This window comes from Musca vetustissima, unplaced genomic scaffold, assembly GCF_032173495.1.
Source record: "Musca vetustissima isolate MV318-11 ecotype Yass unplaced genomic scaffold, APGP_CSIRO_Mvet_v1 utg43677, whole genome shotgun sequence".
Lineage (NCBI taxonomy): Eukaryota > Metazoa > Arthropoda > Insecta > Diptera > Muscidae > Musca > Musca vetustissima.
The window spans coordinates 12,422-84,510 of record NW_026875145.1 but is presented as its reverse complement, the minus strand read 5'-3'; the positions used below and the strand labels follow the sequence as shown (position 1 = coordinate 84,510).

Sequence of the window (72,089 nt, the reverse complement as noted above, 5' to 3'; positions counted from 1 at the left end):
TTTTCAGGAAACTTAACACATATTATTCTGGACCTAATTCATTACGCTGTGCCAAATTTCGTGCAAATCGAAATATATATATAGGGATTTTGGTGCACCATTTACAGTAAATCGGACGAAAATATATATGGGAGCAATATCTAAATCTGAACCGATTTTTTCCAATTTCAATAGGGTTCGTCCTTAGGTCAAATAAGTGACCTATGCCAAGTTTCATCCAAATCGGATCATAAATGCGACCTGTACTTTGTTCACAAAAATACGTGGACGGACGGACGGACATGCGTAAAACGACTCAGAAAGTGATTCTATGCATATTTTCAAAAGAACCATATGTCTATCTCGTTTCGTTTTGCCTGTTACAAACATACGCACAAAGACAATACCGAGTACCACAGTGTGGTGAAGGGTATAAAGAAGGATATATGGGGCGAATATTAATAATTTGTTGATACCATATACCACTATAAAAAACCAAATTGCAGCGAATTGAAAAACGCGCTCAAGAACCCAAAATACCGAAAATTAGGAATACCCTTATATAGGGACTACCCGAAAAAATAGAACTATATTTATAATTTTTAAGAAGAGATGTGTTATCCAATAAGAACCCAAAATATTACATTAGAGCCAATTCGGTCGCGCTCAAAAACCTTATATGGGGACAGGTCAAGTACGAAGACAAAGGACGACTCTATACAAAATTTGGCGATCTATCTCGGAAGGTGTCACAGATAACTAAGCTACACAATACAGCTGCAAGGCGACCGGCTCTAAGCCCAATACGAACCCTAGTACTAAATTATAGCCAGTTCGGTTGAAAAAAGGGATCAAACTCCCCAAAATACTGAAAAATTGGAGTACCGTTATATGGGAGCTACCAGAAAAAGTGGACCTATATTTATAACTTTTATTGGAGAAAATTGGTACCCAATAAGAACCCGTACCAAATTACAGTGAATTCGGTTGAAAAAGCGCTTAAAAACCCCAAAAGACCGAAAATTGGGGGGTAGCCTTATATGCAGGCAGGTCAAATACGAAGGCAAAGGAAGAATCTTTGCAACATTTGGTGATCTATCTCGGAAGGTGTCACAAATAACTAAGCTACACAATACAGCTGCAAGGGGACCGGCTCTAAGCCCATCGCTGAAAAATGCTTCATAGTATAGGCAATCAAAAGTAAGCTGACATTTATAAGACAATTATCGTTTTTTATTAAGAAAAAAATATGTTTTCTTTTAGATATTTGTCTTCTGAAATATGCAAGCAACGACAAGGAAATGAATAGTATTCTGGAAAAATGTTTCAACACGAAAAAGATAGAGTAGCAAAGAGAAAAAAATCACCTAAAACATTAGAAAAAGATCGGCAATGACTCGAATCTAATGCCGAGGAAGAGTCATATGTTGTTGGTATAGAAAACTGGCGCCAGGTCTCACTTTTCTCTGGATGATTGAGTAAATTACGATCAGAAATCACGCGCGTATTCAAGCATTTTAATCTTCTAACAGTACAATTACAATTTGCGAAAAATGTTGGCTGGGATGTAGTAGACTATTAAAATGTTTTTTCGTTTATAAAATGTTTGTTTTTTTTTTGTTTTATATTTTAAAATAAATTTTTATTTGCATATCGCCATAACAAAAGCTTTTTACATTATTTTTTGTACAATTAAAAAGACTCAACGGGTTGAGAGGGATTCATTTCCAAAATCAAAACTTTTTTGATCTTCGCACCCATACATTCTCAAACTGTTGTATGGGGCACTTAATCCCTAATCTTGTTGTCAAGTGTTGGTATATCCAGGGGTATTTAAATGCCACATCCGTAATTTATTTTACGATGAACTAATTGTTGTTAATACATAACAAATTTACCAAAAAACCACTATTATATCAGATACATACATATGTATGCAAACTACTTAATACCCTAATTGAATATAAATTTGCACTTAACAAAAACACTTACTACCAATGCAGATGATGATGTTATGACATGCATGCATATATATTTTATTTATTTTTTTTTCGTTTTGTTGTAGGTATCCACCTTCAATACGTTATGCATTTAATGGCACGTTTTTCCTATAATCATTCTGAAAATATTTTTGCGTGGCACGTAAGACGGCAGACAGCACCCAGCAACTCTGGCAAACCCATATGCAATGACTATTTTTGGCAATGATGATGGTGTAGAGGATGATATCAATGCAATGGCAAATGAAACAAAAAAACTAACGTTCAAAGAATAACTTGTATTATAATATTTTTTCTTTTATTTTTAAACTTCATAGAATACAAATAAATGTACAAATTACCCAAAGAATTATATTTCATTTTTAAGTTGACACCTAAACGTCCTCCCATCACATTCGCAAGATGAATGAGTATTTGAATAAAACTTTTTTATATAAAAGACGAGAATGACATGTGTCAGTAAACTGCATTTGTCACACATTGTCAGCAGCTTCATTGAAATCAAAAGACATATAATTTCCATAAAATTTCAATTTACTTCCCACTACCAAATGCACTCAACAGAAGATGCTGACGACAAAGATGATGATGATGCCGCTGTTGCTGTTCATACTGCTGATAATAATCTCAACTGCATCATTGTCGCGAAGCTATGGCTTGTTAGCTCTCCATATAACAATAATTATAAACAACAACAAAAAAAACTTAAAAACCAGTGAGCGGAGCAGTATAGTCGGACGGGGCCGACCATACGATACCCTACACAACTACCACGAACTCTAACTTTCTGAGGATGTTTATTCCGAGTCGGAGTAATATTTCGTGATATTTGCCCCCTCTTGTCCGATTAGAGGTTAACAACACCTCTTCCTTACTTTTTTCGAATATTCAGTACAGTCCTTCTATTTACTTGTCCAGATTACCTTCACGGTGGGTTGTGTTGTGATTTTCGGATTATACTCTACTTGAAAACACACAAAAAATTATGTTTTCGGTCCATTTCATCCCAAAATTTTAATCTGATCATCACCGAAAATTGTAGGCGTTGTTCTTGACCATAACTGGAACTTCATGAAAAATTTCAAAGCCATCAGCGCGATATTTCTCCCTCTAATGTGGTAATGGGTTACTAAATAATATCTGAATACGTAAGCACCTGTAAATATTTGACTGTAACTCCCACATCTGAGTAGATACATCACTATATTTGGTATCAATTTAAACGCCAACCACTCCTCCAGGAGTAAATATATATGCCATAGAATACAAATTTTGTCATTTTTCACACAAAAGTCAGGGTCCATTTGACCCGCTAAATATTGACCGATCTTTATCAAAACATGCATGCTTATTCTCTGGCCCGATCCCCTTCTCCATGCAAAAATTCGCGGTGTTTGGGCCATAATTGCGGCCTCTGGAGCGACCAGAAAAACCGACAAAAATTTAGTATTTGGTCCATTTCATCCCCTAAATATTAACTGATCTTTTCCAAAAACAATAGGGGTCTTCATTGGCCAGAACCCATCCTACATGCAAAATTTCGTGAAGATTGGTCCATAACTGTGGCCTGTATCGTGTTTACAAATTATAATGGACAGACGGACGGACGGACGGACGGACGGACGGACACACATGTCTAGATCGACTCAGCTAGTCGAGATATGACGATCGGTATACTTAAAGGTGGGTCTAGGACCAATATTTCGCGGCGTTACAAACATTTGGGGCTGCACAAAGCTATAATACCCTGACAACATAGTTGTGTAGGGTATAAAAATTATATAAAAAATCATAGATAAAAATGAATATTTTTCCGAAGGCGAATGAGATTTTCGTCTAGTGTTAAATCTGACTGAAAGTAATACAGAGGTTATTGACATGGCTTAGTGCATTTGCTAAAAAAAACCTAACATACTTAGCTTTATGTTTAATTTCACTATAAATATTTATTGTTTTTGTCTCTTCGGTTTATAATGATGTTTGCATCATTAAAGAAAAAAACAAAAATCCCAAAAGACCAACCAGCATATTATGCACGTGTACTTGGGAAACTGTGAAATATTTGAAAATTCATTAAAAACATGACCATGAAATGAGTCGTTGTATTAGCCGAACAATGAGCTCAAATTGAGTTCATCTATTGAAATTACTTTCTAATGTTAACAGCTGTTAATGGATGAATGGATATTAATGATTTTCGTAAAACATATGTAACACACACAATACAATTTCAATTTGTATTATACAAAATCATTTTTTAAAATATTAAATAATAATTCATGTTAAAAACGATGAAGCGTGAAATAATGAATAAATTAATTGTATCTTTTCAATTGAAAATTTTATAAATGATCAATCGGCTGTGTGAATCCCCGACACTTAATCAGTGATCGCTATGAAATATTTCATCCACACCACCCACAGATTTCTTATTAATAAATAATAATATATTTTGCTTGATAATAACCAAAACCAGTCAAAAGTGTTGTAATCCTTTTTTCATTTCGTTGGAGACACTTTGAATTGTTGCTAGAAGACCTTCAATTGTTGTTAGAAGAAGTAAATATACCATTGATCGGAATAACATTTAATATCGATTCAATGAAATCGCCGTATTTGACATTTTACAAAAGGGATATATCGATTCATGTTCCTTATATTGAGCACGTTAATATGAGCCTCATTGCGTGCAATTTTTTCTTCTAAAAATTAATTAATATTGGCTCTCTTTTAGGGTAGTTCTAATATAACGGTATATGTAAAATCTTCGAATTTTGATTACGTGTTTATATTGGATTCTCATTGGGTAGACAATCTACCAAGAGTAATTTTGGGTAATGTAGACTATGCGGAAATGTTTGAAATATGATAACACTGCCTTCATATATAACAAAGATAAAATATGATATAGATTACAAATTTGTGGAAATTTAGTTAAGCTCTGATTGTAAATGTGTGATTTCATTTTTGTAACCAAAGAGTCGAACACCTTGTTTTTCTCAAATTTAAAGAAGTTATCTGGTTTTTTGCTCTAAAAAGCTGTAATTAATATAGTCGAGTTTCCATTTTCATTCATTTATTAAGCCCTATTTTGATAGTTTGAGGGGGTTAGTTGCTTATTCCCACCTAAGTGATTGAAATCCAGTATTATGGACAATTTCGATATTGGTTCATGTTTCGACAAAGGTCTCATATAGAGTCAAAAATAAAAGAAACAAGGTTAACATTTTTGTCGAAATGGAAAGGCTTGGCTTATAGTCTCCATTTTTTTCGTTGGAATTTTGGAAATTCTGAAGTTTCAGAGATCGGCATCGAAAAGAATAACTTCTTTGAGTCTTCAAATACATGTATGCAAAATTCCAAGTTTGTGAGACAAGACTGATTTATTAGTTTGGGGGAAAAGAAATCCATTACTTTTTCGGTAGATAGAGATAGATTTCTCGTGAAGTATCGATCAAACAATTTCAGATGTATGCTCGTTGGAAGGGTGACATTTCGCAGTAAAAAATAATTTGCTGTTTTTTGGTTTGGTCCATTTAGTTGTGACATACAGGGTGTTAAAAATGTAAGTGAACAAAGTGAAAATTCGGTACATTTTACAGCTTTTTTTGTCAAAGACGAAAATGCAAGTCAAGCGGCTAAAATTGTGAATGGTGTTTATGGTTCCGATATTGTAACTGCCAATTATGTACAATTATGCTTTCATAGATTCCGTTCAGGAATTTTTGTTTTTAATGATGCACGTCGGCGAAAAAATAAATGATCGAATTTGACCGGCATGTTAGTTCTCGCAACATGGCCCAGGAGCTAAAAATCGACCATAAAACTGTTTTAAGCCATTGACAATTGACCAGAAACGGCCAGAATTGGCCAACAGGAGAGGTGTCGTGTTCCACCAGAACAACGATAGGCCACACACATCTACAGTGGCTCGCCAGAAACTTCGGAAGCTTGGTTGGGAAGCATCCGCCATACGGTCCGGACTTGGCACCAAGCGGTTATAATATTTTTCTTGCATTGCAAATTTTTGTTAATGATAAAAAATTAGTGTCTAGGGAATATTGTTAAAATCGACTACTAGAGTTTTTTTTTTTTTTTGAAAATAGAGAACAGGACTTCTATTCTATTTTGGGGGTGGTTCATTAAAGTGAATTCCCATTATTTTTAACAGGTTTGTTTTAAGATTTTTTTTTAAATCAGAAAAGCCACACAGTAAACTACATGTGAAATGTTTTTGTGGAAAACCCGAAAAAGGATGAACCGATCAACGTCTGCGATCATAAAAAAATAATAATACTGTTCTTAAGCGAAACCGAGCATTAATTTGTGAGTGGTTTTTTAGAGATTTTATGTGGTTATGTTATGCCAGCCAGTAGAAAACGAACTACCAACATACAAAAGTTGGAAAATTGAGGTATGACCCAAAATTTCAAAAATTTCATCCAATTCGGATTATAAATGCGACCTGTACTTTGTTTACAATTTAACATGGACAGACGGACGGATGGACGGACAGACATACGGACATGTATAAATCGACATAGAAAGTGATTCTATGCATATTCTCAAAAGGAACCATGTTTCCTTTTGCCTGTTACAAACATATGCACAAAGACATAATGCACTGTACCACAGTGTGGTGAAGGTTATAAAAATGGAATGTAAAAGCGTTACAGAAAGTTTAGTGAACGTGTTGCCTAGAAATATGTGGGGCAATGAAGACAACATCAACAAGGGCAGTGGAGACAATAATGTATATACATCCAAGAGACAAGAGACATGGATATACACCGGACATAACATACCACACAAGAACATATCACAGGCACTATTGGGCCCAGAATACCTTTGATTCAGACCGCATAGCAGGAACGAGAGTACTCCCACAGTGCGAAACGATAATACCGGATAGAGAACAATGGAATAGCGGAACACCAGTTCAGATGCCTGCTGGTAACTTTTGCTATACAGATGACTTTCGACTAGGAGGAAAAACTGGACTGGGACTTTTTATTGAAGAACCGGGTACCGAAATTTCTCTTTGCCTTACACAGCACAGTACGATCTTACAGGATTTTTCACAACAATTACCTGTACGAATTATATAAGTACCGAGTCACACAGGAGTAACAGGCAACGAGATAGCCAACCAACTAGCTAGAAGTGCCACTGCACTACCCACAATGAGCACTGCCATGAAATGAGGGCATGGACGAATAAGACCCACAAAACTCTTTGGGATAATGTGGGGTGGCCCAAATGAAGACAAAACCAAGCAAATACTAACGCCAAACAAAAAAGAAAAAAGCAAATTGACGGGTATTCTTACGGGACACCTTAGCCTGAAGGCACATCTACTCAAGATTGGATACGATGGTAGCAGCAGGTGCAGATGTTGTGGGGAAGACAACGAAACGCATTAACAATTCTTGGGATACGACACTATTCACGGACTAACCAATCTGAGGGAGTGTGAATAGAGAAGACTGAAGATATTTTCAAAAAATACAGAATATGTGGTGATATTATTCACATCTCTTTTCAATCTAACCTAAAGCAAATTCGGCTGAAAAACGTGCCGACAATTCAGAATACCATGACTTGGACCGAAATATCCCCTCCTAAGACTGGTAGCAATATGTGCGAAATTTCAAAGCTATATGTTAAATATTGCTGCATCATTTCAACTGGCAGACAAACGGACCTGGCTCGTGGACGTAGATTTTTATTCTGATGAAGAATATGTATTATATGAGGTCCCCAAAAGTTTAAGCTCCTCCATATATAAGGTAGTAAGTTTAATTCATTTTTAAAACTTTCTAAATACCATTTTTAACAAATGATTTTCGATAATTTTTTAATTTGCAAATTTTTAACAAATCATTTTGCAGCTATTGCATTTTCGACAATTTATTATGTCATACTTTTACCCCAGAAAATAAATTAAATAAAACAAAAAATGGTTTAATGATTTTTTAATGGTGCACATTTTGAAACAGGTACATTACACCTTAACTATGCCATCACATTCATACCACAACATTTCTTAACACAAAAAGAAAAAACGACTGCAAAAATTAAAATATGTTGCCCTCGCTATGAAGGGAAACAGAAATTGCATAAATCTTAATTACTTTTATTCGATATAATTGAATTTTAATTACATTCGTACAAATTTTTTGCACAATTCTAATAACGCACAGAACGTCAAATCACATCGTACAGTGCAAAAAATTCGCACAAATTGCCAATAGCCACAACAACCGGTGGTAATGTTACGTGTTTCAACGGGGGCGGCAGCGGTGGTGGCAAAGATGGTTTCTTGATGTCAGCCAATGATGGCTGCAAGTTGGAAGGAGTGATGACGGCAGTAGTTGGTACTCGAGCCATTTACATTTTAGCGGTTTTTGGAATTTGGCCATTAATATGCATCATATGCCCTTTACATTCGTTTGTTCGATCGCTCGTTCGACAAACCACCGCTGTAACAGTTGGCAATTTATAACGTTTTATAGTTAACATTTAATAATACTTTGTGTGTGTTTTTGTCGCTTTCATTTACTCGTAGTTACCGTCATTGATGGCGTTCGAGCGTCGAGCATTCAGTGGTTTTTGATGTCAAGCATTTTTAGAAATACAAAACAAACCCGTGAATGTCACTACTGCACATTTCTAGATTCCAACCAGAAATACATACAATCATATGACCATACACACACACGCACACATTCCGACAGTCATATATGCATTTCTACCATTTTACGGTTATAATGAGAATGCATTTCATTGATAAGTTTGAAATGCAACAAAGCAACGGGAATAGTGACAATAACAACAAACAGCCAGACACACATACACCCACATTTGGCTTAAAAGGGTTATTCACTTTAAGCCAAAAAAGGTGTGCTTTGCTGTGTGCTATAGCAGTAGAATGTCGGGAAATACCGCTGAACAAAAAAGGCACAGCTAACTTAGTCAGCAGCAGTACGGGCACAGACATAACACGTTCTAAAGAAAATGCAAACATTTAATAACGTTTTGAGTTTTTTTTTCATTTTTGCTTAACGGATGATATTGGGAAAAATATTTACAAACCAAGTGTTTAATATGACGATATGATCGGAATATTAACGGCTTAAAAATTCCCACTACTTATTGGGCCAATTGAATACAGTTATGGTGATATAGTAAAGGGAAGCTAAAGTTAATTGCCTTTTTGTGGCTTACAATAACTGGGGCAATGGCTTAGTTATGCCTGAAAATAAATGTTGGTCTTATGCAACTTGTTGTATGTTTTTATATTCATATATACGTACATCCGTCTTAATCGTATACATATCCATCAGCAACGTACACAGGATTTCATTTCGGGGGGGGCGTGCCCGGTAGTACAAAATGAAAAAAATCGCTGTTGCAGACATAAATTTACTGTGAAAAAATTTCATTCCATCCATCCCTGATATCCATCCATCCGCATTGCAATTTGAGGGTATTCTACCATTTGTAAATATAGCGATAAAAGGACACATCGGCCATTCGTCAAAATACATTGGCAGGAATAAGTATTCATGCAATTCAATATACAACTATCGATATTTCGAATAGTTTTCACACACTTTTTTGAGGGGAAAAAAGAAGAAGTCCTCAAGCTCTTCTATAAGAAGACCTCTAGCTCTTCTATAAGAAGACCTCAAGCTCTTCTATAAGAAGACCTCAAGCTCTTCTATAAGAAGACCTCAAGCTCTTCTATAAGAAGACCTCAAGCTCTTTTATAAGAAGACCTCAAGCTCTTCTATAAAAAGACCTCAAGCTCTTCTATAAGAAGACCTCAAGATCTTCTATAAGAAGACCTCAAGCTCTTCTATAAGAAGACCTCAAGCTCTTCTATAGGAAGACCTCAAGCTCTTCTATAGGAAGACCTCAAGCTCTTCTATAGGAAGACATCAAGCTCTTCTATAAGAAGACCTCAAGCTCTTCTATAAGAAGACCTCAAGCTCTTCTATAAGAAGACCTCAAGCTCTTCTATAAGAAGACCTCAAGCTCTTCTATAAGAAGACCTCAAGCTCTTCTATAAGAAGACCTCAAGCTCTTCTATAAGAAGACCTCAAGCTCTTCTATAAGAAGACCTCAAGCTCTTCTATAAGAAGACCTCAAGCTCTTCTATAAGAAGACCTCAAGCTCTTCTATAAGAAGACCTCAAGCTCTTCTATAAGAAGACTCTTCTTCTATAAGAAGACCTCAAGCTCTTCTATAAGAAGACCTCAAGCTCTTCTATAAGAAGACCTCAAGCTCTTCTATAAGAAGACCTCAAGCTCTTCTATAAGAAGACCTCAAGCTCTTCTATAAGAAGACCTCAAGCTCTTCTATGAAGAAGACCTCAAGCTCTTCTATGAAGAAGACCTCAAGCTCTTCTATCCAGACAGATTATCTACTCTAATGCTGAAACAGTTGAATAAATTGAAAGACGAGTAAATGACTGAAGTCCTCTATTTGTCGATAGCCACCTAGATTTCGCAGGCTTGTTTCTAAGAGCGTTAGCACCGAACGCTACTGAAGCCAGGCTAGTGTGCCAGCAAAGGGAAACCCTAATGTCCGTTTACACTTTCGAAACCTGAAGCGATGACACTTAAGGCATTACTCCTCCCCAGAATCAGCAGACAAATTTCGCAATTTAAAATATTTTTCACAGCCTTGACTATTTGTAAGAGAGGCACCAGAAGAAAAAATATACTATATATTCTCCAAATTTTGGGCCAAATCAGATTATCCACTCGCTTTGTGTTAATTTGTGTACCCTAGTGGAAAACGGTTCTATCTTTGGACCTAACATAGGTTTGGTAGAAATATTACTATGTGTCAAGTTTAGATTTGCGTTATTTAAACATTTTAGTTCAGAAGAAAATAATCGATGGGTCCTTTCCGACATGATTTAAGTTCAGTTATTTTTATATCAAATTACAGACACTCCGGTTGGAAAACTAGAATAGGAAAATTTATGAAAACTTTATATGCAGTCTATTCAAAAACATGGACTTATTAAAAAATTGCTATATGATATGAGGGCTATATGAAAACTTGGTCCTATGTAGAAAAATGCCTGAAGAAAGGTTTTCCAAAAACCAGCATCGGTAGAAAATGCGGCAAAACAAAAACGGAAAGGGATTGAGACCTTTATATGAGCGATATGTTATTTTCGCTCTCCACGATCTCCTAATGCCAATTTACAGCCACTTCGATAGGAATTCAGCTACAGCTTAAAATACCGAAAAAATGGAAGAAGAATACCTCCAGCTCTTCCATTGGAAGAAAACTCCTGCAGCTCTTCCACAGGAAGAGGAATTCATGCAGCTCTTTCAAAGGAAGAATAATACTTGCAGCTCTTCCACAGGAAGAAGGATAACTGCAGCTCTTCCACAGGAAACAGAATACCTGCAGCTTTTCATGTAGAATAATACCTCCAGCACTTCCACAAGAAGAATACCTGCAGCTCTGATAGTGGAGGAAGAATACCTCCAGCTCTCCTATAGGAAGAACAATACCTCTAGCTATTTCAAAGGAAGACAAATACCTGCAACTATTCCAACAGCTCTCCTATAGGAAGAAAAATGTCTCCAGCTTTCCTATAGGTAGAAAATTACATTCAGCGCTCTGTATATAAGTCCAATTATCTGCACAAATATTGTTCAAATATTGTACACTTTGGTGGGAATATGCGCATAAACTTTCAAAACCCGACAACGAGGCGGGATATATATTTATCAACCTCCTTGATATATTGCTAGGAAACTTGGACCGAAATGTCAACAGACAGACGGATCATGGTCCGGACGGGGCCGACCATACGATACCATACACAACTTCCATGAAAATCGAACTTTCTGCGGTTCTAATTCTGAGATTGGGCAATATTACGCGATATTTGCACACTTTTGACTGGATAGAGGTCTGCAAATGTTACTAATAATCATTACAGCCCTCTAATTACTTGTCCAGATTCACCGTGGGTTGTGTTGTGATGTTCGGGTTTCGACTCGAAAAGTACAAATAATTAAGTTTTTGGTCCACTTCATCCGAAAAAATTTTATCTGATTATCACCTAACATTTTAGGGGTTGTCCTTGACCATAACTGGAACCTCATGGAACATTTCAAAGCGATCAGCGCTATATTTCCGCCCTCCAGTGTGGTAATAGGTTACTAAGTAATATATGTTAAGTGTAACTCCCGCATTCGAGTACCTACGACTATATAATTGGTACCAATTTAAAAGTCAACCACTCCTCGTGGATATACTATCAACTTATCGGGTCTATGTCCTTCAGTGGTAAATATATACGCTATAGAATACAAATTTTGTAATTTTTCACACTAAAGTTAGGGTCCATTTGACCCGCTAAATATTGACCGATCTTTATCAAAACAGACATGCTTATTTTTTGGACCGATACCCTTCGCCTTGCAAAAATTCGCGGTGTTTGGGCATTGCGGCCTCTGGAGCGACCAGAAAACCCGACAAAAATTTAGTATTTGGTCCATTTCATCCCCTAAATATTAACCCATCTTTTCCAAAAACAATAGGGGTCTTCATTGGTTGGTACACATACTACATGCAAAATTTCGTGAAGATTGGTCCATAACTGTGGCCTGTATCGTGTTTACAAATTATAATGGACAGACGGGCGGACGGACGGACACACATGTCTAGATCGATTCAGCTAGTCGACATATGACGATCAGTATACTTAAAGGTGGGTCTAGGACCAATATTTCGCGGCGTTACAAACTTTTGGGGCTGCACAAAGCTATAATACCCTGAGAACATAGTTGTGTAGGGTATAATTATTTTAATTGTGTAACAAAATTAAACCACTGGACGGAGCCGACCATACGTTACCCTACACAACTACCAACCAACTATAACTTTCTGCCGATGTTTATTCCGAGCCTGGGCAATATTTCGCGACATTTTCAATACAGCCATTCTAATTACTTGTCCAGATTTCCTTTACCGTGGGTTGTGTTGTGATCTTCGGCTTGTAATTGTCTATAGATCGACTCGAAAAAACACACAACAAATAAGTTCTTGGTCCACTTTATGCCAAAATTATTATGTGATCATCACCGAAAATTATAGGCGTTGTGCGATCAACGCTATATTTCCACCCTCTAGTATGGTAATGGATTACTAAATAATATCTGAATACGTAAGCAAGTAAGTAAATATTTAGATGTAACTCCCACTATTATTGCAGATAAACAAATTTTATGCATGGAACATATTCTTTGCTTTAAAAGCAAAATCAGATACGAGAACAAACTTTGTAAATCCTTATATTTATGGCTTTTGGCAATCTAAATCATTGTCAATTTTAACAATTAGCTATTGCATAACACCATCATTTATATGCTTAGTCCAAAATCAAACCTCTTATGTGGATTTTAAAACTCATAAAGACATTTCGACAATTTTAACAGGGATTTAATTGATTTTGTTTTTGGATAAGAGCGATGTTGTTAAACAGAAAACAAAAACATTCAAAACATTTATCTCAGTGGCAGATAAGTAGTATGCTGAAAACATGCAAACATATATCTAAAACAAAAAACCATAAACAATTGAAACGAAATCCCCCAAAAATATATTTATGGGTAACACGTTTACAATACAATTTTTTAATGTTGTCTTCAGAGATTTGTTAAAATTACGTTTTGTTTCATTATTTTGTTGTTGTTGCTTTTTCCTGATATGTACACCTAGCAACCCGCCGACTTTCATGGATAGCAGCTATGTGCCACAACGTGTGACATTACTGGTCTACTGGTATGTTTTTATCATGCTGTAGAACGATCAGTTATGTTAGTTATGCTGGCGGCATAGTAACATCTTCATTAGTTATGTACGTCGCTGCTGTTGTTATTCCTGTTGTTGCTGAATGAAGTGTATTTTTGTGTCTATCCATTTATTAACTCAAATGAAATAACCTGAAAGTGGTTCTAATGATCGGCGCGTTATGATAATGTTGTACACTGAGTGAACAACAAAAAACAATCTCTGTGGTATTTTGAAAATGAATGTTTTACATTGGAACAGTGGGGGAAATTAAAATCAACCTTATCCTATTTAAATGGGGCCAAGTGTTTTTTTAAATTAGAATTACAGTTTTCAAACCCCCTAAATATTTTTCGGGAACTTCATAAAATACTATAAATTCTGGAATTGTAGGCTGACATTGATATTGCCCCTAGAATGTTTGGTATTGCAAATGGTGTACATCAGTCCACGTTTTATATATATAAAACCCCCACGATATAATCCTACCGTGTTTAGTCCCATTTTCCAACCGCAATGGCTGTAGTTTGTCACTCAAGGTTTTTTTGGAGGCTGTCATATATCTAAGCAGAAAATGATCAACATAGGTCCAAGTTTTTACATATACCACATGAAAAGGTCATCCACATATTTGATTTTTTTAAGGAACGGGAGGCATTCCGGGTTGTGTGAAGGTTTTAAACGAATTTTCAAACAGACAGATTTGTAATTTTGTATTTTGAGTTCTTGGAGGCTGACAGTTTTTTTTTTTTTTTTGCAATAACGTTGACTTTGGACGCGTTCTGTTTAATTTCCCATCCCAATCGTCACTCCTGAGTGCCTGTAACTTTCTCAGAGCATACATAACCAATATGCAAACACATACTCCCCATACAAATGTCACAACCTTTTTAAGAAAATTTTAATGTTGAAGGGTATAACAAGTTCGACTTGTCAAAATTGTTAAACCCCTCGTTTTACAAGTGCTACAACATATATTTCTGGGCGAATAATGCAAATATTAATTTTTATTATAAAAGCGGTCCACCATAAGCTTGAGAGTATACTAAATGTCACAACAATTTTGCAACACCGGCAATCCCATAAGTAGAGATGGTATTTACCGGGTAAATACCCGCGTCGGTAAATACCCATTTGCGGGTCATTTACTACTGAACCACTAATATATCTTCCATATCAAAACAACTACTGGTATGAAAAGTTAGGTCTCTCGGTCCATGTTTTGATACAGCCCCATATAACTGCACCTGCAGATTTCAGGTATTTTTGTATCTATTATCATCACTTTAAAATCAAAATGGCTATAAATTGGCTCACGGCGTTCTCAAATTATTCATGCAAAAATTTCTTGGCATAGGTCCACATTTTCTCGTAGCCCCATATAAAGGTATCCCATTTTGAGTATTTCCCCAAATATAGGGTATAAACTATTTCACTGGATGGTTTTTATAAAAAAGCAATTTGATATAAATTGGCATGTTGATTTCGCAGCGTGTACAAAATGTAGATTCACCTTTTTTATAGCACCGACTCCGATAATGGTACCGCCAATATTCGATACTTTTGGGAATTTGGGCACACCTTCAAAAAATTGGCTTTAATTATACCCTTCACCACACAGGGTATTATGTGTATGTGCATATGTTTGTAACAGGCAAAAGGAAACGAGATAGACTCATAGTTCCTCTTGAGTCCATTTATGCATGCCCGTCTGTCTGTCCATGTTAAATTGTAAACAAAGTACAGGTTGCATTGGATGAAATTTGGCACAACTCAACTTTTTGGCTCCAGGACAGACCCTATTGAAATTGGGTAAAATGGGTTCAGATTTAGATATAGATCCCATATATATTTTCGTCCAATTTAATGTAAATGGTGCACCAAAGTCACTATAATTTTTCGATTTGCACGCTATAGCTCCCATAGGTATTTTCGTCCGATTTAACGTAAATGGTGCACCAAAGTCCCGGTATAGGCTTCGAATTAAGTCTAGAATGATGTGTCAAGTTTCGTGAAAATCGGTTCTGATTTGGATATAGCTCCTGTATATATTTTTCTCCGATTTTAAGTATGTGATGCAACAAGACCCAAAATATGGGCGATAGGCCCAAAACGCTAAATGTGGACACAAAATTTTGCACTACGTGTTAAAGATCGTATAACCTAATGTGACGAAAGTTTAATTGAAATAGGTTCAGATTTAAATATAGCTCCCAAATATATATATATATATATATATATATAAGTTTAAGGATTCCAATTCTGTCCGTCCACCCACAATTTTGATTGCACCAAATTTAGTATACATTAGTACAAATTTCCAAAACTTTCTACGTACCCCAATCATACACCACCACAATGATCCTAAATCCAATTTTCAGGCTTCCAATTCTATCGGTTCACCCACAATTCAAATTGTGCCAAATTTAGTACACAGTAGTATGAATTTCTAAAACCTCCTTCTTACCACAAACCTACACCCCCATAGTGATCCTAAATCCAAGTTTCTGGATTCCAACTCTTTCTTAAACTGAATCCTGACCCCAAATCCCACACCCCTACACAGATCCTTAGTCCAAATTTAATTTTTCCCGCATATAGGATCACCAAAATCCACACTGTACCGATTATAGTACGATTTAGTAATTCTCGTACACATAAGTAACAAATTTCCAAAACTACGTTCTTATCCCAATCCTACACTCCGACGGTAATTTTAATTTCAAATTCCAGGATTCCAGCTCAATTTGTATGTCCAAATTATATTTGTACCAAATATAGTACCATATAGTACTTTTCGTACACATTAGTACACGCTTTCAAAACCATCTACTTAAAGGGACCTTACTTCTCAACATTAATTCACACTCCAATTTTCAAGTTTTTAACACTATCCGTTCACATGCTACAGAATTGTACAACATTTAGTACATGTTCGTACTTTTCGGATAGTTATAGTTCGAATTTCCAAAAACCCTTTGGTACAACTATCCTACACTCCATCAACGACCACCAAACCAAATTTCAGAGTTCTAGCTCCGCCGGTTCGCCAAATACAAATGGTATCACATTTGGTACTTTTTAGTACTTTTCGTTTGTCACCTTTTTTTATCAGTTCTAGTAAGGAATAGTCAGATACATGTAAAAATATTGATATAAATGACGTTTACTACATTTATTACATTTCATAAGTATATGACGCTTTCGACGTTTACACCTTTTTGACAGTCGAAAAACTAAAATTTCGTTACACGGACCATCCCCGCATATTTTAGTTCATGAAATTTTATGTAATGGTCTTCCGAAAAGGCATCGGTTGAAAGTACCCAAAGTGGTGAGGGGTATCACATAGTCGGCCCCGTCCGACTTTACTACTTACCTTACTGGTTCTTATAATGTTCTGTAGTAGAACCCAATATTTATTCGATTTTATTTAAAATCCTAGCCCACTGTGCACTTGGTGGTGCAAGGTGTATGTGAATTCCTATTTACAGGTAATTTTTGCGTTCAATTGGTTAACTGTGGTGACGTTTAGATTTGTGGCTTAGAGCGGGCATATCTATATGTGAGTGCGTATGTATGTTTGTCTATGGAAAAACTCGTAGTAACTATGAATGCTCATATAAGGTATTTGTTTATAGTCTGCCTTTAGAGAATTATGTGAATGGAAGACAACCGAAAGCACATGTGTATATAACACCATACCTGTATGTGAGTATGTGTATGTATGTATGTATGTAAATTGAAATGATTGTAAATTTGCTAGAAGTGACATTTATTTGAAAGCAACAAAAAGGAATTTCAATTACACAAAATGTCAAAGTAACAAAAATGATAAAAATCTTAAAATATTTCCTTATAAATGAAAAGAAAAAGAAGAATAAAGAAACACAAAAATTCGAGGGATGATGATGTTGAAAACAAGTATTTCTTTTAACTGGGATGAACTGTTGGTTCATTATGTATGGTCGGTCGTGTGTCACATACACACATACTCACATGTTATTATGTCGGGAATATTCTTTAGAGTTCATGTTTTTTATGGCTATTTATGTACATTATTTTTGTTGTTGCTGCTGCTGCTGTTGTTATTTATCATTAATGCCTAATGAGATTTTAAGCCGTAAGGGAATTGATCAATAATAATGATATTCTGCTATTTTGGATTTTTAGAAAGAGTCACTTTTGATACGGGAGTGGCAGCAGTATTTAAAGATTAATTACTTTGATTGTATATATTTTATAGGCTTTAATGGTTATGGGAATATATCAATAATGGCAATTTATTTCAATGACGATGTCAACACTTCCGGGAGTTTAGACATAAGAAAAAAACAACAAAAAAATAATAATAATACATTATTACAATAACAAGATAATAATGTCAAAATGACATTTATATTATAATGATATAAATGCACATTGTTTGAATGCATCAGATTTCAGAAAATATTTTCAATTTTATTTGTATGCATTAATATATATTAGAAATATTAGTTTTATGAGTAGGCATCCGCCATAAAATGGAGGGTATAAAATGAAAATGTCTATTCGTTTGCAACACGTCGGAATTAAATTTAATTATATGCCTATATGTTTTGGGAAATATAGATATGTTTTTTTTAATAAAATTGTCTGTCATTTCATATTCACAGTGGGTGGAAATATGGGCCCAAGTTTCGGTTTAGCCCCATTATTCGGTATTTTGCCTCTATTATTCGGTATTTTAGACAGGTTTTTCAAACGAATTGACTGTAATAGGATATTTTGAGTTTTCCTTGGGTGGGAAATAAATGTCGTATGATTTTTCGATTCCCTCCGAAGACCGCAGGCAAAGATGATTTACAACTCAGAATTAACTGCTCTACTTTGTTACGGCTTTTATTTGTCAATTTTTCCGATAGAACGGGCGACCATTTTCTTCGATGTGATTTTTCCACGAACAGTTGTAGTTTAATTTGGGTCGTCTTTGAGGACGGTCTTATAATTTTCCATAGCGTACTAAAGAAGTCAAGTTTTATAACAATTGTTATACCCTTCACCACACTGTGGTACAGGGTATTATGTCTTTGTGCATATGTTTGTAACAGGCAAAAGGAAACGAGATAGACACATGGTTCCTTTTGAGAATATGCATAGAATCACTTTCTGAGTCGATTTATGCATGTCCGTCCGTCTGTCCGTCTGTAGATGTTAAATTGTAAACAAAGTACAGGTCGCATTTATGATCCGATTTGGATGAAATTTGCCACAAGTCACTTATTTGGCCCAAGGACGAAACCTATTGAAATTGGGAAAAATCGGTTCAGATTTAGATCAGATAGATCTGATTAATAGGTCCTTATATATCTTTCGATTTACACGAAATTTGGCACAGACGAACGATTTAGGTCTACAATGATGTGTGTTAAGTTTCCTGAAAATCGGTTGAGATTTAGATATAGCTCCCATATATATTTTCGTCCAATTTTAGGTAAATTATGTACCAAAGTCCCTATATATCTTTCGATTTGCACGAAATTTGGCATAGCGTACTGAATAAAGTCTAGAATGATGTGTGTTAAGTTTCGTGAAAATCGGTTCAGATTTAGATAAAGCTCCCATATATATTTTCGTCCGATTTAATGTAAATGGTATACCAAAATTCCTATATATCTTTCGATTTGCACGAAGTTTTGCATGGGGTAATGAATTACGTCTAGAATAATGTGTGCTAAGTTTCGTGAAAATTGGCCCAGATTTAGATGTAGCTCCCATATATATTTTCGCCCGATTTGATGTAATAGGTCCATATATATCTTTCGATTTGCACGAAATTTGGCACATACGAACGATTTAGGTCTACAATGATGTGTGTTAAGTTTCCTGAAAATCGGTTCCGATTTAGGTATAGCTCCCATATATATTTTCGTACGATTTTAGGTAAATTATGTACCAAAGTCCCTATATATCTTTAGATTTGCACGAAATTTGGCATAGCGTACTGAATAAAGTCTAGAATGATATGTGTTAAGTTTCGTGAAAATCGGCCCAGATTTAGATATAGCTCCCATATATAATTTCGTCCGATTTAATGTAAATAGTGCACCAAAGTCCCTCAATATCCTTCGATTTGCACGAAATTTGGTATGCCGATTTGGTAGAGCGATGTCTGCCATGTTTCATGCAAATAGGTCCCGATGAAAATATAGCTCCCATATATAGTATCGTCCGATGTAATGTAAATAGTGAACCAAAGTCCCTCAATATCCTTCGATATGCACGAAATTTAGATTTACATGTAAATGGAGGACTCAAAATGTGGTCGAATGCACAAACATACTGAAATAAGTGTAACCTAGCATGTGACAAGTTTCGATGAAATCGGTTTAGATTTCGATATTTTGCTTTAAATTTATTTAAATAAATAATAAAATATTTGAATAATTTTGTCCCATTGTGAGAATCAACTCAATATCTGACCAAAATTTAGTAACGGTTGCAGAATGACATGTTTAATTTCATGTTAATAGGCCTTCAAAAATGCGACGTCTGTTAGGATTCCATCTGTTGAATATACCCAAAGTGGTGAAGGGTATCATATAGTCGGCCCCCTCCGACTTTACTACTTTCCTTACTGGTTTCATTTTGTACTACCTTAGTCCGCCCGTCTAATTGGCTGGATGGTGCGCACGAGAACTGTGAAAGGGTGTAGCCGCTTTCATCCAAACCTTCCAACCTCGTGAACCTCGTAATACTTCTTCTAAATATAAATCTAGTCCGAAGATTGGATCCATAGAGTCCAATATCAATCTATTATCTAAACTATTGGCATCGTAATATATTTGCCAAACCTATATCGAGCTCGGAGACTTGTCCGCTCATTCTGCAAATTTTGAATTAGAAATTTAATAAAAATAATCGGCATTAGTCCGCCCGTCTAATTGGCTGGATGGTGCGAACGAGAACTGTGAAAGGGAGTAGCCGCATTCATCCAAACCTTCCAACCTCGTGAACCTCTTAATACTTATTCTAAATATAAATCTGGTCCGAAGATTGGATTCATAGAGTCCAATATCAATCTATTACCTAAACTATTGGCATCGTAATATATTTGCCAAACCTATATCAAGCTCGAAGGCTTGTCCGCTCTTTCTGCAAAATATGAATTAGAAATTTAATAGAAATAATCGGCATTAGACTGTGGTTCCGTTGAATACAAGTCAGGATAAGTAGATTCTATAAACATTTTAATGAAAATGTTTCTGCCAAAATTCTATTATTAACATGTATTAATAACTCTATAAGATAGATAATAAACCTTGATTCATTATGTTCTTCACAATGCTATATTCGGTATAGCTCTATTATATGAAGATAACAAAACGTCATAGTTCACAACCGGTCAAAATTTTACAAGTAAATTGTTATTTCCCATTGTGAAAAATGGACTATACAAAATTACGATTCTTTTTTATTAATCACAATTCCCATTCAATAAATAAAAATAACAAATTAGCATATTTTATTCACTTTGACCAAATTATTGTGAAATATTGTGACGTCTTAAAATGGGAGCTAAAAGTGTACCAAATTTCATTGATAAAAAAATGTCTATAGTTTTATGACCTTGAAACTAAAATGAAATATTAACTCAACACGGTTTGGACTACTTAATATGACTTTGAAAATCTGAAAAAATGGGTTATATTAACAATGTAATTTGTTACTAATTTGAATACAATTCATAAATATTAGCATATATTTTGAATATCTCACAAAACCTGGCCATAAGAAAAATAAATATGAATATATTAATAAAAACGCAATAAAATATGCGTTTGTATAAGCTTTCATGGGTATTAGTTTGTACGCATATTTGGCACCCATCCGACTTATTAGAAGTTGTTGAAAAATAAAACCATAATTAACCAAAATAAAGGTAAGACTGTAAAAGTAAGATATGAATATATTTACTGATGGTATTTACCAAAATGTTCATATTACCCAACAAATTGTTCGAAATTATTTCAGTCATGTGGACAAGTAATTTTAATGACTTTTAAGTGAATTTAGCATTAACAATATTGTGTTGGAAAAAATTCTTATGGGGATGAAAACTCTTAGAAGATGAAAATAGAACCCATTTGTCCAAAGTCGCTATAGGTCAACTTTGCGAGTTTTGGCATAACTTTGTTTCGAATCGGACAATTCATTCGCCTGATATTGGATTTATAAATATTGAACATTTTGCCCATCTTCGGGCTTGGTAAAGACAATAGTTTGTACAAAGTTTGGTTTAAATCTAATAATCCGTTTGAATTGGAATTAGATTCACTGCTTGCACAACTTTGACCATTTTGTGGGGAGGTACTAGAAGGAGTGGACATATATTCCCCATCTTCGAACTTAAAATAAGTTTGGGAGAAATATTACGGTATCCAAATATTGTTTGAAATCGGTTACACCCTTCGAGAGTTATCGTGCGCAGCAACCGGCCAGACAGATAGACGGTCATTCGTAAATCGACTCCAAATTGTCTGAAATGTATTTGGTCCAAAGAAAGGTGGGGTCTTGTGATTAATGACAGATCTTGTGGTGATTAGTTTACGATTCCAGAAAATAGAAAGAAAAACATTTTTTTGCCATATAATCGCCAAGATCTTTCTTTTCTTAAAATCTTTTTCACAGTGTCATAAAATGCTATAAAATACAGTTCTTTAAAAATAAGGGGGACGGCCAGCGGGCAGAAATCGTATAAAATTATTTTTATATGAACTATAGGACTTTATTTGACATGCTTTGGAATGCCCGATTTGGGCCAAATATGCACCGTTTTGTTATATGATTTGTTGCCATTTTAAAGGTAACTTCACATCACAACGGATGCATCAAAACATCCTAACCAAGCCCCCGAAATTTCTGGGCGTCACTGTAGACGTATGTGGCCTAGCGTTGTCTTGATGGAATACGCACCTCTCCTTTGGCCAATTCTGGCCTTTTCTGGTCAAACGGTCCAGTTGTTGAAAGTAGAGATCAGAATTTAGCGTTTGGCCATATGGAAGCATTCTCATCTCCAGTCGCCGTCCGTTTAAGAAATGGGTCTATCTCATTCCGTTTGGCCAAGGCTTCGCAGATGGAAATTTGCTCCATCCTATTGTATGTGTATTGGTGTGGCACCCAAACATCGAGCTTCTTTTTGAATCCAGCTTTGTGTAAATGGTTTAAAACAGTTTTATGGTCGATTTTTAGCTCCTGGGCGATGTTACGACTACTAACTTCCCGGTGAACTTCGATCATTTCTCCGATTTTATCGACGACCGGCCTAATGGATTTCTTTTTTACCAACCTATTATATGAGAGCTATATCCATATCTGTACGAATCCTCAATAATTTCAATAGGGTTATTTCATGGACAAAATAAAGGAGACGTGATAAATTTCATAGAATTCGGACAAAAATTCGAACTGCGACAAAATAACAACATGAAGGTACCGTTATATGGGGACTAACTAAAAAAGTGAACCAATACTGTTATAATAAAAAATCCCAAAAATATCAAGAAGTGGGATGAACCGTTGTAATAGGTACCCTCTAATCACGGGCCAATATTGATAATTTTTTGTTAGGGACATTTACTACCAATGAGAGCCCAAAATATAAAATTATAGACAATATGTTTAAAAATGTTGCCCAACCTCGAAAATACCGAAATTTGGGAAGTACCGTTATATGGAACAAACCCAAAAATGGACTAATATTGATAATACTACATTCCGACTAATTCGGTTGGAAAATATGCCAAAAATGCCCAAAGTTCCGAATATTGGGGGCACAGTTATGTAGGGACTATGCTTGGACCGATATATCCCATTTACAATAGCGAATATTCTACGAGTAGTAGCAATGGGTTTGAAAAATGTCAATGGCTTTACAGATTTATGTCACACTCAAAGAAAACGGAATGACAAATATTATTTACGGCCCACCTCTTGGTGGAGAGGAAAACAAGAAGGCGATACATGTAACACAAGTAACGAAACTATTGCTCCTATATTGATTGCATTGTAACCTCGTCACTTGTGCCCACATAAAAGAAAAGGTCTACGTCAACATTCCAGCACCGATTTTGAATACATTTCGCAACCCTATCAATATGACATTGTGAGTTGGTTATGAACTATTTCATGAAAACGATATAGTGTAAGCCTGCTCGTGGAAAACACATAGCTAATAATGTTGTTGTTTATTATGATATGCACATCCGATAATTTATATCAAAAATGGAAACTTTTATTTCAATACCATGTATTTACCTGCTTCCAGCATGAACCATTATCCATTGTTAAGAATTCGCATGAATTTTTTTCTTTTGGTCTATAGTATTATTTCTATTAGGCATTGTCTAATAAGACATAATTTAACTAAACTAAAAATCGACTAATAACTCATTTGTATAAAAATTAGTGAACACCCAACGAATAACTAAAAAATCATTGTAGCGTAACACGCGCACAAAAATCTAATAAAAATATAACAAATAGTTTCCGACGCTACATTAAAACCACTTCAAGATTAACAACAATAAACATTTTTTTATTTTATTCACACGCACACAGCAGCGTAGCGTTTGTTTTAAACCGGCTTGAAGAAAACAACAAACATCAACAAGAAGAAAAACTATGTCTGAGCATTGCGTTACTGATGACGCCGGTATTAGTCCGACATTTGATTTGTTTTGGTCTTTCATGGAGTGGTCAGTTCACATTGTTAATATGTGGCTCTTCATCATCGTCTGCATCATCCGCAACAACACCATCAACCAAAATCGTCTTCTTCTTGTTGTTTGCTGTTGCACATTTTGGTTAGCCTCATAACAGCTGGATTTTCAGGCCATTTAATTGTCATAGGTCAGTATCTGTTGCTGCTGTTGTTTCTGTTGATTGCTTTGAACTTGTTTTGTGGCAATTTTTCTGCCGCCTCCTTGCCTCGCAGCAGCAGCGATAGCAGTAGCAATCACAGTGGGACTGCATCCATAGCGTGACTCTGGTTTTGGGGCTGCTTGCTGTTCGCTCTATTGCGTTGTTTTGTAGACAAAATGTATTAATACCATATTTTTTGTTGGTTTTGATATTGGAATTTGCGTGGTTGCATGCCTGCTTAACACTAACACGCTGCGCAATGTTGGGTGCATGTCAAACAATCAGTTAGTTTGGCCTGATGATTGACGGGCTAGAGGCAATGTTTCGTAGCGAGTCTTTTAAGGAAAAATATTGTTTTTTGTTTTTTGTGCCAATGATTATGATGATGCATACAACACTTTTTTGTTGGAATTTTTTTATAATAAATGTAAATAGTTAAAAGTGTTTTGCAATATTTTATAAAATGTCATAAGAAAAGTTATGGTATACAACGACTGGTTAGTTCGTCATTAGGGAGACTGTTCTAAGGAATGTGTTATTTTTGACATATGTTAATAGTTGTGGTATAGTTAGGGATTTTTGAAAATTCAAAATAAAAGGCAAAATAACGCCAATAATGGTTGAAAGTCCTTTCCCAGGTTCTGGATATATGCTGTTGTCGGAAAAGCAATTTGACCCACCTTTCCTCTTCCTAGGATCATCAAAATTACTCAAATGGGCAGGGTTTATTTGTTGTCCTCTGAGAACCTGAAATGCCATATTCACCAGAAGGAATTTTGTTCTCTGAGATCCCGAAATATCAAACATCGATTTGGGACCTAGGTTAGAAAATTCCAAACACCTAAAATCGGCCGGGGACGATATATAGGAGCTACGTAAGAGCATGTTGTTATATTGAAGTTTTTCTTTCGGATTTTTTTTAGACTTAGACTTATAGACTTATACTGGCCATTTTCTACAAGCACCTATTTTAAGCATTTTCAGGGAAGAATTTGCATATACATTAGGAACCTGGAATTGCAAATTACAATCACTGATAATGGGCTTAGAACTTCATGCCGAGGGTCATACCAAATCATGGACTTTCGCAAACTTTTTTCTCCAAATTACAGTCACTTCGATGAGGAATTGCTGTTTAAAACTTCAAAATACTGACAAAAGACCGCCAATGAGGAAATTGACTATTCTACTAATGACCGACAATTCCAATACCTACTGTAGAGTATGATAATTCAATATTCGTGCATTTTGTAAGAAAGCAATGAAAAAACAAAACAAAAACTCCAGACGAAGGAGAAAAAATAAAAAATATTAAAAGCGAAAACACAAACCAGATCTATACATAAAATTATAAACAGAAAGAAAAAAAAAAAATAAAGCACAACGAGTATTATAAATAATTTCATCATCATGCAAGAAATACAGCCAAGGTCATTACAAAACAGTGAAACAGAAAAAAATGAAAGAAAAAAAATAAATAATAGTAAGAAAGAAGTCAAGCTATGTTTTTTTCTCACGCATAGTTCAGGTTGGAAGTATTTTTTTCTCTTGTTGCTTTGCACCACCTTACGACTGCGGCATGAGATGTGAATGAACGTAATCGAGGTCTATTTCATAGCAATTATTTCAAATTCAATTTTAAATACATAATGCAGCGAACCAAAAGTGGAAAAAATTGTAATACAAAAAGAAAAAAACTTGCGGGCATCCAAATTATTCGCAATTTTGAAATGAAATGCCAATGTCTTGGGCGGTTTTATACCAGCGCTGAGATTGGGAAATAATTTGTCTTTTGTTTCGAATTAAATGGAACTGGAATTATATTATAAAGAATGACTTTGTTTTTATGAATTACAATTTTAAAATAATAATTTAATTTATTTAATTTGAGGACACACAATGAATAATTTCATTGACCATGTAGCTGAACAAATTTGACCAAAATGTTATTATTAATATTACTTAACCCTTTCACTTTCACAAAAAAAAAAAAAAAAAATTGTCGGAATGAAAATCTAAAATTTTGTATTTAAAACCATATAAAGGCACAGAGTTTAGAAAAAAATCAATTTTTATTTTAACCCTCGGACAGTTTTGTCTGTCTTTCAGCAAAACGGTACATAGGATAACCGGAAATTCGCAAAGAAAGAGAGTAATTTTAAACGTCGAATATATTCGACAAAAACACTGAAGGGGTTAAGCATTTCCAAATGTATTACCCTTACATGCAAAATGAGTGATCTAATCGTATTTCTATATAATCAACATGTATTTACTATTAAAATACCCAAAAATGTTCCAGGTTAAGTTGACGGAATTCTCAGCATGGAAAGCGATCGAAATTTTTAACAAAATCAAAAACTTCCGCAGTCAATTTATATTCAGCAATATCTTAATTTCTACTTTTTTACACTGTGCAACAATATTTCAGGGGTGGAAAGGTCTCTGGGAGTATACTAAGAACCCAGGTATACGAATTCGTCATAGGACAACCTTTTGAGTTATGACCTATGAATTTCTCGCTTGAAAATAAAAATATTTCAGGATATTTTTAAGATGCCATGTTTTGAATCAAATTGATTGAGGAATATTTTTGTAAAACATATACACTCTCTAAATCCTTATGTCACTATGACTTCAATTTTATTAAACCGTAAATTAAATCCCACAAGACGAGATGACATGAAATCGATATTCGTATATTATCAACTTCTGTCAACCTTATTGTAGTTTATGGAGAACTATCGGGTTAGTCTTAAACACTTTATAACACCTATTACATCTTTGGTACACCGTTTACATACAATCGGTCGAAATAGATCCCATATAATCTATATGAAAATCTCAACCGTTTTTAATGAAAATTAGGACATTCTAGACACATTAGGATCGGAGCATTAGGGCATTAGTAAAATATTGTGAAATAGTTTGAACAAATATATGAAAACTTTATCAAAAGCTAAACCGGTCGTAGCTGGTGTGGCACGTAGCGCTGCCTTGTTGTAAGTAACCGTTGCTCAGACCAATACCATTCAACTTGGAGAATTCCATTTTTATTAATCATTTCTCGAAAGCGCATCACTCAATAGCGCAAAATGAATGACCTAATAATGCCGTCCGAAAATAAACAGCACCAAACAGTCGCATGTTGAGGATGGAAAGGCTTTTCAAATTCTCAAATTCGATATAAATTTATTCTATAATACGGATTATTTTTATTTATTTGACTGTATAATTTTTATTGATATCATATGATGGCACGAAACTACCGTTAGAATTGTGAGTAGTGAATGTTTCGACATTTTTGCACGAAGCACAGAGGGGAAATACACCGCAAAAGTTGTGCAAAACTTCAAAAATTAAAACGGTTTAACTTACCAGTAACTCGATTCTTTACCCCGTTCGAAATATTCATCCCAAACTGTCTGGGATTACCGATACTGAAAGAAAAAAAAGGAAATGTAAATTACATAAACAGTAAAGTGAATAATTTTAGCAAAAATTTATATTTGTCAACAAAAAAAAGTTTTCTTAATAGTTTTTGCTTCTTTTTTGTAGAATTTTTAAGATAACAAAAATTTTAAATTGGAGAAAAGTTTGTGTTGCCAGTGTTTCCCAATAGTATTTTTATATGTTGTTTAATGAGCGCAACTATAGAGCAACGGATTCAATAAAAAACCAGCACGGAAAGTAGTAAAGTCGGACTGGGTCGACTATATGATACCCTTTACCACTTTGGATATATGGTACATATGTATCCATACAATGTTCCCTCAAAGGAACATTCTCATGTCTTTCTTTTCCCTATGCTAAATTGAATTCCATTCGGGCAGATTTAAGGTACGTACCATGGGACAAAATTGATATTGTTAAAAATTTAATCTCAATCAGACACCAGTTCGAAATACATATGGACGTTATTTCTGCATATGCATCAATTTCAATAAAACCCAATAACGTCATTCAATTTTCAATTTGATACGTTGTGCAAAATTTCGTGTTAATCGGACAAACATTAGGAGTTTGATGCACAATTTATGTAAAATTGGACGAATATATGTGGGTTTATATGGGAGCTATATCTAAATCTGAACCAATTTTCAGGAGACTTATCACACATCATTCCAGGCTTAATTCAGTACGCTATGCCAAATTTTGTTCAAATCGAAGGATATATAGGGATTTTCTTGCAATATTTATCTACAATCAGACGAACATATATATAAGAGTTATATCTAAATCTGAACCGATTTTTCCAAATTTCAATAGCGTTTGTCCTTGGACCAAATAAATGAGCTGTACCAAATTCGAATAAAAAATGCGATCTGTACTTTGCTTACTATTTAACATATGCATATTCTCAAAAAGAACCATGTGTCTATCACGTTTCCTTTTGCCCGTTACAAACATATGCACAAAGACATAATACCACAGTGTGGTATTATGTCTTTGTTTATACCCTTCACCACAGTGTGGTGAAGGGTATACAAATTGGGCATATTTACATCATTACGAAAATATAATTTTGTTCTCAATAAGGTACATGAAATAAAGATTTTTTTTTTATCCAACCCTAATTTTACCAATACTCATACATAATATGAAAAAAAAAAATCATCTTTTATTAAATGTAATATGAACAATGAGAGCCGGATGGGCAACCATGCCCGCTATTGAAAGGAAGGATTTTCATGTATGCAAATTAAAAGTCTTAAATATAATGTATGCTCATTTACCAGTCGAATAAAACTCGTCGAAATTTGAGGTCGTTTTTGAGCACAGCCACATATAATAAAGGTTTAGCACCTTTATTGTTATTCTGGTGAATTTTCCAACCGTAGTAACTATTATCAAGCATTACAAAGATTTAGTGGGTATACAACTTCTTCACAAAACATTTTCAATATAAGTTCATAAGTAAACGCAATTTCCAAGTCCCGATCGAATTTTTGTACTTTTCTTAACTACGTTTTTGCTTATTTTTAAATTCAATTCGATATCCAGGGAAAACGTAGAATATTTTGTGCATACTTTACATAAAATGATCCAATGGACCGACATTTACTCGAAAGATAATTTTTATGCATTTAAAAATGTTTATAATCGTTTATTTTAAAACTTCTTTATTTTTAATAAAAATAAAAGAAATTGAGATACTTAAAAATTCGTGTTTTTTACTATAAAATGTTCGTACGACACTTTCTGTTACAATTGGATTTATTGAGACCATTGAGAGGCCGAAAGTATATGGAGATCACAGGCCTATATAGAAACTACATGTGTGTATAAATACCAATTGGTATGTATAGAGACCACAGACCTTTATAAAGACTATCGGAATTTAAACAGACCGATTGGAAGATTATAGATACCACAGTCTGCTGAGGGGCCGTATGTCTGTATAAAGACCAATTACTCTGTATAGATAAAACTAGGTTTTATAAACGCCAACTGATCTTTACTAAGACCGATGATCTCTATACTGACCAACTGGTCCTAATTAACCCCTTGTTCTCAAAGCAGACCAATTGGTATTCACCAACCCTTGTTTTCTCTGCACAATTTTTATACCGACATGGGTTATAATGAAAAGGTAGTTAAAAATGAACCCCAAACGACAATTACTCGAAAGATAAAAATATTTAAAATCCTATTTTTGAAATTCCTTTATTTTTTAATAAAAGTAAAATAATTCTCTGTATCTCATTTATGTTTACTTTTATTAAAAACTAAATGAATTTCAAAAATAGGATTTTACATATTTTTATCTTTCGAGTAATTGTCGTTTGGTGCAAATTGCACAATTTTTGTGGGAGCTAGAGAGATTTGAAACTGAAATTTTAATATTTTTACATGAGTACAAATATTTAGTGGTTAGGGTAGTATATCTAGTTACCAATTAAAATCAACTCCATGTATATTTCTTACTTAATTCTTCGTGCTTTGCACAATTTTCTATCGGTTCTTTTTTGAAGGATCCGTACCAAAATTAAAAATAATTGAAACAAATGATTAACATGAGTAGTGAGTTTATAATAAAATTCGGAATAAGTTCCTACCCCCTAGTCAATGTTGGTAGTGCTATCTAACATTATTGATCTTCAGCAATTAATTAACAATGTTTTTGGTTAAAAACAAATACCATGATTAAAACAAAAACATGTTTGTCTTATACAAATGTCATCACTACTTTGTTTTTTGTTTTTAAATATCATGCTGACCACAATTGGTGTACTCCCCAGAGAATTCTGCTGTTCAATTGTTCTTCTTGATATTGTTTTCTTGTTTCAGTGAAAACAAAAATTAAAACAAAAACATATGTTAGTGACCTAGTCCATCAGTGCAGTCAGTGACTTATTGACAACGGGCAATAAATCGTCAATAGGCGTCAATATACACAGGGAATTGTGAGAGTTGCCCAATACCATGACGACGAGTACGACGACGACGCCGCCAATGATGATGATGATGAATGCGATAACCTTTAACCTTAAATTTCTCATTCATTCCATAGAATTGAATGCGGTCCGTGTATTGACTGTGATTCGAATCGAGTGTTCTGGCGCTGATAACAGCCAAACATCATCAACACAGTACGAGTATATTCTTCCATGGTCCAGACTCGATGGGTGTGAGCGGTAAATACACAGTTCAAATTGGACATTGCCAAGGAAAACAATCATCATCAATGAACTATTATTCGGTATTTTTCATAGCCATCGCCACAATACTAATAAAACAAGTGGGTAGCATTTCCATGAATCGAAATTTCATATTTAATGGAAAAGTAATTTAATCATGTGTGTGTGTTTGTTTTTGTTGTATTATTAGGCATTATGTAATTTGGAGAATGATATGAATGGCGATATCTTGCGTCAGTGTTTACAAGATATAAGCCATCATAATGAGACCGTCACTGAACGCCTGCTGGAGAAATTCAATACCTATGCCAATTGGACCCAGGAGGAGATACCCTGTTTTGCCCGGTGTGTGGCGGCCGAAAAGGGCTGGTTTGACATTGAACGTCATCGTTGGAATAAACAAAAAATTGTCGATGATTTGGGTGCAAATATGTATAATTATTGCCGTTATGAATTCAATCGGCGCTTTAGTAATGTCTGCACCTACGCATTCAAGGGCTTAAAATGTTTGAAACAGGTAAGTGTCAGAGTGTGTGAGAAAATTCCTCGCCCATTACAAAGTAACGAATGCATTTTTCCTACCCTCCATCTCTCCCTCAACCACACTGCCTGTGCTGCTGGCTACCATCGATGCATCCATTAGGCTGAATTGAATGTTATTGTTACATATTCGCATTTGGTAACGTGCATTAAGGAGAAGGCCACCAGCATGTCACAATTATTGGAATATTATCATTTTCCGGCTGGCGAACGCATACCCTGCCTGTTCAACTGTTTCGCCAATAAGGCCCAATTATACGATGACAATTATCAGTGGATTGTTAAAAATTGGTTAAAAGCTTTTGGACCGATACGCGATGAATCGGCTAATATTTCCATTTGCCGCATAAGTGATGAGAAGCGCAGCACCATGAACGTGTGTGCCTGGATGTATGATGAGTATAATTGCTGGGAACGTTTGAATTACAACACTAATGGTTCGGTGGCATATCGGCGAGCGTTGCGAAAAATCAGTAATTCCAACAGCATCGAACATAATAATTGAATGGATCGCAATGAATGAATGAACGACCGAACGACCGACAGAATGTCATCACATTAAATGGAGGAAAATCACATATGTGAGATTGTGTGCGTGCGTGCGAGCGAATGTGTGGGTGTTGCTGAATGTGAGTGTGGTTTACAATTAGAGTTTTAAAACAGTATTGGCGTATATTATTTGTTATAAATATACATTGAAAAAACAAAAATAAAAATATAGTTGACTGATTTCCGTAATATTTTATTGAACGAAACAAAATGAAAAACAATATTGAAAATAATGAACTGATATTTTATTTGTACATTTATTTAATAATAATTATATACATATATATATTTTTTAAAAATATCACAACACTTTTTTATTTATTTCAAATTGAAGATTGCAATAACAAATAAAATAATATGTAATGATGGAATGACGCACATAACGTTATTATTTAAAATACATCGTCATCAGATATTGTAATGATTTAAGTGTATAAAATATTTAAAATTCTCACATTTGTTTGGAGGAATCGGGGAGGAAATTTTAGTAATGCGAAGATTTTAGTAAAAAAAAGGTAATAAATATAGTACAAACGTAGCTAGAATATATAAAATTAATATGGAAAAATTAATCAAATTTGAGTTTGAAAATTCGTCTAAAAGTGTACAAATAATTATACACAAATAAATCGTATAAAGGTGGAATTTTGAAATTGTATATGAGGCTTAAAATTGCTTTACTAGGTTAAGATAAATGGCGGAAATTAAAGTATGTAATCTATAGAATTTATTTTAAGAAATATCATTAGAAGTCCTTGTAAAAGTTGAGAGTCTTCTTTAATAAGAACTGTTCGTAGTGTTTTCAGAAGCCAGAAATTCGGCTAGTTCGAACTTTTACATCCTCCACCATGTGGTGTACATTCAACATATCTTTAAAAAGTCTGGACCTTTATATACATTCAATATCATTGTAAAAACCACATTGCATACAGTCAGAACATCAATGTACAGAAAATTAATTATATGTAAAAATTATTTACTTATATTGACAACATTATGGATAAGATTTGTATTCTCCAAGAATCTCATATACCAAATTATAGCCATTTCGATGAGATTAATACCGAAAATGGGGCAGGATCATCATCATCAAAACATGGACTTATATAGACAATTGTTCACATATATTTGTTTAACTCTCCATTTTCAAAACTTAACAAATCAAAACCAAACCTTTAAATATTTCATTAAAAAAGTGGACTTAAACCACTTTCAATATAAACGAATTATATATGGGCAATATTGCCAATTTTTTAACATAGCTGAAGCGGAGGTTCACCCCTTTATAACTCGAGAACTACTTAAGTATATGAAAAAAGTGAATAGTTTTGGGTTAATTGATCTGTCGTTGCAAACTGTTCATGATATTGACCTCCAAACTTTATTTTGGTGGAAGCTGTGTCTACTTTAATGTAAAAAATGTGTAAAAACACGTTGAGGCGAACCAGTTTTTTTATGTTCTCTATCGATTTGTGACTAAGCCACTCATTGCACGGTCTTCGTGTCAAAATAAAACTAGAAGCCAACAAAATGGGGACTACGCCCCTTATGTATCATTTTTCAAAATTTTCACTGCATCTACCTTTAAATGATGCTGACATTTTGAAGCTCGATTTTGAGTGTTTTTTTAATTTTACTTCTAGCTTTAATACGCAAACAGGAATTTATAAAAATCGATTATAAGATTATTGTAGTCGCGAATCTGCGTAATTTGATATGTATTTTGTGTATGTGGTATGCACAGCTTCAGAGTAATACTCATCAGAAGGTGCGAATTTTGTGCGATCAAATTTCTAAAAAACCTATTTTTCGGGCCAAATTTTTAGATCTGTCAACTGAATGATATGGGTACCCGCGATCAATAAGGTTTTTTACGTTTCTGATGATATAAAATCTTCTTCGTGAAAATCCATCTACTAGAACGGCGGGAACTGGCCTTCCAAAAACACGAAATTTGGAAAAAATGTTTTTGAAAATATCGCGGATTTATTTGCGTTCTCTGTGTATCATTTCCGCTTCAATAAATGACCTCATACGGATTTTGATCTTTTTCAAAAAGAGAACTTTAAAAACTTCAGCCAAAAGAGAGATGTACGCAATTTATCTCAAAAATAGATTTGGCTGGCACATCCATGGTTCTTAATGGACCACATTGAAATGGTATAGATCGATGCAATTTTTTGGGGTGCACACCGAAATCGGATGCGCGTTAATGGCATATGGAGTTTTCGGAAATTATTCGCGTTTTACGAGTTTTTGGGTACTTCAATGTAACGTGCGGCACATCTTAGCCGTCAAATGAAATTTCGCAAAATATACATGGATTGGAAGATAAACTTCAGTACTTCCTGGAAACCGCATGCGCATCAAATGATTTTGAGAATTACGCGATTTACACGCAATTTAAAATGTATATTTCATAATACTATTTTATTTTAAGATTTATTCCTATTTATAGAATTCTAAGATTTATCGGAAGGGTCTTGATATAATCCGCAAGGCGTATACTTATACACAAAAAGTGATTATTATTATATATGTCAATTTTTCGGCGAAATTCGGGTAAACTAGCAGAATAACCCAAAAATTGTTTTCTGAAATTTCTTGTATACAATTAAAAAAATAAATATGATGACATTATTTTTTCGAACCAAAAACAAATATTTTTCAATATCTTGTTTTGTTGTCGCTGTGATTTACAAAAAGCTACACGGACTTGTGTGATTTTGATATCATTTGATTCATCATGGTGTTTAGATTATGTAGATATTTTTAAATTAATTTTTAGGTGTGTGTATATCATTAATATAATGAAAATATTGATGTAATCTGCTATATTATTTTTATTTTGCTCATATTTCGCGAATATGTGCAGCTTTATCGTGATTATTATAATATATTCATATTCTTATTTTACGGAGGAAGATATATATCAACGTTTTTGGTCAATATAATAAACGGCGTAATTTTAAGATTTTTTTTCTTTTGCCCAAAATTAAAACCCCGATAACTTTTGCGCGCATCAACCAAAAATTTGATCGCGAACGGTTTCGGAGTCAGAACATTTTTCTCTATATGTGTACCAAAAATCATTGATGTGCCACAAAAACAAAAAAGCTGATTTTTTGAAAATGGAATATTAAAAAATTGGCAATATTGCCCATATATTGCTATTACTCCCTGAAAGTTTTGTATTGGTTACATCGGTTTACTTTTAAGAGGGGTATAATATTATAAAAGATGAACAATTTGGATTTCGAAAACAACATCCTACTATACGCAAGGATCTATGTTGTCCCAAACGGCGGACGATGCGGACGATACAGATATAATGACAAGTTGAAAAGTTTCTAATGCAATTATAAAAAAGATGAAACTGTCATTAAATCATATTAATAAATTTTTCCAAAAATGGAAAATAAAAATAAATGAGGCAAAAACACATGCGATAATTTTTCCGTTTAACAAATCTTCGAAACGAGTCCCAACTGTAACACTGAGATTTTCCAACAACAATATCGACATTCAAACATATGTTAAATATCTTGAAATCAAATTAGACAAAAATCTCAACTTTAGAAATCATGTTATAAATGCATCAGAAAAAGCATGTATAAAATATGTATCCGTCTAATAATGACATATGGCTGTCCAGTGTGAAATGGATTGTGTGCAAAAACGCACATCAAAAAGTTGCAAATTATACAGAATAAAAATCTAAAACTAATCTTTGGTCTTAACAAACGTTTTTCTTTTGTTTTTGCAAAATATTCAGTTTTTCTACCAAAATTCTCCATCGACGGTACCAGGAGGATCTGATCACAACATTTATTGAAAAAGCTGCATTAAATTTGGAACTACGAAATAGAACGTCGAATTATCCATTGATTAAAAATTTGCATAACTAACTAAAGTATATATCTCTACATATATAAAAATTACATGTATGTTCGTGATAACTCAAACTAAACTCAAAAACTACTGCACCGATTGGGACCAAATTGTATGTACATGTTCTATGGGGCGTGAGGAGTGTTTCTGTGTAGTTTGAAGTTCATCCGACAGATGGCGCAATATTTTTTTTTTGTGGTTTTTCACCATAATTCAAGAACTACTGCACCGATTTTGACCAAATATATATGCTCTATGAGGCGTGAGTAGTGTTTTTGTGTTTAATTTTAAGTTCGTCCGACAGATGGCGCGATATATAGCTTCTTTGTGTTTTGCGCTATTAGAGATTGGGTGCTTAATCGGCATGTACCGACGTTAAGTATCATATATAACCTGTTTTCGTGAAAAGTACGTGGGAGACAAACGAAAAAAGAATAACTTATCAAATTGAAGTGAAATTAATTTAAGTCTATTTATAAAAAATGATGTACAAATGTATAGTAACTCATCAATTGAGAACGGCGGCACCGATTAGACTCAAAATTTCTTTCAGTTGTCTCTAATTGAAGAGGGAATGATTTTATGAAAGAAAATTTTTAGAGAAATACGCAAAAATCTTGAAAACATATTTTAAAGGAAGGGCTGGGACATATACCATTATTATTTGGGACATATACCATAAAGTGATACTATACCTACAATTTACATAGAAGTTCCTTATCCTACATGAAATACCGAATTAAAGGCAATGTATACGGTATTTATTACTACTTTCAAAGTACATAAAATCGTACTATGCCAAAATAGCATATATCACCTTTCACCATACTGTGGTACAGGGTATTACGCCTTTGTGCAAAAGGAAACGAGATAGACACATGGTTCCTTTTGACAATATGCATAGAATCACTTTCTGAGTCGATTTATAAATTTCCGTCCGTCTGTTGGTGTTAAATTGTAAACAAATTACATGTCGCATTTATAATCCGATTTGGATGAAATCGGGTTTTTCCCTATTGGGGAAAATCGGTTCAGTTTTATATATAGCTCCTATATATATTTTCGTCCAATTTTATGTAAATATGGCACAGCGTACGAAATTAAGTCTAAAATGATGTGTGCAAAGTTTCGTGAGAATCGGTTCTGATTTAGATATAGCTCCCATATATAGTTTCGTCCGATTTTATGTAAATGGACCATGTACGTACGGAATTAAGTCTAAAATGATGTGTATTGAGGGTATCTGATTGAGATTAAATTTATGTAAATAAAATCGATTTACATAAAATTGTCCCATTATACGCAAACGACTCTAATCTTGCTCGAATGAAATGAAATTTAGCATAGGTTCCAGATCACATATTCAAGTTTGTTCAATGTCATGTCAATGTTCTTTCGAAAAGGCGGAGTCTGTTAGGACACATATTTAGAATATACCCAAAGTGGTGAAGGGTATCATATAGTTGGCCCAGTACGACTTTACTCCTTTCCTTACTGTTTTTTATTGTAGAAATTTGACGTACATTTTTTGTAAATAATTTCTGAAATATATTTTCCATGAATTCGTTAATTTTTACCAAAACAACGTTTGCCGGGTCTGCTAGTATATATATATATATATATATATAATATCACAATAATGTATAAAGTTTTTCCTATATATTTGCCTTAAAATGTATATGACTATAAAGGATCTGTTTACTAATTGAAACATTAAAAAGTAACTTATTTGTTGCAATACTTCTAGTAAATTCTCAAAAACTATTTTATGTATTATAAATACCAATTTAAATGTATATTGATAGATGAAATATTTTAATAAAAAAAAACTTATTAGGGTTGCCCCCATATAACCGTTCCCATCAATATTCGGTATTTTGAAGGTTTTTAGTCGCAATTTCCAACCGAAGAAAAAACTTATTTGTAGAAAAGTTCAATGTAGGTCCATGTTTAGGCGCAGTCTCTATCTATAGGTCCCGCCCCATTTTAGGTATTTACATTGTTCCAAATACATTCTAACGGAAGTGGCTGTACTCTGGCATTCTGGGCAAAGAATTTTCCACTTTTTTGACTTACGGATACTTCAACAACATCGTTGCCGAAAATTAGGTAAATTTTTATATCCTACACAACTATGTTGTCAGGGTATTATTGCTTTGTGCAGCCCCAAAAATTTCTAACACCGCGAAATATTGGTCCTAGACCTTTAAGTGTACCGATCGTCATATCTCGACTAGCTGAGTCGATCTACACATGTGTGTCCGTCCGTCCGTCTTTCCATTATAATTTGTAAACACGATACAGGCCACAGTTATGAGCCAATCTTCGCGAAATTTTGCATGTATGATGGGTTCTGGTCAATGAAGACCCCTATTGTTTTTGGTAAAGATCGGTTAATATTTAGGGGATGAAAAAAAACCGACAAAAATTAAGTATTTGTTCCATATACTGAATTTTAGTCGGTTTTTCTGGTCGCTTTAGAGGCCGCAGTTATGGTCCGAACATGTTGAAATTTTACATAGAGAAGGGGATCGGACCAATGTATAAGCCTGCCTGTTTTGATAAAGTTCGGTCAATATTTAGCGGGTCGAATGGACCCTGAATTTTGTGTGAAAAAATACAAAATATTTATTCTGGGGCGTATATATTTACCCCTGGAGAAGTTGATAGTATAGGAGGAGTCGTAGAATAGTCGTTGGCCTTTAAATTTATACCAATTATATTGTCGTATGTACTCGTGTGTGGGAGTTACACGTAAATATTTACATGTGCTTACGTATTCATATATTATTTAGTAACCCATTACCACATTAGAGGGCGATAATATAGCACGGATCGCTTTGAATTTTTTAAGAGAATCAAGGACAACGCCAATAATTTTCGGTGATGATCAGATAATAATATTGGGATGTAGTGGACCAAAAAATTGTTTTTTGCTTTTTTTCGAGTCGATCTATAGACAAAAATTGAAAGCCGAACATTACAACACAACCCACGGTGAAGGAAATCTGGACAAGTAATTAGAAGGGCTGTACTGAATATTAGTAATAATAATATTTGTTGACCTCTAGTCGGTCATGAGGTTGCAAATATTGTGAAGTATTGCCCAAGCTCAGAATGTAGTACCACAGAAACCACTCACTGGTTTTCTTTTTCTCTTGCGTTATCCTGTCTTGCAGCGAATTAGCGATATGTTTGTAACAGACCAAAGAAAACGAGATAGACACATGATTCCTTTTGAAAATATGTATTCATCTGTCCATGTATTCTTGTAACCAAAGCACATTTCGCATTTATGATCCGAATAAGATAAAATTTGGCACAGCTCACATATTTTTTTCCAAACACAAACCTTATTGAAAGTGGAAATAATCGGTTCAGATTTAGATATAGCTCCCTAAATGATGTCCCTCTTGTTTGCCAGATTGACACGAAATTTCAGCAGACATCATTTTTAAGACTTGTAACTTTTTTTTGAAGACTTAAAGAAGAATGAACATTTTGTTGTTGTTTTTGTCTTGTTTTTTATTAAAGGAAAGGTCTTCTTATCGATGGTGGACATGATCAACTTCCGAATATCAAAATTTCAACGCAATTAGAAATATTACATATTTGGCTGCTCGAAAATTAGGAAACTGGCGGACCTGGGAAAATTAGTTTTGCGAAATAAGAAAGATCGACCGATTACATGTATTTTCACTTGAAATCTAAAGAAAACATTCTAGAGTAGTTATTAGTTTCAATTAAATAAAAATAAAATACTAAATTACACCCAATTTGAAAAAATTGACCCCAATACCGATACTTGGAAAAATTTTACTATGACGGCTATGCTAAATAGTTGTAATAAAGTCAGGAACCAACGAACTTCTCATTGAATATTCCCATCAAACAACTAAGGGAACTAATTAGGATCAGTGGCGATATCCGAAACTATAGTCCCGTCGGCTGACAATGTCATACATTCTCCACTAATAAATAGATTTTTTTGTTTATAAAAACAACAAACTGGGATTTAGCATGGCGATTTTGGAAAACAAAATTCAAATGGTATCCCTAATAACCCTCCAACAATACGGAAGTTTTTATAAAACAATAAACTTGGAATAAGCCTGACTATTTTATCAATGACAGTTAAGCGATATTGATCAACATACCCTTCACCACACTGAGGTACAGGGTATTATGTCTTTGTGCATATGTTTGTAACAGGCAAAAATAATCGAGATAGACCCATGGTTCCTTTTGAGAATATGCATAGAATCACTTTCTGAGTTGATTTATGCATGCCCGTCCGTCCATGTATTTTTGTTAACAAAGTACAGGTCGTATTTATGATCCGATTTGGATGAAATTTAGCACAGGTCACTTAATTGGCCCAAGGACGAACCAGATTTAGATATAGCTCCCATATATATCTTCGTCCGATTTATGGTTAATGTTGTACCAAAGTCCCTATATATCTTTCGATTTGCACGAAATTTGTTATAGCGTAATGGATTAGGTCTAGAATGATGTGTGTTAAGTTTCCTGAGTTTCAGATTTATATATAGCTCCCAACATCCCAAATAACCCGCCAACACTACTATAGCTCCCATATATATCTTCGTCCGATGTAAGGTAAAAGGTGTACCAAAGTCCCTATATATCTTTCGATTTGCACGAAATATGTCATGGAGTAAGGAATTAGGTCTAGAATGATGTGTGTTAAGTTTCGTGAAAATATGTTAAGATTTAGATATAGCTCCTATATACTTTTTCTTCCGATTTTTGTAAACTGTGCACTAAAGACCCAAAGTTTGTCCGATTATCACACAATTTTTTGCAATGAACTGTAGTTAATATAAGTTAATCTCTGGCAAGTATCATTGAAACCGGTTCATTTTCATCCGATTTTACACAAAATTGACACAAATTTTGCACAACGTACTGAAGTAAGTATAACCTAAAAATTAGATATATAAATGCTTCCCCAAGGTGGGTCCAACCGGCACAAAAATTTGCACTACGTACTGAAGTTACTATAAGACAAAGTGCGGCAAGTTTAGTTGAAATCGGTTTAGATTTAGATATAGACTGTTGGCTACAAAATTTTGCACAATGTAGTGAATTTAGTATAGCGTACCGTGTGCAAATTATTGTAAGAATCGCTTCATGTATAGTTTCATCCGATTTTTATTAAATGGATCAACAAAGACCCAAAGGTAGACCGATTTACACAACATTGTGCACAACGACGTCGGTTAGGATTCATATGTTGACTATACCCAAAGTGGTGAAGGGTATCATATAGTCAGCTCCGTCCGACTTTACTACTTTCCTTACTGGTTTTTGTATAAAGATTAGCTGCCAATCAAATTCTAACTATCCCATGAGTAGTAGCATTGTATGTGCAAAATTTCGGATATCTCCCTTAAATATTGTGGTCTACTGTGATTTCAACAATTATAGGGACAGATGTCACTAAGTTTGCAAGAAAATTCTATTCTGGATACGATTTTTATCGAAATGTTAAAAACTGAGCAATAAATTCAATTTACACACATTAATATAGCACTGTTGTATTTATGTGAGAAATCGGTATTACGAAAGTCGTTATAATACGACAAAGCTGCCGTTATAGATTCTGTTGACGACGGCGAACATACAATTAAAAAATAATAATTTTAAATATTTTTTATAACAATATTTACTGATTAATTTTATGACAAATTGTGAAGATTGTGAAGTTCGTTCTCCTTATATGTTACACAGTTGAATTCCAAGCATATGATGCCCCAGCATAATTCTAATTGATGCACATCCAGGACTTTTAAAAATTATTGCTTATTAAATTTCAATATTCTCTTTATTTCAAATTTATTTCTAAACACACATTTCTTACTATTCTATTAACTATTCAATTCTCTTTGGCCGCACTAGCCATGGCATAACATGTAAATTCCTTATACATCCATGCACAAATATTACGATTACGTTTCATAGCCATTGCTTCACAGGCCGCTGTATTTGCATTCTCCACAGATATATTTAATTTTGTATTCAAACCTCGAATATCCCATTGATGCAAGCGATGATTAAATAATTGCAATTTTTCCAAAAAACACCGCGAGTAGCAGGGGATGGGCTCTTTGACGGGGAAACGGCTGTAGTCACCGAACGACTGCCATTCCGATTGATCGAATTTGTGCAGACAATCTTTCATGGCCAGTTTGGCATCCATATCGATGTTGTCCATGCCATCGATTACAACGAACGGATCATTTTCCAGCTAATTCAACGGAAAGGAATTTTAATTTAAATAACTCAGTCGTAAGTTCGTTTATTCAATGAATGATTCCATTTCGAATGAAAACCACCACACACTGATTGCTTGCAAATACTTACATTGACCATACAATGGAAACCTTTGTAGGCAATTTCACACTTATCCTTGCCCTCGGACAATTTGGGTTTACACACTTCATAGACGGAGGCACCAAATTTGCTGATAACTTTATCCTCAATGAAGCCTTCCGTTTCGGTGTAGAAGTCGAACATGTTTTCGAGATAGCAGTTGGTGAAGCAGGGCAATTCTTCGTAGTTAATCGACCAATCTTTAAAACGTTTTAGGCGTTCAGCATTTTCGTAAGAGGCTCCACCATAACGTTCCAAACACTTGCCCAAAACATAACCCTCGTGGCGATCTATATTGGCAGCCACAAAATTCTGTAATTTAAATTTTTTACTCAACAATTTTATTTTGTTCACATGGATTTAATATTTGTTGTTCTTCTTCTTTTCAAATAATAACCTGACACAATAGTATCGCCAATGTGATGATGAATATAGGGCAACACGTTTTCATTTTGCTGACAATACCGTTGTCCGATGCTTGCGGTCAATTAGAAATTCTACCTAAAACTGACTACAAATTTAATTTGGAAAACTTTTTTTGGGTGATATGATTTGATTTGAAAAAGTAATTTTAGCAAATTCTGTTTTAATCTGTTTAGCCCACTTATGTGCACATGTGTGTGTGTGTGAGTGTATGTCATTAGCAAATTGACTACCCTTTTTTAGTACTTAAATAAATTAATATTGTATTTTTTTTAAAATATTTTTATTTTCAATACTTTTTTTGCTGATAAGAAATCTATGTTTAGTACTTTTTTACGCTGCTATTGACTTTGAATACGCTTAAGATTCTGTTATTTGTGGAATAAACAAAACATCATTGACAATTACCAAGTTCATTTACATGTGAAGATGTATATATTTAGATTTATTATTACAGATAAGGCCAATGTTTTTTTGTAAAGGACAAAGGTTGTCGTCTTCACTTGAGAGGGAGAGAAAATGTTAGATTGTATTTCAATTAAATTTATTTTGTTATATGTTAAACTTGCCTATATTTGATAACAAAAATTAAGAGAATGACTAAGGAAATAATGCATTTAATAAGGGTCGAATTAAGTCAAAAAATTTTTTGACCCCGAGAATGGGTGGCGTCCCCTTAAGCTAAATATTAGGTTGGGGAAAAAGGCAGATAGCTGTACTGATAGATTTCTGGTAAAGTAACCATCAAACAATTTCAAAAAATTTCTTTGCTGTTTTTTGTTTGGTGCATTCAGTTGTGAGTTACAGGGTGTTAAAAATGGAGGTGAACAGTTTTTCTTTTATAAAGGCGAAAATGCAAGCCAAGTTGGTGTTAATGGTTCCGATACTGTAACAGTGCAATTGTGATTTCGTAGATTCCGTTCAGGAATTCTTGATGTTAAAGATGCGCCACGCACCTCGCCGGTCGTCGAAAGTGTCAATAAAATTTGAGAAATGATAGTAACATCGCCCAGGAGTAAAAAATCGATCATAACTTTTTTAAATCATTTACAAAAAAAAAAAAAAATGTTTGAAATCTGGATACCTTGAGCTTTATACCAGTAAAATTTTATATCATGTGGGTCAATTAAACAGATGGAAGTGGTGATTATAATAAAGGTGAAAATTTAAGATCATCATCAAAAACGTCATACTTAAAACTCATAAATATGATTTTTTCCTAAAAAAATCAGTTCTTGAACCTAGTGCCACGCAGAGACAGATGATATTTTAATGATTTTAGCACAATCGATATATGTTCTGACATGTTCCAGAATTTTACGAGCGTCTGCATCCGCCCATAAACTTAAGAGTTATTACCGATAATATAAAAACCCTTCACCACTTTGTGTATATTCTACATAGGGAGGGAACACTTTACGAACTTAAGTTAGTGTCTATACGTGAACAGACTAACATCAATCCATGCACATAACTTTCTGCTACCTATGTCAAATTTCACTTTATTCGTGCAGATTTAGAGTCGTTTAAATCTGAACCGATTTTCACGAAACTTAACACAGATCATTCTAGACTAAATTCAGTACACTATGTCAAATTTCGGGCAAATCGGGAGATATGCTATGCCATTGTTGCCCGGAGAAAACGAAATACCAGAAACACTAAATACGGAAAATGTGCGGTAACAAACAAATGTTTAAAAACCTCATAATACAAAACAATTGGTGTACCGATATATGATATTGATATTTTGATTTTTTAGTAGGAATATCAAGTTAGAAAATATAAATTAGGGCCAATTTGGTGAAAAGAGACAATTATTTTTCAAAATATTAAATTATAGCCAATTTTTGATGAAAAACTTGCCCGAAGTACCGAACAATGGGATGTAGGATACAATCTAAAGCTTGTACAGATATTTTGTAGGAAGATTTGATAGCCAATGAAAACCCAATAGAGATATCTCATTTGCTATCCCAATAAGGTCTCAAATTACAGCCAATTCGTTTGAAAAGTGTGCTCAAAGTCTTCCAAATACAGAATATATTCATACCGAATATAGCAAAACGTCGACCGATAATCATATTTTCAAAACATAAGTTGTAATAACAATAAATGTGCACAATTTAAAAGCTATATCGAATTCGGACAAATTTAATATATACTCTACTTCATGCTGGATGGTATAAAACTGCGATCGGTGCGCTTCAAACTACTTGTATGAGATCTCCACAGGTAATGAAATATGCTTTTGTGCGTATGATACCGAAACATAACAGAAATTGAATGTGTGAATCTTCAAAGACGAGTCAAATCCAAAGATTGGTAGAAGAAGCAAATAGGCGTAAAGCAACGTAGGTCCTGTTAATTTTCGGGGAAATAGGGAAACGATGCACTGAGCACCATTTCATATAGCCATAATAACTTCGAACTAAATAAAATCTAGTTTTAATGAAATAGATGTAAATTTTAAAATTTCGTAAACAATTTTTATTCCTTTTGTTTGTAAAAATTTTTAAAACAAAATTATCACAATTTTTCTGTCACAACAAATTCTATTTACAAAATTACCTATTTATATATGTATATCCAATTAAAAATTTAATTCACAGCCCCTGTCAAGGTTTCTTAATTTCCTTTTGGTGTAGCAAAAGCGGCACGGACAACATGACGATTGATTGGCAACCAGCACGAGAACACACGATGGGCAAAAGTACAAACATCCGATTCCCATTCATTGTGATCGATGCATTTTTCCAAACCATGTTGTATAGTACTCAAATATTGATTATTATTTTGTGTGTACTGCTTGTAGATGGCCTTTTCGTCGAAACCTTTCTTTTCGCTAAAGATGCCCATTTTTTCGACCCAACATTTAACGTAGCATTTCGTACGTTTGTGATCGGGGAATTTATACTGCAGATATTGTTCGTAGATTTCATCGGGAACGTTATATTCTTCACGACATTCTTCGTGAGCTTTAAGAGCATCCTCGGGGGTGCGCACCTCAAATTTGGCAGCAGCAAAGGCCTGCTTGAAATAACGTCAAAGCATTTAAATTAAAAACAAATATCCTTATGAATTTTTTGTAAATCTCAAGACTTACCAAAGCCAAACCAAAAACGAAAAGACACACTAGTTGGAATTTCATTGCTGCGAGAATTGTTGTTTATTTCTCAACGTCTTTAGATAAACTGAATCGTCGTGATGCTGAATTATTTCGATATAAAAACTATTGTCTCTTTTTTTTCCAGAAATTGATACCAACCACCATCAACCGGTTTCTTGTATCTGCATACAAATCGTGGTCCGGTTGTTTTTCAAGACTGGTTTCAAACTTGCATAATATGGACCGCAAAGTAAACATAAATGATAACCAAATAGGTGGGGTAAGGCGGCCGGTGCTTGACGTCTGTCTTGTTACCCAGTCAAGGTGCCAGTGTACCAGAGGAGCTTTGCCATTAAGAAAACGACAAGCAAGTTGTGAGGTGAGGCGAAGGAAAATGACAGAAGATGTTTAATTGACTTTAATTAGTTAACGCTCAAATGTCAACATAATTTCATGTGGCAAAATAAAACAAATGATTTACTAATCTCAAATACTCGAATGTAAACAAACGACATAGTGTCTAAGAGAAATACTAAGTGAATAGAAATTGATTTTATTGAAACGAGAAAATTCGATTGTTATTTTGTACTTGTATTATTAGGAGTATTTAAACATATTCCACAAAAATAATAATAATAATATAAAAAATAAAAAAATTCAAAAAACTGCTGCAACATAGGAATTTTGAACAATAAAAAAATGCTTAGCCTACTGAGGAATCTTCTTCTACAGAAAACAAGTGCTCAGCCCACTGAGGAATATATTTTCTATATAAAAAAATGTTCAGCCTACTGAGGAATATCTTTTTCTATAGAAAAAAATGCTCAGCCCACTATGGAATATTTTTTCTATAGAAAAGAATGCTCAGAACCCTCTGAGAATTATTCTATAGAAAAAAATTGCTCAAAACCCCCGAAAAATATTTTTTTTTATAGAAAACCAGTAAGGAAAGTTCAAAAGTCGGACGGGGCTGACTATATGATACCCTTCACCAAATTGGGTACACACATAGATACATAGATAATACAGACATAGAATCTTTTGAGGACCATTGAGATGGTTCGGGCGGAATTAAATGTGCTATCGAGATAGATATTTGAACCAATTGAAAAAACTCCATACACATACCATTCTGAAATCAATGAAAAATTGCATGTCAAACGGGCAGACTTGGATTCTTTGGTGTACCATTTGTATGAAATCGAGTAAAATTATGTATGGGAGCTATATATAAAACACATGGACAAAATTGAGTAACCGTTGTATACACCATTTGTTTTTTGTTATCACTCTATATTCAATTTAATACCCTCCGCCAAATTTCGTGTAAATCGAACAAATATAGGACCTTCGGTACACCATTTAACCACCATGTGCTAAATTTTATGTCAATCGGAGTGGTGAAGGCTATAAAAATATTTCTCAATGGATTGATTATTTTTTAATAAAGAAAAAATATTCCTCAGTGGGCTGATCAATTTTCTTCTATAGAAAAAATATTCCTCAGTGAGTATTTTTTTTTTTTTTTTTTTTTGTAAAGAAAAACCGGTCCTCAGTGTTCTTAAGAAAAAATATTCCTCAGTGAACTGAGCAGTGTTTTTTCTGTAGAGGAAATATTTCTTTGTGGGCTTTGAATTTTTTTTTCTATAGAAAAAATATTCCTCAGTGGCCTGAGCAATTGATCAGCCTCTTAGAATATTTTTTCGATAGAAAAAATTACTTAGCCCACTGAAAACCAGTAAGGAAAGTAGTAAAGTCGCACGGGGCCGACTATATGATATCCTTCACCACTTTGGGTATATTCAATAGATAAATACTAACAGACGTAAGTAAAATGAAATTGAATCCATAAACATGTCATTCTGCAATGATACTAAATTTTTAATATTAACGTATTTTGGTGCACCATTTACATTAAATTGGACGAAAATATGTATGGGAGCTATATCTAAATCTGAACCGATTTTCAGGAAAATTAACACACAACATTATATGCCTAATTCGTTAAGCTGTTCCAAATTTCGTGCAAATCGAAAGATATATAGGGACTTTGGTGGACCATTTACATTAAATCGGACGAAAATATATATGGGAGTTATATCTAAATCTGAACCGATTTTTCCCAATTTCAATAGGGTTCGTCCTTGGGCCAAATAAGTGTACCACAGAGTGGTGAAGGGTATAAAAATTGCTCAGAACCCTCTGAGGAATATTTTTTCTATAGGAAAAAAATTGCTCAGCCCGCTGAGGAATATTTTTCCAATTGGAAAAAAATTGCTCAGCCCACTGAGGAATATTTTTTCGATAGAAAAAAATTGATCAGCTCAGTGAGGAATAGAAAAAAATTGAGTAAAATTTTTTCTATAGAAAAAATATCTCAGCCAGCTGAATAATAGCTTTTTTTGCCTGTATTTATACCCTACACAACTATGTTGTCAGGGTATTATAGCTTTGTGCAGCCCCAAAAGTTTGTAACGCCGCGAAATATTGGTCCTAGACCCACCTTTAAGTATACCGATCGACATATTTCGCCTAGCTAAGTCGATCTAGACATGTGTGTCCGTCCGTCCGTCTGTCCATTATAATTTGTAAACACGATACAGGACACAGTTATGGACTAATCTTCACGAAATTTTACATGTAGGATGGGTTCTGGCCAATGAAGACCCCTATTGTTTTTGGGAAAGATGGATTAATATTTAGGGGATGAAATGGACCAAATACTAAATTTTTGTCGGTTTTTCTGGTCGCTCCAGCGGCCGCAATTATGGCCCAAACATCGTGAAATTTTCCATGGAGAAGGGGATCAGGCCAAGGAATAAGCATGTCTGTTTTCATAAAGATCGGTCAATATTCAGTGGGTCAAATGGACCCTGACTTTTGTGTGAAAAATGACAAAATTTGTATTCTATAGCGTACATATTTACCCCTGAAGGACATAGACCCGAGAAGTTTATATTATATCCAAGAGGAGTGGTTGACCTTTAAATTAATACCAATTATATTGTTGTATGTGCTCGGATGTGGGAGTTACACCTAAATATTTACAGGTATCTCCGTATTCGTATATTATTTAGTAACCCATTATAACTCTAGAGAGCGGAACTATAGCGCTGGTCGCTTTGAAATGTCCCATGAGGTTCCAGTTATGGTCAAGGACAACGCCTATAATTTTCGGTGATGATCAGATAATAATTTTAGAATAGAGTGGATCGAAAACTTAATTTATTTTTGTGTTATTATCGAGTCGATCTATAGACCACAAATGGAAGCCGAACATCACAACACAACCCACGGTGAAGGGAATCTGGACAATAGCTGTACTGAATACTCGTAATATTCGGAAAATATGTCAGTTTGAGGAAGAGTTGCTGTTTACCACTAATCGGGCAAGAGGGTGCAAATATCACGAATTATTTCCCAGGATCGGAATATACATCCGCAGAACATTTGAGTTCCGTGGTAGTTGTGTAGGGTATCGTATGGTCGGCCCCGTCCGACTATACTGCTCCGCTCACTGGTTTCAATTTAAAATTACACTTTCCAATAGTAGATATTATAATTTTCAGCTAAAACATTCAATATCCATTTATCATTCAATCTGACAATGTTTTTGAAGTAATAAATAATTTTGGCTTTTTTTGAAATTTCTCCCCCATTCAAATTATTATAATTGATAGCCTCTGTTTACAATCTGGCTATTAATGTCTTTGAACTCATCCGCCAAAATAAATATACAAATGCTTATATTTACAATAGCCTTGGACTTGAACGGCCACATTTAATAATCCATCGTCCATCAAAAGCAGATTGTGTTCGATATTGTTTTTTTTCTGCTTCTTCTTACATTAAACAAATACCAGCTGCTTATTGTTGTTTAATTGAAACTTCTATGAATTCCACGTCTGAGTTGAGTTCAATGCATTTGGCTCCGTGTTAATCAAACATCAATATTATTAAGCTTCTTGCTCCGTCTTCGTCGTTTCTTCTCTTATGCTGCTGGTCGTCGACGAAAGTGTTCATCAATAGCCACGTCGCTGATTGTTCAAAGGCATTCGAAAATTCATTCATAGTGGACTTGAGGGCAGGGTACTAAATCTGTTTTTGAATATTTTTTGCTTTACATAGGACTGAGAAAGAAGCTCAAAAAATTTAGAGGGTGGTTAGTGGATAGATATGCGGATGGATGGTGAGGTAGCTTATGGACGTGAAATATTTTCTGCTGCTGCTGTTGTTGTTGTAGTATTTTTTTATGTTCGTTCAAGTGTTGCATGTTAAATAAAAAAAATTTACTTTCATTTTCCGCTCGAATTAATTTTGCTACAAATTTAACATATTTGCTTAATGAATTTTTAATGCATCATCTCTTGTTTAGAGCTGTGTGTTTTTGTTGTTTTTGTTTTGCCATCCATCCGTTTGTGTATTTCCCTGGCAGTTTTTTTTAAATTTGTTTTCTTGGAGTTAATTTTTTTCATTAATTTTTTTGACTGTTTTTTTACGTTACGTTGCCTTTGGTATTGTTAAAATAGATACGGGCACGATCCACATTTGACTGTTTTTTTGGAGAGGTATATTTAAGTAAAGATTTATGACTTTAAAATTTGGACTTTTTGATGAGCTATCCGGCACCGCCAATTAAGTGTTACTTATAACAAATGCCAGGCATGAAGTGTTAAGCGAAAGTTGGTATTTTATTTAGTAATTGATTTTGTTGGGGTTTATATGAAATGAAATGTTATTTATTATTAAGTGGAATCAAATGTTTGTTATATTTTTTAAAGCATAATTTATTTAAAGTCTTAAGGAGTGGGGATATTTTTAAGAATTATTTCTTTAGGCCTCAATGATGCGTGGATATTTTTAAGAATAAATTTTTCAAGTCTCAAGGAGTCGGGATAATTTTAAGAATAATTTATTCAATCCTCAAGGAGGCGTGAATTTATTAAAGAATATTTTTTTCGAACCTGGAGTCTTTTAAGAATATATTTTCGAACCTCAAAAAATCGTGGAGTTTTTAAAGAATATATTTTCGAACCTCAACAAGGCGTTAAAGGATATATTTTCGAATCTCAACAAAGCTTGGAGTCTTTAAAGAATATAATTTCGAAATTCAACAAGGCGTGGAGTCTTTAAAGAATATATTTTCGAACCTCAACAAGGCGTGGATTCTTTAAAGAATATTTTTTCGAACCTCAACAAGACGTGGATTCTTTAAAGAATATTTTTTTCGAACCTCAACAAGCCACGAGCCACCTCAACAAGCCACCTCAACAAGGCGTGGCTTCTTTAAAGAATATTTTTTCGAACCTCAACAAGACGTGGATTCTTTAAAGAATATTTTTTTCGAACCTCAACAAGCCACGAGCCAACCTCAACAAGCCACCTCAACAAGGCGTGGCTTCTTTAAAGAATATTTTTTCGAACCTCAACAAGACGTGGATTCTATAAGAATATTTTTTTCGAACCTCAACAAGGCGTGGATTCTTCAAAGAATATTTTTTTCGAACCTCAACAAGGCGTGGATTCTTTAAAGAATATTTTTTTCGAACCTCAACAAGGCGTGAATTCTTTAAAAAATATTTCTTTCGAACCTCAACGAGGCGTGCATTCATTAAAGAATATTATTTTTCGAACCTCAACAAGGCGTGGATTCTTTAAAGAATATTTTTTTCGAACCTCAACAAGGCGTGGATTCTTTAAAGAATATTTTTTTCGAACCTCAACAAGGCGTGGATTCTTTAAAGAATATTTTTTTCGAACCTCAACAAGGCGGAGATTTTTTTAAGAATATTTTTTTCGAACCTCAACAAGGCGCGGATTTTTTAAAGAATATTTTTTTCGAACCTCAACAAGGCGTGGATTCTTTAAAAATTTTTTTTTTCGAACCTCAACAAGGCGTAGATTCTTTAAAGAATATTTTTTTCGAACCTCAACAAGGCGTGGATTCTTTAAAGAATATTTCTTTTGAACCTCAACAAGCTTACACTATTTCAGGATAAAATTAATAAATATATTTTATTTTTTATATTTCCTTAAATAATATTAATTAAATGGGTTGAACTTTATTGAACTTTATTATAAACACTTGGCAAATCATCTCCGGATAACCTTCTCCAATCGACGTCATTCAATTCTTATGAATTGAAACATTTCGTATCGCAACTAACGCTATTTGTTACTGCATCTTAATTTCCCTTCATTCGATTTTGGCAGTATCACACAAGTGCTATGAATTGCTTCATCAATACAATCGGAATCCGTGGCATAGTAATTTTTGACAATTTGCATGAGTTTCATGTGATAACGACCCAACCATCCAGACCAAATGTCCAAAGGAATTTTCAGCAATTCCATTTGGTCGGTCGTTCGATTTTTGTTTTTTCTTCCTACTACTCTTCATTTCTCTCTTCACACCATCGTGGAAAAATCCAAAACTACCACACATTCATCTACCAATATATGCATTGCACATACTATATGTCCACACAGAAAATGCATACATACATATACACGTATAGCAGGTCAGCATATGATAGGGTTTTATACTCACGTGTGCCGAATTGGTAAACAAATTAAATAAATTATTCAATTGAATTTATTTATTACCAACCACTCAGTCGCATCAGACTTTTGCATTTGCGTAATTATCGTGCAAATACAGCCGTTACTCACTTTTCTCATTGATCAGACCATATACATATAGACATACATACGTTCGTACATACATCCGTGCTAGCACGACAAGCAGATGCCACTATAAACGAAAGCATTTCAATAACACTGATATTAAGGTGGCTCTATATTTCCGGTAAGGTGAATGTTTTGTAAATTACCGAATTTTATAGAGGCTTAAGGGAAATGTTAAAGTGGATGAATGTTAGGTAGTTTTAAAAAGGGTAACTACGAATTAAGCCGCAAATAGGCATCGGGTATACGAGGGGAGTCTCGGAGGAAAGGACCCAACCTAAAATAACCAATTTCTCTGAGGTTCTAGGACACTTCATAACTAAACATTCTACAGTTTGTATTTACTCTATTATCTAGACACATTAACATGTTTTTAGGCTTAGTTTCCAAGACTTTGTCCTTGTATATATCAAATCATATTTTCGAAACATAGCAAACTTCCTTGCAAAGTGTCCCGGTTATAGATCATACAAGAAGAGAAGACTTTCCAACTCAGGTGAATCATCGATTTAATTAGGAAAATTAGTCCGGGGTCAAGATGACCAAAGAGGGAAAACAACGACGATGAAAAAAACCAGTTGCAAAGAGGTGAGGAAGGTCTCTCAAAGAGAGGAAAACCAAAATCCAATTTTTGAACTCAACGTCCGTCAAGTCGGAATACCCAAGTCGATCCATCTTGGCGTTCGAGCATGATCCCATATATACCACGATATTGAAACTACATTAGGCGAAGATTCCCAAAAATCAAGACAATTGATCGTTTGAGGGGGAATGCGGAAATAAAACCGAGTACAACTTGGTAATCGGAGCCAGGACCTCTTCTCAGTCAAGGGGCCGTGGATATTAACTGTATACGACAGGGAGCAAGAAATAATCACGGTTGAGGAGTTCTTTCTGATCAAGAAGGACTTCAAGTTCAATCAAAAATTCACGAGGCACACTTCAAATAATATCATGTTCAAGGCGAACCCTGGATAATAAAATGGAGAACTATACATGTTTGTAACTGGTATATCGACAGGAAAGAGAAAAAACAACAAAAGACAAGGGCATACACGCCTCTGACCCGTCAAAATAGTTCTGTAAAGACGACCTCAAAGTAATCTTCCTTCGGATAACCAACGGTCATGGATAAACCATCAATTGATGAAGTCCTCAGAGGAGCCACAATCAGTCACGAACAAGCCATCGTCGCCGCAAAAAAAAACCTTCTCACATACCTCAATGGCATTGAAGAAGACTCCTGTAATAAGTGGCAAGGGGAAGATGAATATTCTATCTTTGAACTTCTGAAGTTGAAATCATCGCATGTTGACTCTGCCAGGAGTTCTAGATTTGTAGCAGTTATTGACACCGATGGGATCAGTGAAGCTCATTGCTTGCTCACCGAAATTTGAAATACTTCAACAACCAGTCGCGAATAGGTGACCGCTGTCGCAAACTGTTTCGTATGTTTCGATTCGTCAAATAAGCCATATCATATCATAGAAGCCGGCCCAAGACCTCTCAAGTCGAAATTGAAGCAGATCGATTCACCTACTTAGCAAGGGTTCTATATGACATACTAGTGTGTCAGTAAAGTTCATTGTTTGTCAGTCGTCCAGTATATGAGAGACTACTCCTGACGAATCAAATGTATCGTGGTTTAGCGAGGACAACGATGTCAAAGTAATTATAACTAGTAATACGGATTCTGAAGAATTCCTCAGAAAAATGACATTGACTGGAATCTATAATATATCTATCGATACCTTTCGGAATAGTGACTTCGCTATCCCTTTCGGACACTATATCGGAGAACGACTCGATTTTCATTCATGAAGAATAATTTCAGGAATTATACCTTCAGTTGTATGGCTAATGTAGCATATAAACTTTAATACGACAAAAATAATCCTCGTCGGAACTTTGGTGTTTGTCCCAACCTGTTTCAGACAATTTGGACTCAGTTTAGACATTTACGTCCACTACTGGCTGGTGCACACGAAACTGTCGAAGGGAGTAACCGATTTCACTCACACTTTGGAGGATGAGGAATACTGGTCCACTCCTCCCTCACAAAGGGACAATATATTTTTAACAAACATACGTTGAATCCGAAGATATCACCTATCCTTCTTGTACATCTTCCACCAAGGGGTCAAACATTTAATGGTATAGTTCCGGTATGACAAAATCTTTCTATGTTAGATACATTAAAAGTAAAACTCAATTCCTCCCATCGTCAGTATATCGCTCTGTGGAAGTATAATTTTTATTACAAACCGCCTTAATGTGATTTTTCACAAAACTTATGACTGTAATTGTGGCAGTTATGCAGCAGCAGCTCTACGGAATATAACATTTACACTGATTGAAGTTTACATGCCACATCGATGTGTGTATCAGTGTGTGCGTTTCGGCCACACATGGAGTACGTACGTCAGTGGAACCATGAAAATCGCGTGCTTTATTCTATTTTTTATTGTGTATGGTTGGTAAAACCACCGCTGCCAAAAGATGAACGAAAAAAAATGAATTAAATATATTGAACATTTTTGGAATCTCACTCATGCCATAAAATATTGTACATTGGGATTTTACGTAGGTCGGATGGAAAGTTTTTGGTAATTCACAGAGAAGGATATGGATTTTGCATTACGTGAAATAACGTTAAAACCGATTAAAATTACTTTAGGCATTAATGTTCGTTGTTGCAAAATGATAACAAAAGAAATGGCCCAAATCTTAATATAGTTTCAAAAATTAATTGTAGGATATTCAACAAAAAATGTTTAAACTTTTTAATATTATTAGTTCGAGAAACTTTCATAATCCCCTACTTTGCAACTAAAAGCAGTTCAATGATACCACATTACAAAATTCCATGAAAATATATTTCTTTTGTCGAATATCGGTATGTGTGTGTGTGTGCACGTTTGAGAATATCAGACAAAATTGCCGCGTGACTTCCATTTATAAAAAACATGCTGCAGTTGAATTTTTGGTATTTAATTGTCCACGGAGATGCAATTTTGTTTTTTATTTCATTGGCAATTGCCTTAACCATTTTTTTTTGTTTAAAATGTATTTTGTTTAAAATGTATGATGTGACAAATATATTACAAAACGTGTACTTATATCATAAGCGTATTTTCCAATACGATATGTTTGCGGAACATTCACCGACATGACTCCCAAAAGGAATTTCATGTCTTAAATTCGTTCGGTACTTCAACCCTTGAATGGAAAAGAACGGACTATACATTCGAAATCCTTTTCGCTTGTAGTTTCCTATTAAGGAAATATTTCCTATTAAGGAAATATTGACCCCGCCTTCTCGGGGTCAATATGTTTGTTGATATAATTCGAATCTACACTGATTAAAGAATGTCTCTACAAAATTTCAAGTGAAAATCTCAAGAACTCTTGAAGATATATCGGATTTCTTGTGTCCGCATCAAGTGGCGGCTGAAGGGCTTCTCAAACTTTAAACGCGTTTTTCTCTAAACATTTTTTTGCGAATGGCGGGCACGATAACTCAAAAACTAATAATCCAATCGGTTCCAAATTTTGCAACGTTTCTCTGGGAGTGTATAGCTCTCGTATGAACTAGGATAAAAATATGAACCGCCATCAAAAATAAGGACTTTTCTTTAATTACAAAAACAACAACAAAACAATAACAATTTTTTTTGTAAATTATTTTTCTTCTCTTTTAAATGTTCAATTATAATGTGCAAAGTTACAAACCTTAACAAGCATTGGTATTGATTTACCAGCCCATTGAAAATCTTGAAAAAATAAAATCGAGAATGGGGGGGGGGTTCCCTTAAGTAGAGAATTTTCATCGGGTATTTATTTAGGTCTTTGGTACAGTATAGATGTGAAATTGGAAAAATATAAGTGAAATCTAGCTCTAAATATGAACCGATTCTCACCATGGACAGACATACCGATGAACAATGCGAAAATCGACTCAAAACACGGCTCTAATTATATGCTAAAGAGTAATGACGGTTCTATATTGTTTTCTCCTGCTTGCTACAAACAAATACACATCGTTATAATACCCTGTAACACATGTGATTTAAGATATAAAGAATATTCTGCATAAGATTGTTCAGGTTGAACCTAGGTGAAATGGGCATGAAATGGAAACCACCTTGTCTCATTTATTGAAGTTCCAGTATATTACATTAACAATAACACATTGAATCATCTAATGCAGATAGTCGATTCACAATTGTTCTGAACAGTCATACAAAAAACAAAAGTCCAACGACAACATGGTCATCTAACGGACAGAGCATCAAATCCCAAAGAAATAAGAAATAAATAAGAAAATGACGATGGGAAAGGATTACCATTTATTCGTAATAGTGTGCTGGCTTACGGTACGAATGTGTTATAATTTACCACTGGAGGCGGTCCAATTTAGATTATTAACTCTAAACGGCATACGAAATTACTGTATAGGGTCGTGTAGGCCGCGAAATATTGGTTCTAGACCTACCTTCATCTCGACTACTTGAGTTGACCTAGATATTTGTGTCCGTCCGTCTGTCCATATATATGTCATCAGGAAATTTTCCATCTAGTTTCAGTTTGGAACGGAGAAGACACTACTCTCTTTGGACTGAAATGTACCAAAAACTGTATGTTTGTCTGCTTTTCTGGTCGCTCTAGAGGCCACAAACATCAAAAATTTTTTTTTTTGGAAAAAGAGTCTTGACCAAGGAACAAGTATGGCTCTTATAATCGGTCAGTATTTAGAATTTCAAATGGACCCAGACTTTTGTGTGAAAAATTGCAAAATTTCTATTCTATGGCGAATATATTTAAGTCAAAATGAAATAAATCTGAGAATTGGACATATCCAAGAGTGGTTGACTGTTACATTGTTACAATTTATAGTGTTGGACGTACTCAGAGGCCAACCTATTCCACTATTGTTTTGTATTCCTATTAACACACTAAAGGGTCTGCCCTTGTCGCGCTAGTCGTGAAGTTCCGACGACGCATATAATTTTCGATGATGAACATATAACATTTATGGGATTAAATGGACCGAAAACTTAATTTGTGTGTTTGTGTTTTTTTTATGACGTTCTATAAGCCACAATTATAAGGCGAACATCACAACACATCACACAGGGAATGGAATCTGATCATCCAACAACTGTATAATAAACGGCCAATATTCAGCGGGTCAAATCAACAAAGACTTTTTTGTGTTAAATGATAAAATTAGCATGTTATGACGTAAAAGGTTACCCGGGCAAAAAGGGGAGCTGTCGCGAAAAATTGTCCAGGTTCGAAATATAGATTTGCGTGCTGTGGTAGTTGTGTACGGTACGGTAGCGATATGTTGGCCCGTCCGACTATACTATTTATACCCTTTGTACACACATGGTTCCTTTTGAGAATTAGCATAGAATCACTTTCTAAGTCGATTTATGCATGTCCGTCCGTCCGTCTGTCTGTCCATGTTAAATTGTAAACAAAATACAGGTCGCATTTATTATCCGAATTGGATAAAATTTGGCACAGGTCACTTATTCGGCCCAAGGACCTATTGAAATTGCGAAAAATCGGTTCAAATTGAGATATAGCTCCAATATATATTTTCGTCCGATTTAAGGTAAATGGTACACCAAAGTACCTATATATTTTTCGATTTCCACGAAATTTGGCATAGCGTACTGAATTAAGTCTAGAACGATGTGTGTTAAATTTCGTGAAAATCGGTTCAGATTTAGATATAGCTCCCATATATATTTTCGTCCGATTTTATGGAAATAGTGCACCAAAGTCCCTATATATCCTTTGATTTGCACGAAATTTGGCATAGCGTACTGTATTGAGTCAAGAATGATGATTGGTAAGTTTCGTGAAAATCGGTTTAGATTTAGATATAGCTCCTACATATAGTTTCGTTCGATTTGAGGTAAATAATGCACCAAAGTGCCTATATATCTTTCGATTTGCACGAAATTTGGCATAGCGTACTGAATTGCGTACTGAATGATGTGTGGTAAGTTTACGATCGATACGCAGACGACTGTAAATCTGACGAATGAAATTAAATTTTTCACATGTTGCAGAAAGACATGCGCATGTTCCTTCGAGGGAACATTGACATGCAAATGTAGGAATATATATATATGCGTAATATATCCAAAGTGGCAAAGGGTATCATATAGTCTGCCCAGTCCGACTTTTCTACTTTCCTTACTGGTTTTAGTATAAATATGAAGGTTTGCTACATTTAGACCAGTAAGGATCTATTTTTGCTTTATATGAGGTATATGTTTTTTTTTATCAAAGACTTGATCATATAGAAAATGTATCCTATTGGCCCCACCTTCGGATTTAATGTACCTTTGGTAAAATACTTCGATGGATCAATGGATATACTCGGCTATTCTATTCGCTACAAATGCAATTTAAGTTTTTCAAATGTTGACCCGCATGTTAAGCGATCTAACAGAAGAAATAGAGCGATGAGTCCCAGTTTGGATGAAATGTCGCATTATAGTCGCATTATATGATATTTGAAATTTTTCCCTTCAAACGCAATACATGTTTGGTTTGGCCTTTTGTGGATGGAATCGGTTATACCCTCCGAGAGTTATAGTTCACAATTCTGTGAAAAGGATTTGATTTAAAGAATCAGGGGATCTAAAACTAATATTATATTTCGGTTCCGCACACAAACATGGGCATAACATTGAAATATAGCTCTTCAATGACGTACGAAAAGTCCGTGTTCATATTATATGTAAATAAAAGTTCGATTGATACCACACTTTGCATAGATTGCAGAACTAGAACGAGACCTAGGATGAAATATATAATTTCTTTATATTGATCCCGATTTAGATATACTTCTGGTTTATAATTTTCACAGGTATCATGTAAATATTGTACTTGGCACAATACGTCTGCATTATCCCTTCAGACAAAAAAATGTAATCGAAAAAAATACAAATAAATATGCTTAATTTATTGCAAAATATATACAAAAAAATAGACTGACTCAAATATTGCAGCTAAAAAATAAAAAGTATAAAACGAGAGCATAGTAAATATTTATGAATTTTTGTAAATATTTGAATTTCATCAGTCACTCAATATTTAATCCTCTTCAAAACGCACGCACACACTCACACACACACATCTGTTCGGCAATGTTTGTACATTCATCACAGATGATTGTTGGCAAATGTAACGAAAACGCATTGATGGCAGACCGAACCACCGACCGACAAGACGTCATATATTTCATCGATCGAACATCATCGGCGTTGAATCAGGTCACAGACGTGTGTTAATATGGATGGATGTATGTATATCTGATTGTGTTTACCGCATCTGACTGAGTGACATACTCACCGACTCACTTGCCGGATTTTCATACCCTCCAAAAAAATACATCATGAATGTGTCAAACTAACAACCATCATTATATTCACCAAAAGACACCTTACCCTCAGACCACCTCCATGCGGAGAAGTAGTTGTATGCAGGTGTATGTACTCGTACGTATGTTTTGTACCAGTCTACATATAAAAATTCACAAAGATTACATCAACAAACATTTGCGTAGAGAGTGAGAGTGTGGAATGATGAAAAAATAACAATGAAATCAACATAATCTTCTTTGCATTTTACATTTTTGCATACACCACACAGACATACATATACACACAGAGAGATCTTTGTAATGTAGTTTAAAGGAATGACAGTGTGATGATGTGCATGAATTTTATAGAATCCTACATACACACATATCCATATATTTGTTAGAAAGGGAGACTGCTACTTTCAGAAGTACTATAGAGTAGTAGTAGTAGTGTGGTATATCATACGAACTCAATTTCTGTAAATGTATGTATTATAATAATGTATTAGACAGGGGTATCACAAAATCGAATATAATTGCTATGATTGGATCAGTTCTACTTGCATTATTCTATTACAAGAAAAATTACCGACGCAAAAAATGAGATTGTTTATCCGCAGAATTTCCTCGTCAAATTATTAGCGTTAGACTCACTATTTTGTATACCGACCGTCATACCTGGACTTACTGAATCGTTATTACGCATATCCATTACTCCATGTAATCAATGTAGAAGTTACAATATTTAATATTTAAATCAAAATACGAAATTATCATTATCCAAAGTTATAATGGTGCGGTATTAGCGATAGTACATGCCTGGGTCTGGTATGAACTAATATTAATAAAATCGCTAAAAAATGTAACAAAATGGAGGACTTATGAAAACTTTATTTTAAAAGTCCAAAATTTTTTGCCAATTGAGGTCATTCTATTTCTTATTTGCAAAAACATTGTATGGAGGGTATATAAAGTTGGTTTTTCCGTTTGTAGCTCACCGAAATAATCATTTCCCATCCTATAAATCCTGTAAACGAATTGATATAGATGCCCAAAAATTAGCATAGTGTCGGTCCACGTTTAGGCATAGCCTCCAAATAAGGGTACCCTAATTTTTCGTTGTTTTAGGGTTCTTGAGCGCGCTTATCGACCAAATTCGCTGAAATCTGGTACACTGGGTTCTTATTGGGTACCAAATTTTTTTACTAAGAATTATGAACAAAGGTCCAGTTTTTCTGCTAGCCCCCAAATAACAATACCCCCCAATTTTAAGAATATTGGTTTTTGTGTGCGCTTTTCAATCGAATTCGCTGTAATGTGGTATTTTGTATTCGTATTTGGTACCGAATTTCTCTACTAGAAATTATAAGCGTAGGTCCACTGTTTCTGGTAGCCCGCATATGAGGGTGCCCTCCAATTTTTGGTATTTTGGGGTTCTTGAGCGCGGCTACCAAATTTCCCCACTAAAAATATAGGTCCTAATTTTCGTATAGCCCCAATATAATGTACCCCCAAATTTTCGCCATTTTGAGGGTTTTATGCGCGTTTTTCTACTGAATTCGCTGTAATTTGGTATTTTGTAGTCGTATTTGGTAAGAAAAAGATACAAAACGGAAATGTTAAGTTCGAAATTGTGCTATATCGGTCCTCAATGAGGCATAGCCCCTCATATGATGATAATTTCACATTCCTACACGATACATCGGAAGTTTTAGCCACACTTCCCACCTATGATGGAGAGTATCCAAAGTTCGGACCGGCCGAACTTAACGCTTTTTTCACTTGTTACATATGTTCTTCAAAAGTTTTCGAAATATTTAATTAAAACTTTTAGGGAAGATTCGTGAGTAGTTATAGGGTCTATTTAAATAAAAATTTATATTTTTTAACGGAAAATTTACGAAAGCCCGAAAAAATGTCAATAACGATCAAGATCCTTGCGGCCACAGAACTTCAAAGAATTTGATCAACTTTGAGCAAAAACAATGCCACATGAACATCACTCAGGAAATCGTGATCATGAGGTGATGACTGCAAACGAATCAAGGGGTATGACTATGAAATTGAAATTAAAGCCCTATAATCCCCAAAGGAGTTCGGGGAGAAAGTATTTTATTCATCAGGAATTTGAAATGTCACCTTACGATCACTTTGTTTAGCAAATTTTGGTACCGAAAATGGGGTGGGACATTTACATGAGAATATATCAACATCGAACATTTCTTGGAAACAATGCCAAACCTTAAAAATATCGAAAATGGAGAGGAACGAATATATGGGGCTACGACAAATTATGGACATATAATAAAGATTTGCTCCTCATAGCTCCCGGTTAACCAATGACAAGTAATTTCGTAATAAAATTCGACTAACACCTTCCAAATACTGAAAATGAGTAGCGTCCTTTATACGGGAACCTTTTTAAAACATTGTCCATTTTAAATCATGTACAAACGTTGATAATTATCTGCATATATGCCCGCCAAAATCACGCAATGTGAAATTACAGTTACTTTGGAGGGAAAATATGTTATAACCTTCAAAAGACCGAAAATGGAATGGTACCGGAAGATTTGACCGCCATTGGTATCAAAAGTACAAATTATACCCAATTCAGTTAAAAAGCTTGTCCGATGTCACCAAAATGTCGAATAATGCGGGGTGCAGCACACTGGGGCTACCCCGAAACAAAGACCAATATTATTAATTCTCGGTAGGCAGATTTCCTGTCCAGAATTAAAGCCAATTCGTTTGAAAATGTGCCTTAAGGGACCCCGCCCATTCTCTATTTTAATTTTTCAAGATTTTCAATGGGCTGGTAAATTAACACCAAAGCTTGTTAAGGTTTGTAACTTTGCAGATATATATTTGACGATTTAAAGGAAAAAAAAATAATTTACTTACAAAATGTGTTTGCTATTGTTTTGTTGTTGTTTTATGGGATTAAAGAAAAGTTCTTATTTTTGGATGGCGGACATCAAAACTCCTCACTGGAATACGAAAATTTCAACGGTGTTAGAAAGGGTACATTTGTGACTCTCGTAAGAACTAGGATTACTGACTTCGCTCAAAAATCAACAAAATGGCGGACCTTTAAAAAATAAGGAAGATATTTACCGTCCCAAAATTTGGAATCGATCGGATTATTAGTTTTCGAGTTATCGTGCCCGCCATTCGCAAAAATGCTGTTTGGAGGGAAATGGGTTTAAAGGTTAAGAAGCCCACTTGCCGTCACATGATACTAACACAACAAATCGGCTATATCTTAAACATTTGTTGACGTCTCCAAAATGCCGAATAATGTGGGGTACCGCACATTGGGGCTACCCCGAAACAAATACCAATATTAATAATTCTTGGTAGAAGAATTTTTTTCCAATGAAGGAATCCTCAGTAGGAAGATTTTCTACCCAGGGAGAACTCAGAATACTTAATTACAGCAAATTAGGTTGAAAAACTTGCCCAAGGTATCAAAATATCGAATACTGGGGATATGGGACAGCTTTAAAAAGGACCCATATATCCCATTTCTAACACCAAAAATTCTAGGAGTAGTAGCAATGTAAGTGCAACATCTCAAAGCTCTGTGTTCAATATTGCGAGCAATATCGTTATTTAATCAGACAAACGGACATATCTGAATCGATATAGACTTTTAATGTGATTAAAGGCAAATGGTGTGTATTTCGTGTTTAAAAATTTTTAAATTATAAGGCAGAATTGTTACAAATTCCTTAATTACAAAGTCGTTGTTGCCAACAGTCCACGGTTTACGGAGGTCTTCGAAATTACACACACGTTTTATTATTCGTTTTATATAAGGTATGCTTTTATCAAAGAGGCTACAGATTTAATGTTGATCAAATCGGTTATTCAATTTAAAAAAATTGCATATTTATAAAATGTTGACCCATCGTGGGAGACAACTTGATCTAGGCTTTGTAAAAATAACAGATTGTGCAAAGTTTGGTTCAAATCTGATATTCCTTTCGCATGATATTATAACATTAATTTGTTTACCATTTTGTTGGGGAGGTACCAGAAGGAGTGGACCGATATTCCCCATCATCGAACTTGAACTTGAACTATGAAATATTAAGATGTGAAATGTTTGGATGTAATCGATTATTTCCTTCGAGAGTTATCGTGCGCACCAGCCAAAAAGCAAACGGACCGACATTTGTAAATCGACTCCAAATTCTGTGAATTCCAAAGAATCATGGAGCCAATATTTAGATAAGGCACATTTTTACATATCAAAGTTTATATACCCTCATTAGCCATACGGCAGAGAAATAGATGTATGAACAGCTATTTCTGATGGTGTATGTGGCCCTGATACGTCAACGTCCGCCACTGGAAAAGTCAAACATTGACTTGTAAGGATATATTTTGTCCTTAAAAAGTCAAACATTGAGTCGCATATTAAAACAAAATGGAACATTTAGAGGATCCGAATTCCAACCAGACATTTGCCGCTAGAATATGTATCCGTAAAGGTCAAACATTGAGTCACATATTAAAACAAAATAGAACCTTTAAAGGATCAGAATTCCAACCAGACTATTAGCAATGGTAACTACCAGGCTATGCCTATGAGTGACGAGTGTGCCCCATCAAATGCCGAACCTACCCCGCCGAATTTGATTTTTTTTTTCAAAACTGTACAAATATTTAACTAATACCAACTTATTATATGTTTATGGTACTACTTTTTATAATTATGTATGAGAGCACAATAACCAGCCATAAATACTTTATATCTGTTGTATAATTACTGAGATATAGAGCTCTAAACAAAAAGTGTCTTATCTGCCTAAGTCTCCCCTACTATCGAAATATTGTAAAAATCGAAGCTTTTAAGTACAATTAATATTTTTATTTTAACTTCGTGATATTTTGAAATTTTATAAAGTGTTATTTTTCGACTTAGATTCTGACTCCAGAAATCCGCATCAAAATGTCATACCCTCTGGTTAAATATTATATCGAATCATTAGAACAATGTTCGCTGATTTCGAGCTAGAGCAAATCTTTTTTGCAAAACATATATTTATGTTTATGTCTGGTGTTATAAAATCATACCGTTACGACGTAGGGTATATTACGAATAAACATCCTTCGTGGCAATATACGGTATTAACAAGGATTATTCTACACACCAACACATAACTTGGAATATTATTACAGCACAAAACAGCAACACCCCCATCTATTATCAACATTACATTACATATATCAATGGATCAATGTGTGTGTGTGTGTGTGTACAATATAAAAGCAACAACGACATCAACACCAGCAACAAAACAAAATTTACTTATCGATGGTGTTATTTTTGTGTAAAATGTTGTTTGTCTATGTATTTTTGTGATTGATTGAAGCGTGAGATATGCAAAATTATACTACTTTATGCGTATGTGAAGGTGATTTCGAACGTGCACGTCGTCTGCATGGATGGAATGAAATGCGAATTGTGAAGTGCGTACATGCGTAGATACATATCTATCTATCTGTCAATAACTATGCAACATTAGGCTAATTCTATTATCCACGTACAAATCTGCTGAATATTGTATATATATATCGGTATTGGTATGCAAGCAAAGAGAGAATTGACTTTTTGAATGGGATGTTTTGATGTCCCCACCCACCCCCTTACAAAAACACACTCATACACACACTCTTGTGGGTGTGTCAGCAGGTGTGGATGTTTGATGTCGAAAATTTGTGTTCTACAGGATTTTAATTGAATTCTCAGATGTTGTTGTTGTTGCTGCTGTTGCTATGATGATGTCTGTCTGTCGGTGATGTTTCTTTTTAATTCACGAACGTGAACACGAATTTTGTGAAAGATTCCTTGAAAAACATCATCATTGACATGACACAGAGTCATTGAATTTATGTGGTGTGGATGGCTGGTTGTTTTCTTTTGTTGGTTTTCATTGGGTACGACAACAACAAGTTATGAGATGCAATATTATTTTTGTCATCTGTTATGCAAATATATGCGTGTCGAACAAGAATAATTGAAAAGTACTGATATTTGGTGGAGTGTTATTGGTTACTCAGTGAGGTATGTAACATGTTATTAAAAGAAAAAACGTCTTTAAATTTTGACAAGCCGAACATTTTTATACCGTGAGATGGGACCTACTGAAAATTATCGGACGTAGTAACTAGGATTATTAAAATACCTAAAATAGAACCGGAATCTATATATGGGGGCTATGTCAAAACATGAATCTTCCATGGCCGCTTTCTGCGCCAAGGATGGTTACCCAACAAAAATAAGGAAAGTGTCGAAGTTCCTCAAAGTTGCGAGTATCGTAATATGGGGCTACACCAAAGCATGGACCGTATCTTTCAAGTGGCCCAAAAGGAAGATGTTGCAAGGAAGAAATCTCAAAATCTCGATATCCCTTCGAGAAATAACTCGGTTCGGAAACTTTTTACGCAAAAGAGCAAAGGGTTTGATGCTTGTGTGGCAAGGAAGAATAGGCTCGATGTCAATGGATGGACTGCTATGTAGGATAATGGTATAATCTGGCCAAGTTAAATCACGCACCATATGAGAATTTAACAAAAAAGGCTCTTGTCGATTGAAACAAATATGAATATGATTAAAAAGGAAGTAAAAAGTTCCACATGCGAAAAATTCCGTAATCAAATTTCATATCTTTCCCTGTTATTCAACTGTTTTTCCCCAATTTCATCTGTAGCGTGTTTCAACAATTCGTTGCAACCACCGATACACACTTTCACAAACATTCATACATACGCATGTTACAACAAGGACATCAGGTGGAAAATCGTTGTAACATGTGTCAATTTTTTTTTTGAAATTTGAATTTGATTTGCTTATGTTGATGCTGATGAAGTAAATCGATGTTAAATAAAATAAATATTAAAAAAATGACAAGAAGAAAAAAAACGGTACCTGTGTTATCTTTATTTGATCGCATCACAACGGCTCCCGCGCACATAACTCCTCCTTCCACGCCAGCGAAGACGTCACAAAAGAAAATTTAATTTCTCAAAAGATGACAATCTAAACAGAAGAAGAAGGAGAGGGAAAAAAACGAAACAACATAAACGTTTATTAATCGTATGTAAATTTGATGTTATAAATTGTATTAATTTAAAGTGTAGCCAAGCATAAATAATAATTTGGAATAATATTTTTTTTTTTCAAAAATGTTTTGGAGTGGGTTAACAAATCATGTATGTATCATGTATGTATGTCTCAGTTCATTTGTCAGAATGAAGAAAAGGGGTGGAGATGAAGAGATTTTTAAATTCAATTACATTTATGGAATACAATCTTTATATAGTACTATGTAGGATTTATTAAAAATACATTTGCATTGCCAGTGCCAGAATATATGGTAATATGAAATAAAACCATTTATATGTAAAAAATGACAAATAGAGATGAATACAGGATATGTGGAAAAGAAAAAAGTGTAAAATACATGTTTTACATAAAGAACAATTGGAATATTATTCCGCTCACTTCGTATATCATTAAAATTTTTACGATGGACCCCACATTATCTCCATTGCATTTAACTGACATTTTTGCTCACCATCGCTCTTTTCTATAAAATCGGAATGAGATGAGTCTGCAAAGCGCTTAAATAGACTCATTTCCAATGTCCAAAGGTCCAATGTCCCACCAAGTTAAGAAAATGATGCCCTTGAATTTTAACAATGGTTCTCATGGAAGACACGAACAAAACGATTTCCTTATGCAATATCAGCAGTTATGTTCTATAGAAGGCCAACATATAAAAAACTTTTTTCGGAGGAGATAAATAGGAATTCTAATAGAAGACATAACTAACCGCTTATGGATGACCATGTAGCACTCATAACGAAGACCTAAAGGTCTTATATAAGTAGTATTCGCATAAAAAACAGGGCAGATTGGCATCTTATACAATAATAAAGAAAACTAAAAACAAAAGTTGATAGAAGATCATAAGGTTCCAAGGTTTACAAAATTGATAAAATTATTTTTATAAAAGATCAGAAGTTATTCTGTAATAGATTTTTATAGATCACCAGAAGATTATCTTAAAGCTGACCAGAATGTCTTCAATATTCTAGTCTCAAGTGGGGGACCCATGCGATAGTGCACTTATAAATGACCCAGATGTTATCTTGTACAATTCCAGAAAGTCTTCATATAGACGATCAGAAGTTGTTCTTATAAAAGACCAGAAGTTATTTTTATCGATGACAAGAAAGTCTTCTTATAATATGCCAGAATGACTTTTTATAGAAGGATAGAATGTCTTCTTGTAGCAGATCAGAAGGTCTTATTGTAGAAAAACAAAAGGTCTTCTTATAGAAGAACAAAGGTTTTTTTTATAGAAGAGCAGTAGGTTTTCTTCTAGAATACCAGAAGGTATTTTTATAGAAGAACAAAGGACAAAAGACAAAAAGTTCTTCTAATGTAAGACCAAAATGTATTTTTTTTTTGTATTCTTATAGAAGATCAAAAGGGTATTCTCATAGAAGTCCACAAGGCCTTCTTATAGAAAACGAAGGAGATCTTCTTATAGAAGACGAAGAAGGTCTTCTGATAGAAGACGAAGAAGGTCTTCTGATAGAAGACCAAAAAGGTCTTCTGATAGAAGACCAAAAAGGTCTTCTTATAGAAGACCAAAAATATCTTCTTATAGATGACCAGAAGGTCTTCTTATAGAAGTAAAAAAGGTCTCCTTTATGAAGAACAAAAAGACTTCTTTTTGAAGACCGAAGGTCTTCTTATAGAAGACCGTAGACCTTCTTGTAGAAGACCAAATAGGCCATATTTTAGAAGACTAAAATACCATCTTTTAGAAGACCAAAAGCCTTCTTATGGAAGACCAAAAAGTCTTCTTATAGAATGTCTTTTTATGGAAGAACAAAAATTATTTTTATAGAAAACCAAAGTCTTCTTAGAGAAGACCAGAATGTCTTCTTATAGAAGACCAGAATGTATTCTTATAGAAAAACAAAAATCCTTCTTGTAGAAGACCACAAGGCCGTCTTATAGAAGACCAGAAGATCTTTTTATAGAAGACCAGAAAATCTTCTCACAGAAGACCAGAAGGTCGTCTTACAGAAGACCAGAAGGACTTCTTATAGAAGACCAGAAGGTATTTTGCATAAGACCAGAATATCTTCTTCCAGAAAATCTTATTTTAGAAGACCAAAAGAAGGTCTTCTTATAGAAGAAAACCAGTAGGTCTCCGAATAGAAGACCAGAAGTTCTTTAAATAGAATACCAGATGGTATTCATATAGAATGCCAGAAGATCATCGTAAAGTAGACCAACAGGTCTTCTTATAGAGGAGCAGTAGGTAGAAGGTCTTTATATAGAAGATCAAAAGGACTTCTTAGAGAAGACAAACATGTATTTTTATAGAAGACCAAAAAAATCTTATTTTAGAAGACGAAAAAGGTATTCTTATAAAACACGAAAAGGTATTCTTATAGAATACGAAAAGGGTCTTCTTATTGAAGACCAAAGAGGTATTTTTATAGAAGGCATAAATGTCTCCTTTGGCCTTCTTCTTATAGAAGACTAAAAGGTCTTCTTACAGAAGACCAGAAGATCTTCTCATAGAAGGTCAGAGGGTCTCCTAATGGAAGGCCAGAAATTCTTCTTATAGAAGACCAGAAGGTCACCTTATAGAAGACCAGAACGCTTTCTTATAGAAAACCAGAAGGTCATCTTTTAGAAACCCAGAAGGTCAGTTTATAGAAGACAAGAAGGTCTTACTTATAAAGGAGCAGATGGTCTTATCTTATTTCATGTCTTCTTAAGAATAACCGAATTTTTATCCGATTCTTCTTGGTGCACCGTCTTGGAATATGATACAAATTGATGGAGAAGGTTCTTACCAACACAGGAGACAGATGATATTGAACATTTTCTGAAAAAAAGTTTTCATCTTCCAAAAACTCGGATAGCGTCCATATCCCCAATATTCGATATTTTGAGGATTTCAGTATGTTCGAGGTCATAGCCCAACCGGTAGACTGAAGTTTGGTATATTTTCTTTTCTTTCGATGAGTTTCAAATGTAATGAGAAACTTAAGCATCCCTCCATTCCATGTGGGAGGATGTAATACAAAATTCAAATCGCAGTTGATTTTATTACAGCTAATTTATGTACAAAATGTATATATAATTTTTATTATCCCCGTACTTTAAAGAATAAATATTTGACAAAGTTGTGTTATTGAGTTTAGCTGCATGAAAAACAGCAACAACAACAGCAACGAAAAAAATATAAAACCCTAGAAAAAGCTGGCAAGCGAATTTGATTATGGTTGATTTACAAAATCATATTGGAACTCAGAACACACAGAAAACACAACGTGGAGATGGAGACTGAAACTACTTTCAGAATATTAAATACCCTTTCTAACATCAATCCAATGCAAACATAACCATTGAAGACAAAACACAAAAAAAAAACAAATTGACAAAATCCAAAAAACTAACAACAAAATATAGGGAAATACAACGAAACTGGAAGCAGAGGAAACTGTAAAATCCTCGAATGAATTTTAAACAACTTCTGGTCACATGTTGTTGCCAGATTCTTCCAGTCCGCCGTTGTATGAGCCAAGTATTTCATTGCTCTTTTTTATAATTTTTTTTGAAGTTGTTGTTGTTCGTTTTTTTTTCTGGTCAAAAGCAAATCTTCTTGCAATACAAATTTCGGAACGTTTTTGTGTGTTCTTTGTTTGCTGGTGGTTCAATCACTTTGAGCTATTTTGTGTGTGTGTGTGTTTTTTTTCTGAGGAACGGAAAAACGCGTTCAAGTGTGTGTCCCTATTTTTTCGAAAGGGGGATTTTTATTCTTCACTTTCGAATGCATGGCATTTGTATACAAATTGCATGAGAAGTGGAGAAAGAAAACAAAAACAACAATGCTGACCAGTATTTGTTTTAGTTCCACTTGTAGACAGACCAGTAAATCAGAAAAAGGAAAGAACAAACTCGGAAGTAGGAAGATTAGGAAAAAACACCATGTTCGCATCCAATGGATCAAAGCGAAGCGTAGTAATCCTACACTACAGATGGAGGTTAGACTTTGGAAAATAAACTCTAAGCTAAATTTGTTGTGACTAAAATGAAAATAATGCCCAGATATAAGACTTATCCATTTTATCTAGTCCTAATATTTAATTTTAAATCCACAAATTGTTTATCTCTGTTGACAAAACCTTTGCTACCATTGTAGGGTCATCATCTTCATCATCCGCAAACCGGGAATCAACAACGTTAACTCAATTTTTGTTCTGGTTGGTTGAAGGGTTATTTTGTTGCATTGCTAACAAATTTATGCCATGCAGTCGAGCGAAGGCAAAAAAGAAACCTAAGGCATTCCGAATTCAGTCACCAATTTTTGTGACATCATCACCAGTCACTGGCACACACAAAACAACTGCCTGACATCTTCATCAAGGCTGCTAAAATTTGAATTGTTCACTTGTTTTGTTAATTTGTTGTTGTTGATGCTGTTCTTTTGCGCCATAGATGGCAAACTGAAGTATGCGACACATAATAGATGGACAAAATGCTCAAAGGCCAAAAAAATCCACAAAAAATGCACCGAATTTAATATGATGAACTACAACTACAAGTTTATAATGTTCAATAAATTTTGGAAATATATTTTTTAATGGAAAAATTAGAATGTTCAATTAACTAAAATGATTAATTACAAATGACAGTAAATGTTTCATGA

General features: G+C 34.4%; 3 protein-coding genes across 3 annotated transcripts; 1 reads left to right on the top strand and 2 right to left on the bottom strand.

Annotated features, from left to right (window-relative positions):
- The first annotated feature begins 31,536 nt into the window (after positions 1-31,536).
- On the top strand, positions 31,537-32,399 carry LOC133337656 (uncharacterized). The gene is made up of 2 exons (XM_061545863.1): positions 31,537-31,868; positions 31,995-32,399. Exons 1-2 carry the CDS (start codon positions 31,566-31,568, stop codon positions 32,394-32,396), a joined length of 705 nt encoding a protein of 234 aa, XP_061401847.1. The 5' UTR covers positions 31,537-31,565; the 3' UTR covers positions 32,397-32,399.
- A 9,830-nt stretch (positions 32,400-42,229) lies between these two features.
- On the bottom strand, positions 42,230-43,567 carry LOC133337658 (uncharacterized). The gene is made up of 3 exons (XM_061545865.1): positions 43,559-43,567; positions 42,719-43,039; positions 42,230-42,602 (listed from the first exon to the last, which is right to left on the bottom strand). Exons 1-3 carry the CDS (start codon positions 43,565-43,567, stop codon positions 42,231-42,233), a joined length of 702 nt encoding a protein of 233 aa, XP_061401849.1. The 3' UTR covers position 42,230.
- A 2,187-nt stretch (positions 43,568-45,754) lies between these two features.
- Positions 45,755-46,301, bottom strand: LOC133337657 (general odorant-binding protein 99b-like). The gene is made up of 2 exons (XM_061545864.1): positions 46,257-46,301; positions 45,755-46,180 (listed from the first exon to the last, which is right to left on the bottom strand). Exons 1-2 carry the CDS (start codon positions 46,299-46,301, stop codon positions 45,779-45,781), a joined length of 447 nt encoding a protein of 148 aa, XP_061401848.1. The 3' UTR covers positions 45,755-45,778.
- Between the last annotated feature and the right edge of the window lie 25,788 nt (positions 46,302-72,089).

Bases quoted from the DNA above. Each gene is read 5' to 3' on its own strand.
- LOC133337657 (XM_061545864.1), bottom strand. From the start codon at position 46,301: ATGAAATTCCAACTAGTGTGTCTTTTCGTTTTTGGTTTGGCTTTG. The intron at 46,181-46,256 runs GTAAGTCTTGAG...TATTTCAAGCAG, and splicing joins TCGTTTTTGGTTTGGCTTTG to GCCTTTGCTGCTGCCAAATT.
- LOC133337658 (XM_061545865.1), bottom strand. The intron at 42,603-42,718 runs GTAAGTATTTGC...CCGTTGAATTAG, and splicing joins GTTTCCATTGTATGGTCAAT to CTGGAAAATGATCCGTTCGT.
- LOC133337656 (XM_061545863.1), top strand. From the start codon at position 31,566: ATGAATGGCGATATCTTGCGTCAGTGTTTACAAGATATAAGCCATCAT. The intron at 31,869-31,994 runs GTAAGTGTCAGA...TGCATCCATTAG, and splicing joins GCTTAAAATGTTTGAAACAG to GCTGAATTGAATGTTATTGT.